At 30.5% G+C, this 72,089-nt stretch overlaps 6 protein-coding genes across 7 annotated transcripts; 3 read left to right on the top strand and 3 right to left on the bottom strand.

Moving 5' to 3' along the window:
- Positions 1-3,220: 3,220 nt before the first annotated feature.
- LOC138931930 (cuticle protein 19-like) lies at positions 3,221-5,396 on the top strand (the record flags this gene model as incomplete). The annotated part of the gene is made up of 2 exons (XM_070293220.1): positions 3,221-3,470; positions 5,257-5,396. Coding segments are annotated over 2 exons (390 nt in total), but the record flags the coding sequence as incomplete, so codon positions are not given.
- Positions 5,397-28,402: 23,006 nt separating this feature from the next.
- LOC138944886 (odorant receptor 10-like) lies at positions 28,403-31,055 on the bottom strand. The gene is made up of 6 exons (XM_070315952.1): positions 30,681-31,055; positions 29,923-30,329; positions 29,550-29,649; positions 29,312-29,413; positions 28,790-28,948; positions 28,403-28,459 (listed from the first exon to the last, which is right to left on the bottom strand). Exons 1-6 carry the CDS (start codon positions 30,975-30,977, stop codon positions 28,403-28,405), a joined length of 1,122 nt encoding a protein of 373 aa, XP_070172053.1. The 5' UTR covers positions 30,978-31,055.
- Positions 31,056-32,069: 1,014 nt separating this feature from the next.
- LOC138944887 (uncharacterized) lies at positions 32,070-34,083 on the bottom strand. The gene is made up of 6 exons (XM_070315953.1): positions 33,787-34,083; positions 33,316-33,500; positions 33,146-33,187; positions 32,832-32,931; positions 32,230-32,388; positions 32,070-32,126 (listed from the first exon to the last, which is right to left on the bottom strand). Exons 1-6 carry the CDS (start codon positions 34,081-34,083, stop codon positions 32,070-32,072), a joined length of 840 nt encoding a protein of 279 aa, XP_070172054.1.
- Positions 34,084-38,133: 4,050 nt separating this feature from the next.
- Positions 38,134-41,675, top strand: LOC138931794 (uncharacterized). Of its 2 annotated transcripts, XM_070292915.1 has the most exons (6): positions 38,134-38,492; positions 39,607-40,013; positions 40,429-40,528; positions 40,615-40,716; positions 40,901-41,059; positions 41,587-41,675. In XM_070292915.1, exons 1-6 carry the CDS (start codon positions 38,193-38,195, stop codon positions 41,641-41,643), a joined length of 1,125 nt encoding a protein of 374 aa, XP_070149016.1. In that variant the 5' UTR covers positions 38,134-38,192; the 3' UTR covers positions 41,644-41,675. The 2 variants fall into 2 exon arrangements, with proteins under 2 accessions (XP_070149016.1, XP_070149017.1); XM_070292916.1 differs by lacking the exon at positions 41,587-41,675 and having other exon boundaries at positions 40,930-41,031.
- A 1,801-nt stretch (positions 41,676-43,476) lies between these two features.
- LOC138931753 (odorant receptor 4-like) lies at positions 43,477-46,813 on the top strand. Its single transcript, XM_070292829.1, has 6 exons — positions 43,477-43,949; positions 44,302-44,708; positions 45,898-45,997; positions 46,163-46,264; positions 46,346-46,504; positions 46,731-46,813. The coding sequence occupies exons 1-6, from the start codon at positions 43,656-43,658 to the stop codon at positions 46,794-46,796; spliced, it is 1,128 nt and encodes a 375-aa protein (XP_070148930.1). The 5' UTR covers positions 43,477-43,655; the 3' UTR covers positions 46,797-46,813.
- An 18,997-nt stretch (positions 46,814-65,810) lies between these two features.
- Hrb27c (Heterogeneous nuclear ribonucleoprotein at 27C) lies at positions 65,811-69,774 on the bottom strand. The gene is given in 8 exon segments (XM_070315954.1): positions 65,811-66,125; positions 66,127-66,173; positions 66,176-66,452; positions 67,811-67,899; positions 68,015-68,070; positions 68,072-68,205; positions 68,786-68,932; positions 69,751-69,774. Coding segments are annotated over 8 exon segments (894 nt in total). The 3' UTR covers positions 65,811-66,005.
- Positions 69,775-72,089: the final 2,315 nt, after the last annotated feature.

A 72,089-nucleotide genomic window follows, 5' to 3' on the forward strand; every position in this document is an offset into this window, starting at 1 on the left:
TCCCAATGTAGATGTATATATGATATAGAGATAATGAATTTATATTAATATAATGTAATATACCATAATAATAATTAGTAATCTAATTACCGTATCGTACACAAATTATTCTGATACTAAAATAACAAGCAAAATATAAAATTATAATTCATGCGAAGTCGCATCAATAACTTTTTTAAGTAATATCAATGCTAATAATATTAAATAAGAATATTTATTTTATAACTATAGAGAGTAAAGTTTACAATATTAAGAAAATAATATAATTAAATATTTTAAAAATTTACTAAATATTTTATCGTACATATATGTATATTAATTACTAACTATTTCGTAGAAAAAAAAATCGTGAAAGAAATACTTATTATTTTTTAATACATATTTGATAGAAAGATATTTCATTACAATTATGATAATAACAGATCATTCTTGATATTATTAGCGTTATCACTTGTATAATTTATTCGTCGGAGGTAGACGAATAAACTTCGGCGAGTGTAAAGGTTCATAAAAAGGGAACTCGTCAGTGCACTTCGTTATTTCCTTTATACGGGCTGTAAGAGTCATCATGGTAGATGAGAAATTGAGGACGAAGAAGCTGCTGCTATGTTGTAGCGCGCTGGCAATTAGGGCGAAGACGAAGACGAAGACTTCAGGCTACTCATTAACTCCGGCATGAATTGGCGAGCGAAGCGCATCAACGGACTAAAGTCGAAGAAGTAACAAGCCGGCATCGTGCAGCCCACGCCGTCATCCGCGCTCCGTTCCTTCTATTTCGCCGGAGTGTCGCCAGCAAATCTTATTTAAGGCAGATTTATCGCCGGCTCCGGCACTGAGATCGAGGTGGGATATTACACCGGACCCGGATGCGCCATTCACAATGCGACTTCTCGACTCAAAAAGTGTCATAACTCAAAACCTGAGCGCCTCTTCGAGCACTTCCGCCGTTCCAGCACATCGTGTGCCAGAATCTGTCCTCTCGTCGTCTCTGCTCCGATCCACCTCTCTCTTTCACCTATCCATCTCCCTCTCGCATTCTATCGACCCTTTCGTTCTATCCTGTAGCGTGGAGAGAGCAAATGAAGTCTTCCGTTTTTTTGTTAATATACGAGAGGACCACTCCGGTTAGTATCAAGCGTTCTGCAAATTTTTTTAGCATATCTCTATTTCATCCGCATGACAAAGAGTACCGCGCTAAAAATTTTCATCAGATTTTCCGATAAAGATCAAGGAAAATTATTCAATTTTAATATTGAATGAGATATTATCATATTAATATCGAATGAGATTTATACAAATTAGTATAGAAGTTATATAAAGAACCACATAAAATCGGGTATTTTTATGAATTAAAATTAGTAGAAAATTAGATAAAAAATAAATTATTAAAAGGATGAAACATAATATGAATAAAATAGTGCAATAAGAAATAACTTTAGTTACAACTGAGAAAAAAAGTTGACTGCGTTTCCCATAGCTTTTGCAATGCTGAATTCTCTTTTCCGAAATGTTTTATCAATGATAAAATTATATTATAATCTCGAGAAATTTGAGAAAAATTTTAAGAAACAGCTAATTTAATATACTTTTTACTATGCTCTCTACAGTTACGACATGTAATACAATATATTAGAAAAGATATATTTAAAATTGAGTTTATATAATATTATTAATATTTTTATTTCTTTTATCAATATGATGATGCCAAAATTTAAAAATTTTTGAATTCTTGTAAAAATACATATATAGAGAAACTTTTAGAATTATTAAACATTAATTACTATTCGATATCTGAAATTTTATTTGTAGTGTGTAATGTTAAAAACACCATTAACATTTATTTACATTGCTGACGTAAATAGTTTGTGCCGTTAAAGTATGACAAGCGCTTTCAATTGGTCTATTGATTTGAAAGTGATATTTGTTCGATTTCTTTGTCCCAATCTTTTCTACTTGCTACATTATCTATATCGATTTGACTCCCGGATATATCAAACGAGAACTTGCGTAAGGAAAGACGCATTAAGAGAAATGGACCGTGGGAGGTAATGTTTTTCGGTGCACCGGAAGAAAATCCAGCATTTGTGACGTGAGCGTTGTCACGCTACGTGACAGCGTTCGATGCCATCGATCGCGGCCATCCTGATCGATACGCGCGTGTCGCAGAATGAAAGAAACGAGCGAGTCCGGCGATCTATTTTTTCGTTCTCCTTCCGCAACGAGCGGGCACCATTAGTCCGAGATTGGCTAATGCGCTCGAGCGAGCACCGCGACACTTTTTGTGCCGGCTGGACCGGTTGAATAATTGTGTTTTGCAACGTCCGCGGGAGCGCTTAGCTGAACTCCCTCGGGCATGGATCCAAAGAAGAATTAAGCAAAGGGGAAACTTGTGAAAAGCAAACCTATAAAAGGAACAATGGCACCAGGCGAATCGCGCAGTTTTTGGGACGATCGCGGGTCACGCGGATTGATTAGGCCTTTGCATAAAAGTGGACACGATTAGCGAACACGCTAATTGACGCCATGATTTCTGAAGTGAGTGTATATTGCGCGACATATTCCAATCAATCCTAAATTATTCAGTCAACTTCGTAACACTGTTCCGTAGAAAAGCGTTGAGATTATCTGTATCAACATATTTTAATCGTTGGATTGATTAATCTTGCAATCGAGATTAAAAGATTTTATCTTCTCATTTCTGGTATATTAAAATATTGTTAGAAAAATATTATACTTTTACAATATTTTCATTAAATTTAAATCTTTTTCATTATGTTTACTTAAAAAAAGCAATTTTAAAATTTCTTATTATATTCGCTCATTTAAAGTGTATTTTTTTCTTATTGAATTCTAATAATTTATCTAATGTTTCTTTTTGTTAAAGTTGCAAATCTTTATTTATTTTCTTGTCATTTCAAGAATACATATATTTTCATATCTTCTCATCCATCAGCCAACACCACATTCTGTCACATTTTCGCAACTAAATCTTACAATCTTCTTTATTCTGTTCAAGTCGATTTATTTCTTCTCTTTTAATATAGTTTTTTTTGTTATCCTAATGTATCCTTATATGTACATCAACACTTTGTCTCCTTTAAGAGAGAGAGAGAGAGAGAGAGAGAGAGAGAGTAGGAGAGAAAGAGAGAGAAAAATTCTATTCTATATTTCAATGCTAATACTTAATTCAGGAGAATTTTATTAATCTAATAAATGTATTTTTGTCAAGCTCGTTCTATTCGTATTAGTGCTTTCGACTTTGCTTTTGGTCAATGCAAAACCGGACGGACATGCACACTCTTTCCAAAATTTTCACGGGCCAGTGATGGGCAACGAGGAAGAAGTCACCTGGGACGACGATCGCGGACATCACCACGAGGACTATGTCGCTCATCCCCATTATGCCTTTTCGTACGGGGTCGAGGACCACCATACGGGCGATTATCACGGTCAAAAGGAGCATAGGGACGGTAAGATACGTAGTTTGAATGGAGATTAATCTCCTCTGCTTTAGGAGGATCCTTCTCGTCTTGTCGTACGTATATATCGCGAGCGGGAAGAATAAGAATAACCTACTTACGTACGCGGAATCGCGATGCCGTACTCTGGGGGAGAAAAAGCTGACAAATGTACCGAGGTGAACGTAGGACAGACTGATTGTGCGAATAAAAGTGGCAACGTGACCTTTGCTTGAGCAATTTTATAATGTTGCTCTTAGAATACTCAATGGAAAGCCACGACACGGTAATTCTTTTAACTTGACTTACATATGCTTTATCACTCGTCGAGCGATGTTTTATTAGTAATGTATGCAATTTTAGAAACGATTTTAAAGGAATAAGAAAACTTGGATATGGATTTACCTTTACTAAAAATTTTGCGATTTAAATAAAAAAAGTTTTTAAAATATGATTTTATTTATTTATTTATTTTTATTTTTTTTTTTTCAATTTCAATTCTATAATTTAAATTTAAACAATTATATATGTTTTTGCAAATATATATTTTAAATAAAATCTATATTTAAGCAATTATTCTCTAATTTTTTAAATTTATTTAAATCGTATTTAGATATTAATAAATATTTAAAAATAAATTTTTGTCCTCTCTTTCTTTTTATAATTCGTACCCCTTATATTAATTTTATATTGGTACCCATTATAATAATCGCAATATAAACATATTATTTTATCAATAAATTTTGTTAAGATAAAACAAAAATTTTCATAATGCCAAGACAAATATCTCCTTTTTAATAATTCGATTTTCCATTGATATAATTTTGTAATAATATTTCTACAAAGCGCAACTCTTTTTTATATTAAGCGAGATCATCGAACGTCGTCAAGTTTTTAACTGAAGCGAGAGATTTCGTCGGCAACGCGCCGAGAGAAAAGTTAGGAACGATAAAAGTGCTGCTAAAAAACCGCGCTTCAGTATTCCTGTCTTCAAAGGCAGAGGCTCACCAATTGAAAAGTTTATAACCATATAAAGCTTAGATAGCAGCTATCGATAGAAGGGTCTCTGAGTAATTGTACCATTCCTATCCTCTCTCGCAAACGTTAAATTAATTAGAATAATTAAAATAAATTACAAAATTTTGTCACGTTTTATCAAAGCGAATTTTTAATCTAAATTTTATAAAATATGCTGTAATTATTAAGTAATAAATTATAAAAAATTTATATTTTTATTGAATAGAAATCCGCAATTTGATGATGATTGAACGAACGTAAATACATTAAATTATGATTTATCAATTGTTATACTTGATAAATGAATCCTTTTTAAATATATAATATATATTTTTTTATATTTAATGAAAGATATGTTGCTATATTGGTTATATCAGATAATATTTACGTCATAAAAAATAGAAAAAGACAAATTTAATAAAAATGTTGTTAATTATTAATTATAATCTTAAAATATATTATTAATAGTTTTTGCACTTTTTAATAATAGATTTATTAAAATAATCATTGTGCATTCTTTCTCTCTCTTTCTCTCTCTGTAAGATTTATTCTCCTTTAAAATATTTTAAGTTTCTTTATATAATCGAGTAAAAAACATATCAGCCAAATGTAAAAAGTTATGGATTTTAAAAAATAGAGCGAAAGCTCTATATTTTGTTGTATTATACTTATATAAATCTCAATTCGTCTCCATAAAAGAGAACGATAACGCGTGTCTCAAATGTATCAGCTTCGCGTGAAGCAGCGCGAGACAAATAACTTATGTGTCGACGTTTTGCAGGCACAGAGGTGTTCGGGGAATATATTGTAAAGGAACCAGATGGCAATATCAGAACAGTAAAGTATCAGGCAGGCAAAGACGGATTTCACGCTCAAGTGCACAACAGCCGAAGCGATCATCATAATCGCGATCATCATTAGCCTACGCAACTCAATACTACCTTCTGTCAAACTGTATCCTATTCTACGCGAATTTATTTAGTTACGTGCTTAGTTGTTTTATATCCATTGTTTTTATTAAATATAATCGTTAATAAACGTTTCATTTATATTACACTCATTAAAAGAATAATTAAGTACTTTAATTTTCCGTTTCCATCTTTTCAATAAAGATTCACGGCTATTTTCACGATCATTGTCATAAATTACCTTTCAATATTGCAAAATGACTTTGATGCTGTTGCGAAAGCTGAATCGCAATTATCGGACTGAATTCCTCTTTGGAAGAAATAATTACTTCTTCCAAGGAAATTTAGCTAATTGTAACCGGCAACATTGGATTCTTATTAATTCCATTTCCAAATGAAACTGTTTAAGATTATCTAAAAGAAATAATTTTGCGAGAATGCGTAATTTTTTTCTTGTAATATTCTATATTAGGCTCTCTCTAATTATAATCTAAACTCTATTGTTAGAAAATGTTTGATTAAACGATATTTAACACATTTTTGGGGAAAATTAACTATATTTATAAATTATATAAAAATCTTTAATTATATATATTTATTATTATTATAAATAATTAGTAATGAAAATCTCAGGTTTATAGAAAATTGGAAACTCTATTAATACGTTTCATGCTTTCGGTGCATCTTGCCTTGTCTTAAACAAACATTTGTTAATAATAAACAATCAAATATACATGCACAAATTAACACAATAAACAAATAATTCTTTTTTGAAAAATATTATCATATATTTTAAAAATAGAATGTATTATTATTTCAATGATACAGAACGAGGAGTAACTTTGAGATTCATCTACTTTCTGCTCGCTTGTCTCTCATATAGGTCGAACGCCACTCGTAAATAATTCCGACATACCACAATGAAAGCATATCTCGTAGACATTGGGCAAATAGACATAATACTCGAAATTGAATTTACAACATGACTTATGCAGGCTGGATATTGTTTGCTCCAAATTATTTCCCATTCTCCGAAAGTCGTAATTGCAAAAAACAAATATGCAGAAATTATCAAATGTCAACAAAATTTTAAAGGATAAAATGTTTTTTATAAAGGTAACATTAATCTGCTTAAGCTGTTGCTGTTTATCAATCTTATAACAGTTAATCAATTATAACATAATATCTTTATCTAAAATAAATACATGACAAAATCTTGTACTTATTAATTATCTTCTTTTTTTTTCATACAAAGTTATTCGCAGAATATTAAGAAATACATAATTATAACATTTTTGAGAAAATCGCTTATACAATATGCAAAAATGTATCAAAACATAGCTTAAAATATAGCTTATATACACAAATATATATGAGCTGTTGGGAAAAAAAAAATATATATATATATATATATATACTGTGTTTCGTATAATATCTTCTCGCATATATAAAACATATAAATCGCATCTTCTCAAAATACAATAAAGGTCCGTACATGTCGATATTCCATTTTCGATGTGTCCACATGTAATTTACATTCGGCGCACACGGTCGCTCGAACGATAAATCACTAAACACAACTGGGAAGAGTCGTGTGATAAACACCTGATAACGCACTTTCCGTAATATGCACAATGTTATAGAAAATAGTAAACTTGCTAAGCTTCAAATGTATATCTTGTTAATTGACGGTATCCTGCGTTAAATATTATAAATCGAATTTCAAGCTAGTGAATGACACAACCTTAATTGCATTTCAATATAATAATCTGCATGCGATACACGCAATATATAATAATTTTTAGAAAAACGTATAATGAATTATTTTCATATATCACTTTTAGACTTCGGCAATTATTGTTATTAAACATAGAATGGTTTTTCTTGAGAGAAAGGGGATTATTATGAGATTTTTAGTAAAATACTTAATTATTTGTAATTAATTAAATAATGCAAACTGATTGGCAGGAAAACTTGATTGATATATAACGTTGAAAACTTGATAGAATCGGCAAAACTACTTGTTTAGTATTTTTTATAAATCTCGCCGTTTGTAAATTTCTACGCAATGGATATTTAAATCCAAAAACTCGCTAGAAAAGCTGTGCAATTTCCAGTTCCTTGAAGAGAAGGTACACGCGCACGTTTTATATTCATAAATGCGTCTCCATCCGATTACTGAATCGCGAAAGTTAAATAGCGTTATTCAACGCGACGAGCATCGCAACGGTTACGAAGTAACTCCTACCTGCTTTATGATGTTTCCGGAGTTGAGTTACAGCAAGGTTACAAGATCCGGAGCTATAAAGAATAACGATGTTACTGCGCGTTGTAGAGAGAAAAAGGGATAATACGACGAAAGAAACATTTTATCGAAGAAGTTTGCAAAATTTCTGGCTTTTTCAGTACAAAATAAAATATTCACAATCCCCTTTTTTCTCAAGATAATGTCAAGGTATCTGAAATATTTTTTTATTATTATTATTTTATAATTATTATAAAGTCGGCGCTGATTGACTAGACTTTACTCAATAATAACTCCTTTATTAAGCATTATAGAAAAATATGGTACAGAACTTTTCTGTTCAGTTTACAGAGCTCTATCTGCTCACGAGCGTTGTCAAGGATGCTTTGGGACACCCTGTATGAATCTCAAGTATAAAAAATTTATTTTTGTAAAAAAATTTTTAAAAATTTTGAACCATATTGTTCGTACTATATTTTCTCTAATAAGGGCGCTTTTGTTTTTCTCGCATAGAACATAACTCTATAAAACAAAGAGAATGTATTGAAAAAATAACGCGGTAGTCTTATTGTGGAATGTAATAAGCATGAATATAATAAAAAAAATTAATCATTATAATGTTTAATTATTTTAATTATATAATCATATAATGCTACAAACTGTAGTATACGTTAATTTGACATTTTTATAAAATATTCCAACATACAGAAAAAAAGTCGTACTGACTTACGTAAAGTATCGCACGGCTCTATTCACGCTTTACGGTAAAAGTCACGCTAAGATGCATTCCCGGTATGTATCAATTAAACTCCCCTTTACTTTTTCGAATACCACGAATCGTGATCGCATTACACATAAGCGCGAATGAAAGTCACGGGCCTCTTGACTATTAACCGCAAATTACATTAATAAATGAAATTCTCGTGTGAACGGGAAGCTCCCGTGCGCCAGAACTTCTACACGACTGCGTTCTTCAAGACCTTTTTCGCGAAGATAAATCTTTATTTAAATATTTAATTAAATCTTTATTTAAAGTTTTCGATGCGCTGCCCCGAGGAAACGTTGCACAGATATTTTAAATATTATCTTAACTATCTTTACATCATTGGAAAAAAAACTATATCTTAGTTTACTTTTTCCTCTTCTGTTCTTTCGTGTTTAATATTTGTGTTGAAGAAGACAGGGAAAAATATCTTATAAAAGCGAATATTAAAAAAATTTTCTGATACTTAACATTTATTAAATTATTTCTATTTAATCGTAAACAAATACAAAGAATACTTTATATTATCAATGTATAATGTATACTTAATACATTGTTTTTGCGAATTAAAAAATAATTAATAATTAAATAACTAAAATAATTAATAATTAAACAATTAAGTTTGTCTCTTATTTGCCAATTTTCCCATTTAATCGTTAGTACTCTAAGCCTATTGCCGCTATTATTGAAATAATTAAAATTTATATATTTGATAGAAATATCAGCGAAAAAATTTCCTTTTACCTCCTTTATATTATTAACTTACAAATAAAACGTTACTGTTACGTATATAATTACATATTTCTACATTATGTATAAATGTTAATTATAATAGAGCTTTAAAATAAAAATCAATATTTTATATATCCTCAATCATTTTAAATTAATATATTGTACACACGAACACAGCAGAGATAGTATTCAACACTTTATTTTACTTTCCAATGTAATATTATATTTATAACAATGCCGCCTGACATTTTCAAAATTATTAGTTTCATTCTTTTTTATTTGCTTTTTCTGTAGATGTTCATAAATAAATTTAATTGATTTAATGATATATTATATGTATGCTCGTACGGACGACAAAACGTATTAAACAATTTACATTATATACACGTATATAATTCAACGATTTAGTAGTTTATTCATGATGTTGTGATATCTCGCGAATGTGTTTTTAGATTAATCGAAAAGAAATTTCAAGATTTACCTCGACTTTACAATTAGATCGATTTGTCACTAGCATTGCATCGCCGGTGAATTGTATTCTTCACAGCGACGTTTACGTAAAGGAAATACAGCGCGAGAACAGGACGGCACTCCGCTTCGGAAATTATTCCTGGATCGCAAGAATTGTTTACTGAAATTGTTTACGCGACGTGTTAGGTATATGTACATGCATGTGCGTCTTCGCGATCAATCACGTAAGGTCATGTAAATATGCACGCGTAAATATTGTACAAAACTTCTTCCATCTATAAATCTGATCTATTCGCGGTTGCAATTTTGAAACCGATTACGTCTAAAATTTAAAAAGAATAAATTGAAAAAGACTTTCAAACTTGACGAAATCGATCGAATTGATTTAGTATGTATATATAAGCGAGCAACGGATACACGAAGAATGATCACCTATTGTATTTTTTATCTAATGAGTAAACTAATGAACCAGGTTTATATCAGTTGTGATAGAGTACATTTAATTGCTGGGTAATAAAAGCATGTTAGTTTAAGAATTTTGTATACAATACAGGTTTGTGATACTTTTCCTATTTATTTAGATACGTATTTATTGCTGAACAATAATTAAAGCAATAGGTACAGTTTTAGGCATAACAGAAAGAAATTTCATCGTCTCTCATAAAAAACTTCGTCGATCATTTATCCCTTCGGCGTTTCGAAACTCATCCGTATCAGGTCACCGGCAAAACGTGGATCCGAATGGAAAGTACATGGACTACGCGAACTAATGGTGGGATCCGACTTGACTCGAAAAGATTAAACGAAGAGCGAAAGAGACTCGGAAGTAGAACGAGAGTAGTAGCCGTCCCGCAAAGTGAAACAAATCGCCGTGAAGAAGACCAGGCGTGCTAATATAGCTGTTGATTTTTCCTCTAATGTCGCCATAAGAGGGACAGAGTCCTTATTAACTTTTTTTTTACTTGACTTCTCTATTTTCTTCATTTAACCTGTTATTTCAAAAGGAATTTTTACCGTGATAATTCGCATAAATATTATCCAAATACCGTAGTTTATTACCCTGTATTCTAATATATATGTATGGTATATTTAATCAAATTGTTATTTAGTCACAAAAGCGCATTGTATTCTATTAAATTAAAATTTGTGGAACATAGTAAGATTATGTTAAGTACTTAGGTAAAATTTATTCGCACTAAAATCTACATGAAATAATGTGGAAAAGGTAACGCCAATATATTATATAACAGAAATATGTAAATATTTAAATTCCAAAAGGTTTGAATTTCCGAGAGAACATGGACTGCTTCTTTTCTCTTCCTAAGTTCCTTTCTTTTAAAGTCCTTCTTGCATATATTCGAGATTTTATGAGTAATTATTTTGTTATTGTTAGTTTACACTAAACACCATATAATTATGCTTGCTTAAAATAAATTCTTAACTATCGAGACATTTTTCTCGAAGAATAATAAAATGTTTATTGCAAATTAGAGTCAGAATCGGGCAACCTATTATACATTCTTTATCTTATGTTAGTTTAGTAAACGCCGGTGATTTGCTAGTCTCGTAAAACTCCTAATTACAAAATACTTTATCTTATATTTACTAGCAGCTGGCATACTCGGAACCTTTTCCTTCCTAAAAAGCAATTAAAAGTTTTCGGCCTGTTTTAATGTTTGCTGAAATGAATGAAAACTATACACATTAAATTAAAGTTTATAAGCTGGCTCTAATATATATATATAAAGGCTGCTACGTATTTTAAATTGCATGTTTTTAAATAGAAACATTAAGAAATATGATAAAAAAGTGATCATTGAGCTATGCAAATGTGATTACGCGACTGCGCACAGCAAATTTTGCGGGCTTATTAACTATCGAAAATATTTATATCTTGGAAAAAAAGATTTAATTTGGCACTATATGCAAAACGTGTGCGCAGCAAATGCGCACTAAAACGCACCGACGTATAAAAACGGCGATTAAAATTATTTATATTCGGCGACGGCAACGTTTTCTGCGCGCTCGCGAAATTTGCATTTTATCGTTCGCTGCTTTTGTTTGTAGTATTATCGCATGTTGGATGTGTCAGACTGATATATTTTATTACAATTTACCGTAAATTTGACAAAAGTGCTTTTTTACTTTCTGCTATCCTTTTTCACGCAACAAATAAAATTACACCTTTTATAATTAACAAAAAGAACTTTCTGAAATTAAAATTGAATATTACAAAAATAAATAACAAATGGTTTCACAAGAACAGAGAATTGTGTTACTTTTTTAAATAATATCTGTTCTGTATTAGAAAAAAAATATTGAGAGTGCACAAAATTTAAATGTACTAGATTAGATATGTTGGATAGAATTATATCTAATCACCAGATTTTGAAGAAAATCGTCAAAAAATTCAAAAAAAAAAAAGAAAGGAAAAAGAATATATAAACTATCATATATTTAGAAAATATCGCAATTATCTACCGCAAAATAGACACTTTATACATATATAACATAATTCCGTTAGCGTTAATAAGCTTCACGAAATTGAACATAAACGCTTCAACGCGTTAATCTATCTTACAGTATGACAGCTTCCGTTCAAAGAAGATGTTCCGGTGTATTAAAAGATCTGGCTGTACGACAGCGACGATTATTCGATGGACGGCGGAACCGGAAGTCGAAGATCTTAATCTGTCTTTAATATCCTGCGTCTGAGAGGACCGTCGAATAACGATCGCCGTTCGATTCGCAGGCCGAAGGAAAACTGGTTGCTTTCAACCGCACAGCTCTCGAATGGACATCGCTCATTTTCTCACAAAGATAAGAGAGAAAATAAAGGTTCCGATAAGAAGAATCTCGCTGAACGGAAACGAAATATCGATGAAGTACGCCGAGAATTAATGAGCTTCTATGAGCTCTGATTGCGTCGCATCGACAAAACTTGATTGCTCTCTTGGATCTTTTGAGCGACAATAATATTATAAATCCATTTTCGTCGGGCATAAAACATTCTAATCTTTTCAACGTGATCAATATTAAGAACCAAATACGGCATAATTTCAGTGACTTCAAATTTTGATATTACAACTGCACGAAAGCAATATTTATGTCTAATTCGTAACAGTTAGAATAAGGTTCTTTGTCACATAAAAGTGAATGATGGGAAGATGACAAAGTTTATGAATAAATTGCTTTGATGAATTAAAAGAACAATAACGATTCAACTATAATAAACTATAAGATATTAAGAAGTATATTTTATTAGATAATTATTTTAGTTGGATAATTTTGCGGGAAATATAAATGTAACAATCTTTTAACATCTTGAAAAAGATTAACTAAAGAAATATATCCCAAAATTTTCAGTATATTGGTATAAAATGGAGTATTTTGAAAAATTAATGTCAAGAAATAGCGTTAGAAAATATCTTCACTGTGCAAGTATACTAGTTTTCTTTTAAGGGAAAACACTCTGTATCACAGAGCTTGACATTTCGATTCTTTTTTGGCGTTAAGATCTGCAATATTACAGAAGCAGACTTTACGATTTGTCCTCGTCGCAAGCTTACTTCGAGAGCACAGTTGAAATTCGTCTTGTCTCTTATCTGTCTCATTTAAAGCATAAGACGATTTAGACAGATGAAAGACTAACAATAAGAAAAGACAAAATATAATAATGAGATATCAATCCCAATGCGATGGAAAATTAGCTATTATTTTTATTACTTGATTTTTTGATGTCAGTTTAAAGCAATTTAAAATCAATTATTAATATACAAGATCAATATTCATGAAACATGAAAATATAATTATAATTTAAATATTCAGTTGTGGACGATTTTATTATATAAATTCTTTAATTATGCAAATAACAAACAAAATATTCATAACATTTGAATTAAACTGTTTATATATTTTTGATGTTTATAATGCAGTTAAAAAAGGAACATATTTTACAATTACTGATATAATTTAACACAATTTTGGAATAAATTCTTTGCGCAAATTTGTGCAAACATTGCAATGCATAATACGAAAACGCAATCGTTCTTTTGAATAATATAAAATACGTTACGTTAAGTGAGATTTGAACAGCTTCGAAAACACGGATTTAGAATTTTAAAGCCACTTTACGGACAGATTTTAATTCCTAAAGCGCTTTAAACTGTTCTAGAGGCTATTTAAACTTGCAAATCCGTTCATCTGAGTTAGATTCTGATAGTGCTTGCTTCCCTTTAAAAATGCTTTTCTACTCGAAGTACAAGCAACGCCGGAGTATTGCATTCCGTTTGCGTCGCGATTAAAGCAATTATTGATTTCGTATTCGCATCGACCGACACGAATTATTCGAAATATTAGCAAATCATTCGAGAATTTGCCGCATTATTACTCACGATTGCAGTCAATATATGACTGACATAGCAAATTCGTAATATTCTTATCATGTTTAAGACATACCAATCAGCTTGTCATTTATCAAATTGTCCTACTGCACATTTCAACAAAATATAACATTTTTTTTTTTTTTCAAATTCAAGACAGAGAAATATTATTTTTTGAAATCTCTTTAATATTGAAAACAATGCTGGCTTTCAGATTTGTCATATTATTTTTAGAAACTTAAGATAATAAAGAGCATAACAAAAAAAAACTATTTTAATATATATCATATATTTTTTATATATCATGCTATGGCATATGACGTTTTAAAAAAATATTTCTTTTTTGTGAGGAGAGAGAGAGAGAGGAAATTAAATAATTATTATGTTACTAAAACTTTTCTCTCTTTCTTGAAAAAATTTATTATAAAAATTAAGGTGTTAATAAAATATTTTGACAAAATATAAGTTAAAAATTGCACTCTTTGCATAGTTTTATTTTGAAAATATACGATAAATAATATAAAACTTTTTTCCGGATATTAAACTTTTCTATTATATTGACATTTACCGCGCTCTCTCTCTCTTTCTCTCTCTTTTTCTAAAAAATTTTAAACTATGCAAAATACACACTATATGCAAAAATCAATTACTTACTAGAATCGAAGGATAATTAATGATATATACATTTCGAGAAGTTTTACTACTGCGCGCAAATGCGTATGTGCTTTTTACGATTTTACTGCAGTATTTTTCACTGGTCTGACCTGTTTCACGAAATAACAATATTTTCCGGCGAGATCACGAGGAGAAGGAGAAAAAGGAAAAGAATTTTCTAGGATCTCTGTGTGTCTTAATTTAATTTTTACCCGTACAAATGCCTTCCGGATATGCGATCCATAGGGAAATAGTCTTCTATATTGTCTTCATTTTTTCATTTTCTCGCAAGCCAATTATTTATCTACGAACACACGTAATTTTTCCATCTTAGTTGCATTTGATTCTTCATTATTTTCTGAAAGCGCGCGCTGCATGCGTGCCATTTATATGTATTTTAGCTGTTTTATTAAATATTTCAGTAAATTTTTTATTTAACATTTCACGAAAGGACTTGGCTGTTGTACGCTTAATATTAAAAAAAGCTATTAAAATACGTAATATCTATAATGATAGTCTTTCAAGATATTATGTATATTACAATTTTTTCCAATTTTTAAAAGCAGTGATATTAAACTGTAAATAAAATTACTTGCTATTAACTCCTTCGATATAATATTTAAACTATCAAATTACAGAATCTTCGTTCAATGATGAATCCTCATCGATACAACATAATATAGCGCGTATCAAGATAATTGAATTTGCGTTACGAGAAAAAAAGATAACAATAAATTTTGATACTCTCGAATAATTGACTTTACATGATTTTTAAGAGTAAGGGAAGATACATAAAGCATATGATAAAATCATTGCTAAAATTTTGATATGCTAGAAAATGCAGAAAAAAATATACATTAATATGCAGAGTGATTTTCGTCAATTTTACTTTAGGACTGCATATAGAGCACGAAGAAAAAAGAGAATATTATATAAAGAGAGTAGATTGTGTGCTTTTCTGAGTGATAACTAATTAAATAAAAATGTACTCACACAAAGCGCTCGCTTTTCATTATTAAAAAAAAAAAAAAAACACTACAATAATTTTTTTATGATTCTACAAGCGAGCTTTTGTGTAAACTCAAAACGACAATACACCATTATTAGATTCTACTTCTCCTATAATATTCTACATTTATAATTATATCTTACAAAATGTATGCATGGTCTATACTGTAATTGATTATTACGTACTTACTGCTACAATATACTTGTGAAAAAGAAAATTAGCAAAAAAGCCAGAATTAAATTTTAAATGATTATTTTATTCTCGACGTTGCTTCCTCTAAACAGAGAAACAGGATACAGAGTCATTTTGCGTTAAAACCCCTTCATGAACCATGAGTGGACGCAGCGCCCATATAACATCCCTTAATACGATCAACTACGCATAATACCTTAAAAGACACTGTTAGGCGCGGTTACGCCGACAGTCTGGGTTAGCTAACTCTAAGTTAGCGACTCGTTATCCCTTTCTGGATTATAATGCTATTCTATAACATAGACTGAGAAAGAAAATTTAGTTGAACTGGGTTAGCGTTAAACCACGTCAGTATCATCGGCTCTTAATGGCGCATCGAGGATGCGGCACTTGCAGTATAACGCCGCATTGATTACAAAAGCTAAAGGGGCTTGCGACATACATCGATATAATCGATATTCAACGGATAATCCCGTGGCTTGAGCATCAATTAAAGCTAGTTTGATAAATTGAATTAAGAACTTGTTATACAAATACAGAATCTACAATAGATAAATAAAATAGATAAAATAATTTTAAAATCTTTGATATATACAATATATATATCTTAAGACAAAAATAAATAAGATTAAATCAGACACATACAAAATAATCACGTATACGTAATATATTTAATTTATTAAAATATATATTAATAATAATTTATATAAATATATATTTATTAAAATATATATTAATTTGTATAATATTATTATTATGATATATTAACATTAATATATACATACATATAAAATAGGGGAAAATAGAGTAAAACCGGGTACTTTTCTGGATTTATTTCCCTACAAAAAATCAGAGGGCAAAAAGATTCTACTGACCGTTAGTAGTCTTTAAAGTAGACTTTGAACTATGAGAAAATGAAGCTACTCGATGAAAAAAAAATATTACCAAGAATAACGGGTTTTTTTGAAGAAGTCCGACATACCCGGTTTTGTCCTACCGATATAGTAAAATCGGGTACCTCTCTATTTGAAAACATATAAAACACTATCCAACTATAAAATTAACATATTTATTTTAATCAAAATACAATACACAAAAATATATTCTATAAACAAAAATCACAAATAAAGATATCTTCTTGCTTTATATTGCTGCAGGACTTTCTTATTTAATTTTTTAACTTTAGGGGTCTCAAAAAGCTTTTTTTCAATAGTTTCTTATTCTGGATGGCAGTCTCTATTTTCAACTATTTTTTGTAGAAAGACAAAGTCAGAATGTTCTGCTCCAACACGAGGAAAATAAGAAACATGGCGGCTGTACATTCCGCCGTACAAAGTGATGATCAAAACTAGTGTAATATACTCTCTAATACATACAGAATGCAATGCTGCATTTACCGAAACAGATGCTCTGTGTAGAAAAAATCAACGATGTCTCGATTGTTGCCCCGGTATTGATCTTTTTTGACCCGAAAAGTTTAGACTTTTCACAAAAAAGAAATATTATATGCACGTGAATAGGTGAGTATCATTTCAAAACAATGATGGCGTCAATCTACAACTAATAACACGAGTTAGCTAAAGATAATAGCACGAAGAAACAGAGGTAGCCGATTTGACCGGCCTACCCGATTTTACCCTACTTTCTTCTACGTATAATTTATTGTACAGTTACTTTCAGATCTTTATTTTTGTGTACATAAACGAGTAATTCTATGAGAAATTATTCATTTTCCACGAGATTAGCGAGAATTGCGAGAAAATGTTGTTTTTCCTTTAACGAATCATCCTTATTATTGCTTGATGCAAAAGTTGTGTACGTAATTTTTCTTCCACTAAATCCGCAAGTTCCGTCCAACATTCCTGAAATTTGGAATGTCAGTTTAAGTCAGTAATGTTAGTATTAAACTTTTGTTAAAATTTATCTGGTTCCCTATCTCTATCGAGAACCGAAGATTTTCTCTTTGCCTTTGACGTCGAATTTAAAAAAAAAAAAAAATAAATTTTTAAAATTATATTGAGCGGACAATTATATAAATTTGTATCATTCATGTAAATATTTTAGCTTCATTTTTATTTTATTTTAATATTAACAACCCTATTATGTATAAATTTAATATTGTAATAAAATACATTGCATCTACGTTATTTATTATTGCAGCTATTGTTATTTATTTTATAATATTCAATAAAGTGAAACGTCTATTTCAGGAAATGATGGTAACGACAATCGTGAATCAAACACATTTAATAAACGATACGTTTGATAAGTGATGTAAACGACCGTCCAATATCGATTATCAAATTATATATATATATATATATATATATAATTTTTAGATTTTGTTTTTTACATACATGTTTTTTATATTAATAAAGAAAAGATATAAAAAAAAGAATATACTAATACATATAATACAAGTCTTTTCTAAACAAAATTGCCTAAAAACAAAATATTATATTATACTAATAATTAGTATATTAATTTATTAATAATTATTATAAAATTTATTAATTAACTAATTATTAATAAGTTAATATTATTAGTTTTTATATATATATATATAATAATTATTTACTTTAATAATAAATAAATAAGCACTTTATTATATACTTTGTAAACAAAAATTTTTGAAAAAAAATTAAGAATATTAGAATTTCAAATCTCCGAAAATGAACATATGTTTATTCACAACTGATCGCATCTTTGCTTAGAGCATACGTAGTTGCTACACATTCAATGTGGCAGATAAGATAAGCTTACAGGATTGTAATACAAGCGATAATGGCCGACAATCCGTCAATCGCACGCGTTATCTTCGCTATGAGTCGGCTGAAGCAGATAATGCTATAACGCTGGTAAAAGTACGCCATACTCCGTCATTCGCAGCATTGACAACAAAAATGTTTCCGCAAGATCTACTGCTGATATTGCTCCTCTGCATCCTTTACTGTCATTGCTACGTGCAAATAATCGAAGAGGTATGTGCTCATCAAGCTTTAATATTCCAACTGTAAAACTCGATTATCACTACACACGAGAAAAAACTCTTCTTCCATTCATTAAATCAAATAAATTTTATAGATAATAATGTATTTCATATCCTAAATTATTATAATATTCTCTCTAATATGAGACAAGAGATAACATATTTTATAATTTTATGTTGAAAAATATAAAATGTTATTTAATTTTTATTAACCTTACATGAAAAGTCTTTAATGTGTGATATAAATATTACGTGTACGTAAGAAAATTTTATAAAATAATTATACGACAGGATTTTCAATTCATGCATTATTAATGCATTAGAAATTAAATCAAAATGTTTCGTGCACTTCAATTTAATTATATCTGATAACATAAATTCTTGATAATAATTAAAAAATCATATTATATATATGCAAAAATCTTAGCAAATAATATTTTAAAATCTATTCTACGCTTAAATTAAATTCACTGCAAAATAATTACTCAAATAACCAGATGGTGTTAAGAGATTAGCGATTCCAAGGGAAAGTCGAAATTGGGGCTTGTAGTTATTTCATCTAGGTTTTCGGCATTCAACGCGCGCTTAAGAGGAAAGTTTGCACATTTTCATCGACTGCATAAGTATTCTCTCTTGCGTTAGGTCGTAAAGTTTAGCGACAGGCGTGGTGCAAAGTCGATGCGCGCGGTTGTCGCGCGATTAACCCGTTTACGTGGCCGATATTGCATATTCGGGTCAAATAATGATAACGAGCTAAGTTAAACAATAAGCAGTTTCTCGAAAGGACGATGCTGTCGACAAAAGTTTTAATGAGGATCAAAAGACAAGTCGCTCGATTTCCTGTCTGACATGAACAACCTCGGTCTCCTGCCTCAGTCAACTAGATGCGAATTTCAAGCGTCGGCAATTAGTTATACTAAATTAGCAAGTAGATTAGACGGAAATAAATCAAGTTTCGTGTAACGCAATTGCAGAAGTTTAATATTAGATTTTTTTTGTTTAATATGCAGTATTAATTAATTTCAATTTTTAATAAATAGATGATAAGTACGGGGAGATCAACTTTTCAGGTTCGAATTTATTAATTTTAAACCAAGATTATATTTTGGTGTATGCAAAGATTTTAGTTTCTTAATATAGTCGATAAAATTACACATAAAATATCATAAAATATCACAAATCTACATAGCGAAGAAGTATCGTGTTACACACACACACACACACACATCTCAAATTTTTTAAACAAAATTTTATATAATCTACAAATATACTTACAATTACAAATTCTGATTTATAAAAGCAAAATAAACATATTGATAATTATAATTAATTATTTTTTAGAAAAGAGAGATAAATAATACTATTATATAATACTGAAATGACATATACAATAACATTGAAGATGATTTTGATATATGTATCAATGTTTATTGAATTGCGAGTGATAATATCTATGATATTCCGATGTGAAAAGTTGAATGTATGTATGAAAACACATTTCAAGCGTACATTGTAATAAAATCCAACATTTTACTTTTGAAAGATAATATTTCAAAATTTGCTAAAAGTTTATTAAAAAGACAGGAGATTGTATTAAATCGTAAAAATATAAAAAATGCATTATTCTAAGATAAATTTGTAACAATATTACATAATGCATTATATCATGATGCATGAGATAATCTTAAAGAGTTAAATTGTATCTTTATCTTTATAAATATATTTAATTTCTTAATACAAATCCCCTCGATTACTGTATCGTAGTTGCATAAGAGTCAAATAACATCATTATAAGTACTTTGCACTCTCATCTTTCATTTCGTTTATAATGTTTATAAAAAACTGCTTTTTACCTTCCTCGTCCACTATTTCCTTCCTTGTAATTTAAAGAATTTACTAGGCGACCATTTAAACGCTCGACGGCAAAAGATTTAGCTTTCTTTCCTTTAATTAATTCCCCGTTGATTTTTCAAAATATTAAACGACTAAAAAGGAAAAACAAAGCTTATATAAAAGATTCTCTACAATAGTATCAATAAACTTTTATGTTTTAGGTGTAATATATATATATATATATATATATATATATATATATATATATCACGTTAAATATTAACTTCTATATACTCGTATTTTGGCTGTTTATCATATTCCGAATATTACTATAAAAATTTCCCAGATTTATTTGTTTTATCAGTTTTCCCGTATTCAGTTGAATAGAACAAAGAGTGAGCTTTATGATGGAACTACAAAAGCGTGAAAAGAGTGTAGGAGGATAGAAGAGAAGGTCGCGCTCGAGGGAACACGCATCCAAAACTAGATTATAAAGTTTCATTGTGTTATCACTAAAGGATTAACGCTTTCTTGCGAAACGCGTGTTGAGAATTCTATTCAGTCGTACTGGTTTGCACAAAATCAATGCAGAATTGAATGAAATTAATCGCAATTAATTAACCAAATTAATCAATCGCACTTCCATGCCGTATATATATATGCGTGAATTATTTTTGTTTAAAGCTCCAATGAAAAAAAAAAATCTTATCTGTCTCGTATATATCTCTTGTATATTATGTAAAATATTTAAAATGTCATCAAAGATATAATATTATTTCAATAACGGATTATTAAAAAAGAGAGAGACAGCTTTTCCTTAATATAATTTTTTAAACAACAATAATTTTTAAATTATAAGCAATTAAAAAAATTTTTCAACTAAACTTCAGAAAGTCACGAAACTTCTTCAATCTAATTTTACATAGATTTCAATTTTTATTTGAGAAATTTAATTATAATATATATTATTTATATTGTTATAAATATTGTAAAAACATACTTTTTTATAATCTCTTCAACATTTTTTTGCTAAAAAAAACTCGATTGGTCAAAGAATCTGTTATTAAAATTAATATATTAGTATCATCAGCGGATCATTTGCATTTTTATGTTAGTCATCGTGTATTAGTAATACACAAATGGAAAATAGATTTTAATCAAAATTGCTACATTTTTACAAAAAATATGTGCTTTTGATATATAACATGATATATATAGCAAATCCTTTTATCATAATATATAAATATAAAACTCTCGCTGATTACCATGAATAATATCTTTGCATTCAAAGGTTTATAATTTATAATTTCTTAGACTAAAAATAAGCAAGAACAACAAAAATAAACATGAGTAATGATATAATTCTGTTTGGAAATGACGAGACAAATTTTCTTACGAATATGAGAAGATCGAAAATGAATATATTTTTAATATAATGAATCTTTCATAAAATGTATATATCATTTTTATATACATGATTGATGTACAATATACACGAAACAGGCAATATTTTTCACGTACATTGTAGCAGTTTTCCATATCAATATTTTTACATATCTACTTTCATGTTATTTTTAATTTTTTTTATATTTATTTGTTATATTTATTCATACAGGAGATCGCAGCAACACAAAATATAACAAAAAGTGCAATGAGCGACGCGGAGATCCTATCGACTGTCATGGTTTGCACTATGTTCTTCGTCATGATTGTACTAGTTCCTACAGTGTTATATTAGTAAGTACCTCGTTCAGCATATTATAAAAATATATATCATATAGAATATTATCTTATTTAACGATTAGTTCCACAAAATCGTTTTGTGTTAAATATATTTTTTACGTATAATTATAGTAACTGTTTAAATAAAATTGCATTTCTATTACTTCTTATCTTAATTATTTAAAAATACGTCAATGTATAAGATAAAATGTACGGGAAATATTTATATACAAAAATAATTTTTTTACAGTAGGTACTATTCTAAGGAAAAGAATGATGAATGATGGCCAATCAATTGAAATATCGTCAATATTGGTGATATTGTAGACTGCAATTTTTTCGCATCAGTTAAATTGAATTAAATATATATAAGTATTATCGCGTATCACACAAGAATGGAAAAAGAATTGAAAATGTAATGAAAATCAAACTTTTCATCACAAAATTGCCGCATGCCACCGTTAATCCGCATATTCATTCAATAAATATGCATGAATTAACAGCGGTGTTCGCGTAAATTAGTATGAATTTGATAATTAATCTGTCAATCTGGTTTTATAACTCGTTGTTAACGAAACCGCGCGAATCGAATGCTCTGCTAAATTTCGATTCGATCAAAATGCAAAACACAGCGAGGGCGGTGCATTTTGTACGGTAAACTCGTACGAAGTGATTAATGGATTATTTTTATAATATGTTTAATGTGTACAATATTGTCTGTTATCAGCTACATATATCGACAATATTTAATATAATTTTCTTAGTGTTAATATTTTATCAATGACAAAATTATAGCTAAAAAATAAAAATTAAAATAAAATATCAAAATTATATAGTTAATATTTATGCGTGTATAATTTTTTCTTTGTTTATAAAATATTGTTTAATATCGATTTTATGGAGTTTTGTCTTTCTTTGAGATTCCCTATTTTCTATTATAAATATTAACATTTTTGCCTAAAGCGGATTGAAATCACTCTCCGGAAGCGATTAAAGCTATTTTTATGAATTCTCGTATTTCACTAGCATACGGATGTAAATTAAAAGCCAGACTAGAACCATGATATTAATTGTTTTCAGAATCATTCAAACTAACTTTTATATAGAGCAATATATGCGTTTTAAATTTTTAATTAAACTTTTTATTTTTTATTGATAAAAGAAAGTGTAAAAGCGTATAGATATCAAACCTAATCAATTTAACTCACTTATCTGATATTGAGGGAAAAAAAAATATTAATGATTTGAAGAATTACTGTACAATTTAACTTTTATCAGCTACATTTTCTTAGTATATGCTGCCATCTTACACTTGTTTCATATACTAAAACGATTTAATATATATAAAGTCCTCTGTTATATTGAATTTTATTATATAGTGACTGCTTTCACATAATAATACATATACTAATTGGAATTTAAAATTTATCATTTCGATGTTTGTTTATGAAATACTATTCTACATTTGTTTATGCATTTAAAAATACAAAATAATTGAAAAAGAGTATTATAAAATTTAATCATAAATAACACTTTGAAATTTAAAAGCAAAAAAAAGATTTTTTCTATCCCCGATAAAGATGTTATAAATCTTAATATAAGAATGATAAGAAAAAAATCGTTGACATAACAAATAATACCTTAATTGATTATAAATATATACATATGTTAATATTACTGTACGTATATTCATGCATTAATTGTATCGATTAAAAATAAAGAAGAGCAAGATTTTAGAATTTAGACGAAATTTGAGCGATTTATTTTATTTTAATTTAGCAAAAAAAATTGTAAATTATCTAAGAATAATCCTTAATTGATTATTCACTCTATAGTATCGAATCGATGAGCACAATATCGGAAACGATAAAATGTCCAAGTTCCAACAAAACGTACGAACATGGGTAGCTGCTATCTCAAGTTCAAGCATTTGCTGACGTTGAACGATAATGAAACTACACTCGCGCTATGTTTAACCGAACGGTCTCGATAATTTCATTCAAATAGAGTACTTTATCAACTTGGATAACCATCAACGCTCGATTTGTCAACGCGCGATTGCAGAATAATAATGTGGCGCAACAAAGTATGCGACATACGCACGTGTTGCAATAAGAAATGCGTGTGAAATGCGATACAATACAGCCGCACATGTTTCATCCATTGTTATACGCGTATATAAATCGACGGTTGCTCGTGTCAAATAGATTCAATCCATACGTATCACCAAAAAGTTTTTTTTTTTTTTATTTCAAAGAAAAAATAATTTCTTACGCAAGATTTCTGAAAATTTTAATAAATAAAATACACTACAAATTTTTACAGCCATAATTATTAAATGAAAAAGATAGCTAATTTGAAAAGAATATAGAAGCTTGTAGTTTAACATTTCATGTTATTTCTTTATTTATTTATTATTCATTGATCCCTGAATATTTATAGGTAAATAATTTTTGTCTTTATTGAATTGTTGAGACTATTTTAAATAAATTTTAAGACAGTTTTAACAATTATTTTAGCAATTACTTTAAAAGAATTTTTATTTTTAATTTACAATTAAATCAACAAAGAGAACATTCTTAATTCTAAATATATTTTTAATATAATGCTAGCTTTCTCTCTCTCTCTCTCTCTCCCTCTCTCTCCCCCTCTCTCTCTCTCTCTCTTTTTTCTTTTTTTGCAGAAGCAAACTATATCTGAAGATTTCAATTATTGCGGCAAAATTTTTTTTATATAGCAAGAAAATATTATATTTATTCTGTTTTTTTCCTATTCTTATTCTATCTTGGAATTAACAATAGCATAATTAAAATTACGCAAATTTGTTAACATAGATACAACAATATTTAATAATATATATCTAAATTATTAATAAAAATAATTTAATTATATAATTTTCTTGTATATTTTTCATAATTCTATCATAGTATTAGCAGAGAGAAGCCTAAGAGAGGCCACGCCGCCGTTTCTCTCGTGAGACCGTTTTTCTAACTGTAGTGGCGCTAACTGAATTCATTTTAGAATCGGCGGAACTACATGGCCACACAGATCGATTTTTTGATGCCATGGTAAAACGACCGGTTGGTACGTATTCGTGCTAAACACATTGTGGATCAAAAATGTGGAGAGATATTATGGATTTATTATTATAGAGACATTATTAATGTTATATTAGCTGCGCGTGTTTTGTCATTCTGGTATATACTACAGCGATAATAAATTATAATTGAAGTATTTTTATGTATATAAAAATACTGTGTCGCATGTACACGTATAAAAAGACTATGTACGCATGTAAAATGAAATAAATTTTCTTAAATAAATTTTCTTAATCGTTTTTTTCCTAATTTTTAAAATTTAACATGTAGAAAATATTTACAATAAATTACATTCACTTTTTTCTTATTCTTGAAAAGTATTAAGCATTTTTAACATTATCAAATCATGCTTTTAATTTATATAATTTTCTATTATTAATTTTTTTTTATAAATATATTTTTCAATTAATTTTTTAATTTATGGATTCAATTGGATATACTAGTACGCACTGATGCACATTAAAAACTATTATAGACAAATTTATATAAGCATAATTAATTATATTTTCCTATAGTTTTGACTGTGTTCTATTGTTTTTTAAGTAGTTTTAATTATTGACAGCGTTAATTAATTTTTTCACGTTTATAATTGCCGGTGTATACTATCAGCTGTCAGATTTTCGCAAAATGTCAGAAAATCGCAATATCTTGTGCAATATTGTTTTTTTTTTAGAGTATAAAATGTTAAGATTTTGTTCTTTCTATATCTTATGGAATTCCATTCAGAATTTTAATTAAAAGGCCGAAAACGCAAAAATAATATTTTTCTCAGGACATTTAGATATGTATTTATACGACAATTATTTCAAAAACGATTAACGATTCCCTTTGCTGTATTATTGTCTTTTTCACTTTTATTTTATTTAAAAATATTAATATAAAAAATATAACTATAGTATATCTCTCTTAGTCTTACTCTTCCCCTTTGACCTGTCCAGCGTTTTCGAATGAAGTAAGTTTAATTGCTTTGAGAGCGATTAAATGCAACTTAAGATAAATATATATTTGATCAAAAATAGGTTTTGAGAGAATCTCAATTAATATAACTAATATAAAGTACATTTTCTCCGTTTTTGATGCTATTTTGTCTTTAAAATACAAAATTCTTTGCCTTGATTAATCAATCAAACGCTTACTCGAAGTATTGATTGATTAATCCAATAATCCGAATATTCCTAAAATCAAGACAGAGTTTGAATTTTATTTATTTTTTATTTATTTATCAACCGTTGTGAATCTTTCACACTTCATGCAAGCTTGTTTTATATTTTGAAACTGTATAATTATATTAATTATTAACAATTTCAATTAGTACAAAAGAATTATCGCAAAATATTTATTATATATAATATTATTATATAAATATATAATTATTATATAAATATTTATCGCATAGTTATTAAAATTTGTTAATGTATATTAAAAGAATAATTTTTACATATATCATTACCTGTAGCTGTTTTCTTTGAACTGTACACAAAATTGGATTGAGAATACCTTCCATAAGAGCTGCCATATGGGATACAGTCTTCATCAAATCGCCGACATTAGAGTTCCGATTTTTAAATACATTCATTAACATTCTTATCCATACTGCCACATATATAAAAATAATAACGCAGCAATACAAATTACGAAAAAACAGCTTGTATTTTCCAATATTCGGATGCGGCGGCCACGTGCTGGTAATAGTCCCAAATATTCGGAGAAGGTAAAATATCTGTTGAAATTTCAGACGAACTATTGCCATATCGTGTCAATTTCTGTTTTAGGATATTCTGGATAATTACGAGGCATTAAGTGACGCGTCAAAGAAATATCACAGAAAAATAAATGGTAGTGAAGGCGGAACGATGCGATCAATAGCGCATTTATTATTTGTTGGCTAGTGTTTGATCTCTCATAGTAATTACTAGTATCTACTTCCATGATCATGGAAAATAAAATAAAAATACATGCGATATATGGCATGCATAAACCTCTTAATAATTGCAATAAATATCTATATCATCGTTGATCCGTTTTTTGCTTCTACTACTACTCTGTAATTTTTATAATTTTATAACAGCACACATAGATCGCTATTTTATTTATTTTGTTTAGTTAGAGATTTGAAGCATTATTTAAATATAGAATCGTAAATAAAAAATTTTTCCATATATTAATTTATTTTTTATGTACCAGCAGTATTGAAAAATGTTGAAGGAAAAAAGTTTAATGTTTTCATATTTCTTGCAGAACATAGTGCTTATGTTAGTGCATAATGCTTTTTATTCATCAATTACTTTCATCGTTATAAAATAAGAAAAATTGTTTTAATTAAATTATATATCTATTTTAAATTAATTTTATAAAAAATAATTTTATATTTTTAATGAACGCGAATTAAGAGATGATATTTTTTTAGGATATTATTAAATAGGATTTGAGAGAACTAGAGAATGCTTGATTTTTTATATATATTATTAATAATATTCAGATATATTTGAAAAAGTTTCCTTTTTACTTGTACATAGATTTTAATTGTAAATTTAATCTTTAATTAATAATTTTAATTTTACGCAATAAAATAAGATAAGTAAGTGTTAAATTAATGTTTTATTATTTATGTAACATAAATATTGATTTTTATTTTCTACAGGGGAAGGTTTGCCTACCCGTGGCATTCCCGATTGACAACGGCTCCGTTTACAACATTTTGCCGACAGCTTTGTTGAGGTTGATATGTTATATAAGTATGTATTAGTATGTTAATAATTATAGTTCTATTTATAAATTAGTTTTAATTATGAAATAATAATATATTTAGAATATTTTTGTATGTATGTATGTATGTATGCGTATAAATTTGAGAGATATAATCACATAATAATATATTTTCAATTTATTGTTTTTACATTTCTTGCAAAATGTAGCGCTTATTACTGCTTTATTCAGCAATTGCAACTCTCATCGTCATAAAATAAGATGAAATCGTTTTCAGGAACTGTAAAGATAAAACATTATTTTATTATATATATATATATATATATATATATATATATATATATGTAAATGTATATAAGACCAAAAAATCAAATTATTTGATAAATAATCATTGCATTATTTTGATTATATAGAAAAATAATTATGCAGTATATTTTTTTCTTTTTCTCGTTCGTTTTTTTTCTGTAAAAATGCGAGAATTAAATTATGTATGATAAATAAGTATTTTAATATTTTCGTATAAATAAATATTGCTAAGAAAAATATTGTTAGTAATAGAAACTTTGACATGTTAAAAATATTTAACTATATAATATAATAAATATCTTACATTAGCATAATATTGTACTGACAGGACTGGAAACATACCGCCCATAGATATCAAAAGTGGTTTCTGGCTTCTTTGTATAAAAATAGATATATTAGTGATTGTTTCATGAGATTTTTCGTACCACGGTATACTATATGCAGACCAAGCAATTTGTTGACTCTAAAATGTTGTGGAGAGATAAACAGAATTTGTAAATATCTAGTTGTGTATACGTCAAATAATGCAAAATAGATGTTAAAGTTAACACAATTTAAATGTTATTTATATACGTTAAAAATGTTAACTTTCATATAATATATTTAATATTAACGTAATCTCTCTGTTGTATTTTTCGTAGCACGCTTTAAAAGTAATCGAGAATGTATTGTGAGTATGTATGTATGTTAATATATATTAATGCATATTTTTTAACTATTACCAAAGAATACACACAACGTGATCAATATATAATTTTCTATTGTAGTAAAGACAGAACCAAGAAATTGTTATTACGAATAAATATTTTATTTGCTAATAACTTACAATTTCTGCTAAATCATCTGCCGGCCAAGCCGTAATATAAAGTCTCTCACATCCACCTAATACCATGCAGAGAAATTGTGCCGTTACAGCCAAAGGTTGTTTCTAGATTAGATAAATACAATATATATATATATTGTACTTTTTGAAAATTATTTTTTGTCTGTTACATGAGAATAGTTGAATTTTTTGAAAACACAAGCAAAAAATATAATAAATAGACAATATTGCAATTACTCACATGAATCAACGGAAAAGCTCCACAAATTACGGCAAAAGCCATTGTAATATTCGATTTGCAAATTAAATATCGAACTGTATACTGAACTTCATCTACAAAACTAATACTGATATTAATTACGACAATAAAATAGATTTTTGTTATATATTCAAAATATTAGAATATATAATTTTAAATACATAATTTTAATCTAGATGAGACTAATTTCATAAGTACGCAATTTGCATCTCATAAAAATAATATACAATATGCTTCATTATGAGATAATAGATAATTAAAAAAAATGTATGTAGTTAATGCCTAATATATTGCATAATAATATGACATAATAGAAGTTTAACGATATTTGTATCTGAAAGAATTAATTTCTTACTTTATTATTTCTTGATGTTTTTGGATGCACGATTTTACATGACTTTCGTGTGTTATTTGTTGAAATTCTTGTCCCAGCATTTCCAGCCTCGCAGCGGAATACCAGAAGAACATTGCAATCATGAAATCCACCGTGATACAGAATCCAGTTTGCAAAATGGCGAATACTTGTAGAACGTAAAGAATACCTCTAGTGTAGGGAGTTTCGATAGAAAACGGATACCATGCTTCCATTGGAAGATTTATCGACAAGAACAAAGGACCGCAGGAAAAAGTGATCGCTGCCAGGATATAAGATATTCCAACAAAGGCATAGAAACCCGAGTAACGATTTATATATTTTTGTATAATATGTCTTTCATGCAATTCGGAATGTTTGAGAAAGTTCCTCAATTGTGCTAAAAGTTTCTGTATATATATATACGCATGTAAAATATCAAGAAACATTTCAATTATAGCAATTAAAATAACTATTTTGTATTTAATTTTGTGTTATATTATTCTTATGTGTTATGTGTTATTTTTAGAAATTATAATTAGTGGGATTTCAGATTACACTTGTAACAAAATGTAATATTATGATACATATACACTTTTTTAGTGCCATGTTTATTTTATATGCACTTTGCCATTATATTGTATTGTGTATATTCTTCACAAAAAGATAGTAATTTATCTTAATGTAGCAGGTCTATTTGCTTAACATATGGGTTTAATATTGTGTACAAAGTTTTAGTAGTTAGGATAACAAAATCAAACCTGTAATCGCGGTCTTTCTATCCTACACAGGATTAAATTAAACAGTACTTCCATCAGTGCTGTCAATTCAGACAATGCTTTCATCATTCGAATAATATCGTTCTCACAATAAAATGCGCCAAGAATCAGCGGTGGCAACGAGCCCAACACATTCAAAATTGACAAAGTCCAACCAAGATCTCGAAGAAAGATTTCTCGCTTTCCGGCTGTGGATTCTGGTGGCCATGTGCTTGTGAACATCCCACAAATTTCGAGTATGCGAAATATCTGATGAATATTGATACGGATTAGCAACATTATCTTAGATCACTGAAAACGCGACTCCTTGTATTTGCAGATATATAGTCATATCTTTTCTACTTTGCGCGAAATACAGCTATACATCATTGTTGTAGCAGGCGATTCTGAACGACATAAATCGATGCTTCATTATGCATTCCTTGCAAGGCGCATGATTAAGAAGAAAGTAATTAATGGTCTATAAATGATAGAGGAAATGAGATATGATACGAATGAAAGTGAGGTATGAGGAAAATGCATTGTACATAGCTTTTAAACGTAGCTAATATTCAGCTTTTGTTAAATCTATATTTTACAATTCTAGCGTTCACACGCTAGTGTTCCGCAATTACTCTCTCATTTAATAAACCTAACAATTTGCATAGATTGTTTTGGAAGGAATATATCCGACGTTAACGTCTATAAGAAGTATCTATACTAGTGGATATGGAAATATGCACGTATATACAGTACAACAAGAAAAAAAGACAAAGATCAAGTAAAATTAGTTGAAAAGTTTTTCGTAGTGATATTTTTTTTTTTTTTTAATAAAATAATAATGTTTAATACATACAAGGAATTAATACAGTTTATATAATTGATAGCTTATTTAATAGATTGTTATATTGATACCATTGTTTATTTTTTGTAAAATGAAATGTGCTACAAAACACATACATACACATAGAATTTTTCTGTTATCATTAATGAGAGACTAGTATCATCCTAATAATTACTTGTGCTATTTTATGAACAATTTGATCATGTTACTTTACAATTTAATCATTAAGAAAAGAATTGTTCTAAAACAAAATTGCTATTTTTATTCTAAATATTTAAATTATAAATACTATTGAGCAGAAAAAAAAGAGTAGACAGGTAGAGGTTTGCCTGTCTTAAAAATCGCTTCAAGGAATTTTTATCTCAAATATTTGTCGATAAAATTTGTATTTTAAAATTTATTTAAAATAATAATTTTTAATATCAAATAATAATTTTTACTTATTTGGTACATACAAAATATTGATATCCAGTTATTAATTTATATTGCGCCTGCAATGGTTTGACAGATGTGAAAGATATCACATATGTAAATTGCCTTCTCTGATTCTAATCACCAATTATTGTTCTCATTGCTGTGTAATAAGATATCATCGTCAGGAAATACTGTAAAAAGACAATATTCATAATTCTTTATTATATTTTTACTTCCAATTATGTTTAAAGTTATTATATACAATATACATTATAAAAAAAAAATATGATATACCTTAGTGAAATATTCAAGAGATAATGTTGGCAGAAGATCTCTTATGTTGATTCCGAGCGGCATTTGACTTCTTTGAATCATGAAACATATATCTTTAATGTTATATTGTGAGTTTTCAAACCATGGTATATTATATATTTCCATTGCAACTTGTATACTCTGGAATTGTAACAATATCATTATTAATTGATCATTATTTTAATAAAGTTTATTAATTTATATTTTATATTTTAATAAAGTTGATTAATTTTTGTTGACAAAATAATTGTACAAATGTAACAATTCTTATACTCAATATAAACTCAAATACACTACATTTATATTGTTCGTAATTTATTATTAATTTACTAAATAAAGAAAGAAAGAACTTCAACTTTTATTAATTACATTTTCCATTAAATTGTCAACTGTCCAAGCAGAAAGGTATAATCTTTGACATTCACTGATTATCATAAAAATAAATTGAGATGATACCCATAACGATCGTCCCTATATTAAATAATAAAATAAATTTAGAATAAAAGTTAAATAAATATCGCTAAAAGGCGAAAATGATTATAATAAGAAATAATTACATACATATTAATAAGAATATAACATACGCGAATAAATGGAAAAATACCAAAAATAATAGCTGACGCCATCACAATGTTTGTTTTGTAAAGAATATATTGCACAGTGTGACTTGCTTCATTAACGAATCTAATTACGAAAAATAAGTTATATTTTTATTACTTGCTATATATTATTATGCTCAAATATTGATGTTGTTATGTTAAAATATTAATAAATTGATTATATTTTATTATATTTTCAATACAATAGAGATGTGTAAAAAAGATTTAAAAATTTATTACATCTTTTATATATACTTTTACGATTGTTTAAAGAGTTTTTTAGATTTTTAATCACTTACTTGATTATTTTCTGATGTTTCTTAATACATAAATTTATCTGCCTTTTATTTTTCGCACTTTATATTTTTAAACATAACATCTCTAATCTTGTCCAGCTTTCATGATAATGTATACTTGTAAGGCATAGAGGATACATATCACAATCGCCGATTCAATAGGAAATGGATACCATACTTCAATAGGCCACTTCGTCGAAAGAAAAATAGGACCGCAGCAGAAGCCGAAAGAGTCTAAGCAATGACATATTGCAACCAATACGAAAAAGCTGGAATAACGATGCGTATATTTCTGCAGAATAATTTCATCATCATTGTTGGAAGTGCGAAGAAAATCTTCTATTTCTTTCAGTAATTTCTAAATTTAATTAACATTTTTATTAATAAATTAAAAAATATGTATTCAACGATAGAGCATAAATAATAAAATTGAATAACATAATATATATTTTGTTTAAAATAATATTATTATTAGAGCACGCATAAAAATTCATGAGATTTTATTAATTGTATATCTGGAGAAACTTTATTTACTCATTTAAATATCAAACATAATGTGACATTGTATAATGGATACGTATACTACTATACAAAACATATCTCAACAACATTCGAGAATAATAATTAATGAAATGCATGAATACCTGTATGTGCGTTTTCCTCAATTTGAATATGATAAGATTGAGTAGGAAATCCATCCCAGTAACAAACTGCGCTAGAGCTTTCATTACTGTCATTACATCGTCCCAATAGTTATAAACAGAACATATAAATGATATCAATATGGCAAGTAAGTTCAAGAACGTAAAACTCCAATCAATTTCTCGCAAAATAAAAGTAAACTTCCCCTCATTAGGATCATTCGGCCACGTATCCGTTATAATATTGCCTATTTGTATAAAACGGAACAGTTGATGAATCTTCAAATGTAACTGTATCATTATTTAAAGGATTCAAAACGTAAGAATAAAGAGAAACACGTTTGATGCTCTTTCTGGTATAGAATACTTCTGATAAAATTGTAAATGGGATGGTTAATGGAACGATGTAAATTGATAGCTCATTTATTAACAAGACAATTTTTCATCGTGAACATGTTTAATGTTGTACAGTGGTAATTAATAAATTATTCTAGCAAACACAATTATGATTTATTTATTCAAACATGAAGATTAGCATTGATTGCAAACGACACGAAGAAGACATTATCTTGGGATTAAGTAGAAAATTTAATACTCGGTAAAAGAATTTTTTTAAATGTTTCTGCTAGAAGATAAAAAATGTTTACGTACATGTTATCATTGAAATGGTTTGATAAATTTATTTATTGATTGAAAGAGAAACTAAGAGGAGCTGACAATAGATAATGAAATATATACATATAGTCAGTAATCAAAAATATATTAATCTATTAATTTTAATAGATTGGCTTAATTGTCTTATATTTAATAATTTTTGTATTATTTTTTAAGATAGAAACAAAGGAAAATATAATTTATCTTTAACTATTAGCAGAGACGCCACTATTTTGCTATTAAAATCGCTCTATTTAATACATGTCCGTACTCATAAATTATGAATGAGGATCATGTCTCCCTTATATGAATTTAACATCTATTATGATTTATATATAATTATTTTTTCTATTCTAGCATATACTGTAGACTGATATGTAGGCAAATCTTAATATTCATGCACCATAACTTAATGACTTTATATCATAATGTTGAAATATACTGTCCAGATTATGATGCTGAATAATTAAGAATAATATTATTGTTATTGTTTTATCATTTTTCACAGTTTTTACTATAAATATGTAGAACTTTTTATCGATAATAAAATAATGTTTTGCTAGTATGATAAAACATATGATACAATAGTACGATAAAACGGTTGAAAATGTTGTTCTTCAATTATTTCCGAGCCTATCGAGCCTATTTGATCGCGACAAAAATTTGTCCATGGCTGGCTTTAATTGTACTTTATCGGTATTTATAACAAAATATTTTATTACGATATATCAACAACAGATAATATTAAACTTGCCGGTAACTTATATTTTCGGTTGCGGTTTTTATCATTAAACGATTAGAACGAACACAACAAATATATTGATATAATGTAAATCCGTGCAATAAAAATTTCGCAAATAATTAATTTTTATAACTTTTTATTTATCTAATCCACAAATCTTTCAACTATTGTCTTGACAGAAGCTTTAAAAATATTTTTTAAAATTTGTAATTTGGTTGGCTAGTCAGCAGTTTGTACTAAAATGTAAATGCAAATCTCTTAATAACATATTATTTTCTCTCGGTAACAAAATATTCCTGACTTTCGCAACTTTGACTTATACGATTTTCGTTAATTAATGCGGCGTGTCGTTATCAAGTATTATATTATTGTTGTGATTTTATTTCAAGCATCGCCGAAGTTACAACGCAAGCATAATGAATTCGCTCCGTATGAAGAGTACTCTCGAAATTTCCCAAATAAGCTCTTTTAAGCACAACGTAAAATGCGACTGTGCTTCATGCCTTAAAGAAGAATTTCAAATTTGCAATGCACCGAGAACGCGCGCGTTTGCTTGGGCGCTTACTGCTCGAGCAGTTTTGATCATAACGTGAAAGTTTGAGACTGTATATATTAAACTTTATATTACTATGCACACTGAGGAAAGAGTTTTATATATATTTTTTCACGTCTACGTTGACCGTCTCGTGTTCACGTTGTGACACAAATTTACGAGTGACATTTCGTTATACTTATTGTTAGTGCATGAAATTGTTTTTTCAGGCAATTTTTGTTTTAATTTTATCGGCCAAATAAAATTAAATAAATCTATATTTCTGATATTATTATTACCAGAGAGAAGCCAGAGAGGTGTTTTTCATAAGATATTTTTTTTTAGCTGGTACAGTAGCGTCAATTAAATCCATTTTAGAGCCGGCAGAACTATGGTCAGATTTACTTTTCGGTGCTACGGTAAAACAACCAGTTGATGCATGTGTGTGCTAGATCCATAATTGTGGATCAAAATTGCGAAGAAATATTATGGATTTATTAATGTTTTATTAACTATGCGTAATGTTTTGCCATTCTAGTATATATTATAGACAGCGATAATAAATTATTATTGAAGTATTTTTGTGTATATATGCGCATGTAATATAAAATAAATTTTCTTAATAATCTTTTTTCTAATTTTTAAATATATAACGTGTAGAAGATATTTACAATAAATTGCTTTTACTTTTTTCTTATTTTTGAAACAAAATTATCAAATATTTTAAGCAATATCAAATTATTATGCTTTTAATTTATATAATTTTTTAATTAATTATTATTAATTTATTATTTATTATAAGTAATTTTCTATTTTATAAATGTAGTTGGATGCACTAGTGCGCATTGATGCACATTAAAAGCTATTATATATAAATTTATATATAAATATAAAACGATAAGATACTTAATACTAAACAAGTCTTTTAAAAATAAACATAACGATAGATACGCTTTGCTTAACACTATTTTCGCTCGAAGAACAAGATTCTTCGCCCATTTATCCACCAAACGCTTCGGAGCAAAAATAATGTCTAACTGAGTGCATTTATTGAATATATAAAAACTTTTATAAAATTTTTATATTTCTAATATTTTTAAACGTACTTTTACTTGATTAATAAGATTTTTGCAAATGAAATGACATTAAAAAAACGCAACATTCGGATAAATTTTAATTAGATATCAATTTAAAAATTAGATAAAATATTTTTTTCAAACACGACGAATTTTCTTTTTTTATGAGTCCAATACGGTTATGTATGCAATAAAGTTATGTGTGTAATGAAGTCATGTGTGCAATTTGTTTGTAAATAATAAGATCATGTATGCAAACATACGTTCGTTTTTTTAATTATTATATTGTCCCCAATAGTGTTTGTAGGCATTCGCTCTGTAGATAATCAGGAATGTCGACAAACAAAGCTGTCGGTAAAATGTTGTAGATAAACGAAGCCGTTGACAATCGAGAAAGCACGGGTAGGCAAACGGACCTTCCCCTGTAGAAAATAAAAATCAATATTTATCTTACATAGATAATAAAACATTAATTTAACGCTTACTTATCTTATTTTATTGCGTAAAATTAAAATTATTAATTAAAGATTAAATTTACAATTAAAATCTATATACAAGTAAAAAGGAAACTTTTTCAAATATATCTAAATATTATTAATAATATAAAAATCAAGCATTCTCCAGTTCTTACAAATCCTATTTAATATCCTGAAAAATATCACCTTTTAATTCGCGTTCATTAGTAATATAAAATTATTTTTTATAAAATAAATTTAAAATAGATAAATAATTAAATTAAAATAATTTTTCTTATTTTATAACGATGAAAGTAATTGGTGAATAAAAAAATGATCGAAACACTATGTTTTGTGAGAAATATAAAAACATTAAACTTTTTTTCTTCAACATTTTTCAATACTGGTACATAAAATATAAGTTAATATATGGAGAAATTTTTTATTTACGATTCTATACTTAAATAGTGCTTCAAGTCTCTAACTAAACGAAATAAATAAACTAGCGATCTATACGTGCTATTATAAAATTATAAAAATTACAGAGTAGTAGAAGCAAAAAACGGATCAACAATGATATAGATACTTATTGCAATTATCAAGAGGTTTATGTATCCCATATATCGCACGTATTTTCGCTTCATTTTCCATGATCATGGAAAATAAAGCGAAAATACGTGCGATATATGGGATAGATAAACCTCTTGATAATTGCAATAAGTATCTATATCATTGTTGATCCGTTTTTTGCTTTTACTACTCTGTAATTTTTATAGTATGTACTAGTAATTACTATGAGAGATCAAACACTAGCCAACAAATAATAAATGCGCTATTGATCGCATCGTTCCGTCTCCATTGCCATTTCTTTTTCTGCAATATTTCCTTAAAGCGTCACTTAATGCCTCGTGGTTATCTAGAATATCCTGTAAAACAGAAATTGACACGATATGGCAATAGTTCGTCTGAAATTTCAACAGATATTTTACCTTCTCCAAGTATTTGGGACTATTACCAACACGTGGCCGCCGCATCCGAATATTGGAAAATACAAATTGTTTTTTCGTAATTTGTATTGCTGCGTTATTATCTTTATATATGTGACAGTGTGGGTAGGAATGTTAATGGATATAATTAAAAATCGGAACTCTAATGTCGGCGAGTTATTGAAGACTGTATCCCATATGGGATGTCTTACGGAAGGTATTCTCAATTCAATTTTGTGTACAGTTCAAAGAAAACAGCTACAGGTAATGATATATATCAGAATTATTCTTTTAATATACACTAATAAATTTTAATAGCTATATTTTGCGATAATCCTTTTGTACTAATAAAAATTAGCAATTAATATAATTATATAGTTTCAAAATATATAAAACAAGCTTCCATGAAGTGAAAGATTCACAAATGCTAATTATATTGCTAATAAATAAATGTAATGCAATTGAATACAATAGAATTAAAAATTTAATAATAACAGCAAATGGTTCAGAGTACTAACAATTAAATATGAAAATGCAAATAAGAGCCAAAACGCGGGTATTGATGCGCAAACTTATGTTTGTTATATTTTAGTAATAAATGTTAGTAATAAATTTTTTTTGTGTATGTTTCGGACCGTTTTCAGTCCATCTACAGTATATGTATAAATATATAAAAATTGCATTGGAATTTCAAAATTTGATATACACAAAATTTGTTGTTGCAGTCAAATTTTAAATTAAAATCGATAATCAAAAAAGAAGACTCACAGCATGGGGATAAATATATAAAAATTACACTGGAATTTTAAAACTTGATGTACACCAAATTTTTAGTGAGTCTTCTTTTTTGATTATCGATTTTAATTTAAAATTTGACTGCAACAACAAATTTTGTGTATATCAAATTTTGAAATTCTAATGCAATTTTTATATATTTATACATATATTGTAGATGGACTAAAAACGGTCCTAAACGTATATTTTTAAAAAATACACATTTATTACTAAAATGTAACAGTAATAAGTTCGCATACCAATATCCGTTACTCGTGCCTTGGCTCTTATTTGTCAATTTTCCCATTTAATAATTAAAAATTTTGGAAAAAATAATTAATCGATCAAATATTTTGAATCGCAAATTTGTAAACATTAGCAATGTTTAAACTTAATCTAACTCCATTTTTAACAGAATTTTGATTCTATTGTATAATTTTATGTATTGCATTATATTCGGTTTTTTTTAAGATTATAATTATTATACAATATTATAATTATAACAAACATATTTTTAATTGTTGTAGAAAAATTATTATTACAAAAATAATTATTTTTTCTTTTCTGTTAAACTATATTATGAATCGTCTTTAATATGCTATAGAATCTGGTGGTAAACATCGAGGAATTTATGAAGATTTCAAAAAATCGCGAAAGAGTTATTCTGCAAAAGTACATAGATCGTTACGTTACGTTTATGATAGCTGTTGCAATATCCTTCAGTATGGCAGGTGTTACTGTCATTTGTGCACCTTTATTTATGCCTCAGGAGTTTCCTTTGAATGTATGGTATCCGTTTTCATTGGAACCACTATTACGAAAATTTATTCTCTATGTTGCGCATATACTTGCAACCGCGCACACTGTTTTCTGTCTTGATGTGGACATCATGATGGCTCTTTTCTTCTTGTATTCAGCAGCTAGACTGGAAATGTTGGCTTCTGAAATAAAACAAGCTACGGATGAAACTCATGTCATATCGTCTATCAAAAAACATCAGGAAATAATAGAGTAAAATAGAAATAAAATATCTTTTAGATTTTTCAAAACATTATGACAAAATAGCGTACCAATTTTCGTTCTAATTGCAGAAATTTAATTAATATATCAATCTATAATATAGTATGAGTAAAAATAGCCATTTACAATTTTTTAAAATCAATACTTTGTCTTCAGTTTTCAGTCTTTTAGTCTGTCTTAGAATTTTCAAAAATGGAAGTTTATAAAAATCAATGTTTTAGAATTATTTTATTTATAATTTTAATTTTTATTCAAATACTAATATTTGAGTAAATATAAATTTTTTATGCTAAATATATGTTTCCCTTTTCTCACTACTACTCACTTTTTATAAATTTTATTAACTTTTATAATATATAATATGTTGATTTTATTTTTTAATTTACACATTTCTTTATACGAGTAGATTTACTTCAAAAACGCAGTGTACTCTTCAATATATTCTTTTTAAAACTAATTTAACGATGGCAATTACTGTAATCAGTGGTGCTTTTCCCTTATTATATGTAAGCATCTTGTGATATAATGTAAATGTAAATAGATGCATAAGTATTAGAATTTATAATTTGAGAAACTTTAATTTTGGAAACAGTTACATTCCTTTGTTCTGGTTCCTCAATATTTATCTATGCCTATAGGCTCATTACAACGAATGTTTATCACAGCATGGGCAGCCGATGATTTAAAGGAAGTCGTAAGTTTTTTAAGAAAAATAATAAGCATGATTTATATATATAATAAAACTTTCTTACATACAACTTTCAACATATATATATATATATATATATATATAATATATATATATATATATATATAAAATTTTATCAACATAGAAGAAAAAATATAAGATACAATTTGCAATATGCTTTTATTAATAGAGTACACGACTTTCCTGGTCGGTGTATAGTGCCTCATGGATTGGTAAGACGCAAAAAATGAAAAGCGATATTTTCATAATGCTTCAAAGAAATCAGCAACCACTTTTGATAATTATGAGCAGCTTATTACCCGCCCTTACTCTAGAATATTATGCCGATGTGAGAAACTTTTTTATTTATTAATACATACTTATACATATAATAATACCTTTTTCAACAGTATATATATATATAAAAGTAATATATAGAGTGTCCGGTAAAGATTGTGCCAACGCTCGTGAGCGGATAGAGAACAGTAAACTGAACAGAAAAGTCCTGTAACATTTTTTTCTATAACGCTTAAGATATTATTGAGTAAATTTTGGTCAATCAGCGCCGACTTTTGGGCGGACGCACGTCGGTGAGCCACCACCCGCCTGGTAATAACCCGCCGTCGTAGCGACAGAGCGTTCACGTACACTACCAGGAATGCGGCTAAAGATCGAAGCTGATTGGCAGACTTTATTCAATAATAACTTCTTTATTGAGCGTTAAAAAATGTTACAGGACTTTTCTGTTCGATTTACTGTGCTCTACCTGCTCACAAGCGTTGGCACAATCTTTACCGGACGCCCTGTATATACAATACATTACTTTTATATTTGTAATATAATATTTTAAAAGATTTATATTGTGTATGTTTGCAGTTTGTAACCAAAGTTTTGTCCTATTTTATGACGATGAGAGTGATAATTGGCACATAAGTTCTATAGATAAGGATAACTGTAAAATAGAAGAGAAAGAGAATAATAAATAGAAATTTTGTTCTTTATAATAATCTTATAATCATTTTTATATCCTTTAAATAAATACCTTTATACTCATAAACAACACACATCGTACCTACGTAAGTAATTGATAAATAAATTTCAGCGTTTGCCGATATCTTTTAATCGCAACAATGAATTAGTTATCAAATGTTTAAAAAATGTTTAGTATATAATATTTTTGTATAAAAAAATATTCTTATCTTTTGCTTTGAATGTTGTTGCAATTGCACTTATCTTCTAAGAATAAATACCTTTTTACACACAAGTACGTGAATTCCTACGATACATTGTAAATTGGATAAGTAAAGTTTAGCGTTTGCCGATACATCCTAAGCTACGGTGAGTTATAATAGTAACTTTCTTAAAGATTTAAGATATGTAATGTGTATAATTGTAATTGTACAATATTTTTGCATATACTCTGATAGATATTTATTTAACAGCATTGTTTTTTTACTGCGTAAAATTAAAATTAATTAAAGATTAAATTCACCGTCACATCTATACACAAGTATAAGCAAAACTTTTTTTAATGATTCTGTAAATATTATTAATAATACATATAAAAAGTTAAACATCAGGATCCTAATTAAGAAGAAACATGAATCAGCTACGTCAAAAATTAATAAATATATTTCGAGAATCATGAATTTGGCACTTTTAGGTTTATTAACTTTTGACGTAACTAATTCTGTACAGTTCCTTCTTAATGTCTTAAAGTTTTAAAGGATCATATTATGATTCGCATTCAATTTTTTTAGTAATATAAAATTGTTTTTTATAAAATAAACATGCGATATATAATTTAATTATTTTAAAATATTACTAATTATTTGCTACTGTTATTAATTGTTACTAAATAATTATGTTTAAAATATATATAAATATTAGCTTCTTATATAATTTTTTTTTTTAATTTTTTATGATTTTTGGATATGTAGTTACATTATTTAGCGATATGATTCAACTTATTTAATGATTTACAAAAACATACGCATTTAGTTATTTGTAAAAATAAAGCTTAAAATCTCATTTATATAAACTAAAGTAAGAAATTTTCAGTACTCAAGTAATTCAAAATTATTCATATTCAAGTTAATAAATAATAACTAATATCTTATAAAAGAAAATTTTGATGTCTTATATTAATTAATATAAACCATAATGTTTCAGTATTATGTCAAAAAACATGATTTTAATGTTCATTCACATTAGTACGCACTAAATAGATATTTGCTTGTTTATCATCTAATATCACTACGGCAAAGTCAGAGAAAATCTATTTGCTTTAACAGAAAGGTATATAGCACTTCCTACACATACTTTTAACAATCAAATAGCTGTTAACGCCGTACATAATATTTAATGAATTAACTGTGAGAGTTTCACAGCAGTTCAAACATTACATCATCCTATTACTGCTTTGTTATAACTTGTTATTATTCTTACACATAGATACAATGCTAACCAAGGGTATGATTATGCAAGTGCCTAAGGGGATACTTTATTCATTAACAGGCTAGTATCCATAACGAGCTTCGTACACGAAGTTACAGTGCGTCTCAAAATCGTCCTCTAATGTAATATATAATTACATTTTCTTAATAATTACAGTTTTCTTAATAATAAACCAAAATGTCTAAGACACTTCTATGTAAAATTGTACTTTACATTGATAAGTTGATACAATTCAAATATAGGAATAGCCGTAAGATGCTATGAAACCTTTAGTACAATCATCATTTATTTGAATCCACCTGTAACGTATCTTGTGGATAATTCTCGTTGAACTCTCCTCTTTGCCCTTACAACGCGCAAACGCAACATGTTACAGCGAAGGGAATTCATTGGCATACGAGTGTGCAAAGAGAATTCATCACAGATAGCCAATGTGCTCTCCGTGCTAATAACGTGTTTGCAACGTATATACAACGATCATCATCATTATGACATTGAAGATTACGCCAGTCAGAGCTATACTATTCATAAAGATCAGCGTAGCATTGATATGCGCCTGGCCACCGTCACCAAAATTAACGAAATCTAACATTATCCTTTTCAGAGCTTGCTGGTATATGTGTTACTTCTGCAGTATCTTATTGTTACTTCCGCTGTTAAGCTCAGTTTATGAGTATCGTGATGATCCCGTGATTTTAGCAAAGTCGGTCTGTCTCTCTTGTGCAGTCGTTCAAATCACGATCAAAATGATGGTGTGTCATATACAGTATACTTCCTTTCAAGTATGTATTATATATTTAGATTTGATGAATCTTTTATTGATTGTGAGATAAAATTTAATATATTTGTATGCTCAAAAAGAATTAATACATAGTTTTTACATACAATATATTTATTTATTACACAAGTAGCGTTGTAAGCGTAATGCAAGAATAATCTTGCAAACCAAACTGTAATATGAAAATTATATAACAATAATAATTTTCACTTCCTCATAGAGAAAGCTTTGTTTTCGTGAAAAAAATTTTTTTTTTTTCGGTTTTCAATGCCAATGTATTCCGAATATTCTAATACGTTGAAAAATCATATTTTATAATAATATTTACGAACTATTTATAATATATATATTTTCAGATGCTTTATCATGAAATGGAAACATTTTGCAAGCAGGCGGATGATAAAACAAATATTATTTTACAACGTTACGTCGACAATTACAAATATACATACAGTACTTATATTTTATGGTGTTATATGACTTCCATTGGCGTCATTTGCGGGCCATTGTTTCTTCCGCAACAGTTTCCAACTGATGCAAAATATCCGTTTTCCGTGGCACATCAACCGGTAAAAAGTATTATTTATTTACATCAGTCATTTGTCGGCTTACAAGTCTCAGCCGGAATGTGCATCGATTGCAGCATTGCGATTCTTTTATTCTATTCGGCGATAAGATTAGAATTGTTGGCCCAAAAAATCCGCAACGTCAAATCTGAGTACGAACTCGACGCGTGCATCAAGCTACACAATGAAATATTAAAGTAAGAATTGATTATTCATTAAATCTTGATTATTTATCAAGTCTTTATAAATGTGTGTACATTATAAATGTGTCTTTATAAATGCATTTTACGCGCGTATACAACGTTTACATAATAATACATAACACATAATACATTATGCATTACTGTAAAATGTTTTTAAAAAACATGTCTTGCAGAAGTACATGTGTATATGGATATAAAAACAATTATATAGTTCAGAATAATATAAGATTAATAAGAGGTAAATATGCGGTTAACAATGCGTAATTAAAACGGAAATTATGTCCGACTTTTCTGTTGTTTGAAAGAAAAACTGCTCTTATTACTGAACCATTCAGATTTCAAACAATAATCCTCGTCAACACTATATATCTATAAATATATTAGTTAAAGCATTTTTTTTTTTAGATATTCTTATAACATCTTTTAACCAGCACAAATTCAACAAAAATAAAGATTCTAATCTAGTTGTTTATAATAAATTAAATTTCTATGCGAAAAATTGCTTAAAGATTTTTACAAAATATTTGAAATTAGACATGACATTTTTCGAAGTCTAATTAATAAACCATAAATGTTTACATTAAATAGGAAAGTCTCAAATTGATCCCTGAAACACTTAATTTAACTGCGCACTTTTACTGCGTCTTTGATTCTGATTAATGTTTTATGAACGTGAATTATTGTGAATCTGAGAACCTTCTCTATGTAAATTGATAAAATATGTAAAATAATCTGAGATAGAAATAAAAAAAGTATTATAGCTATATTTTACTTCAAATAAAATTAAATTAAATTATTACTAAAACGCATTTATTTAGCATGACATCTGTAATTGTAATATTGTAAAATAGAACTCCCCCCTATTTTAGAATCGCCGGGATTAAACTCCCCCTACTCTAAAATCTCTCTTCACTTCCACTTCCCTTCTATTCTTGTACATGCGCAGTATGAAATGTATATTTTTTTCTTATTTTAAACATAATCAAATGGTCACACGATAAATATAAAAACGATAAATATAAAAACAATAAATATAAATAAAAAACAACGTAAAAAATTTTTTTTGATTAAAAAATAATAATTAATTCAAAACAACGAGGAAAATTAACAAAAAGCAAAATAGAGGAATAGCTTTCATTCCATGCTAAATGCTATTTTTTAATTAAATATCCGCAATTTTCAGGTACACTAGCAAAATAATTAGCGTTGTATGGCCTTTGATTTTGACTACGATAGCAACGACAGCTATGGGTGTTGTTTTTGGAAGTTTAAATATAGTCACTGTAAGCATTACGTGAATTATTTTATTTATGTATGTGTGTATGGATAATCAGTTGTGACGAAAAGACATCAGATCTTCTAATTAACTATAAAAACATCTTTAAATATTCATATTATATTGAATTCCAAAAAAAGATGTGTGTGAGGGACTTATTTTTAATAAATAGGAGCAACCAATAATGGTCAAAGTTCAATATTCTATCGTAGTATTTACTGCCAGTTTGGAACTCTTTATGTGCGCTTTTCCAGCTGATCATTTAATGCATATGGTAATATTACTTGATTAAAAATTGGATCGATTAAAATTTGTTTTAGACAAGAACTGCGAAATAATTTACTTCTCCTTATAGAGTAGCAAAATTTGCCTTGGAGCATATGAGTCGAAATGGTATCAAGGAAGTGTAAGCATGCAAAAAAAGATCCATCAAATTATTTTCAGGTCACAGAAACCTCAAGTTATTCAGATTAATGGCATTCTTCCAGCTTTGTCATTACGTTATTACGCAGGGGTAAAGATCATTGCATGTTTTTATATATTTTTTATTGAAGTTTTGCCTTAGTCCCCCTAATACGCTTTATTAATCTAATACTCTAATCTTTTACGAGCATATTATATACATTGTATATATCTACAGTTCTATTAACAAAATTTTTGCGTTTTGTTATATAAAAAGAAAATTAATTGTCTAATTATAATTATAGCTATAAAAAATAATGAAGAATTTTTCATTGCAGTATTTATATACATCCTGTTCTTACTTTACCGCAGTACGTATAATAGTCAATGAAAATATAAATTAAAAATGTTTTGAAACACATGATAAAATATATTTATCTTTCTAGTATTTTTGTATTTTATAAGTATATATATAATGCACAATATTTTATAAATAAATAAATATATATATATATATATATATATATATATATATATGTAATATTATCCAAAAAAGCATAATACTCTACCTTTCCAAGTTACAGATTTATAGTATAAAATATATATTCTATTCGCTTTGCAAGAGCTCCAATCAGATACAATATAGATTTCATTTTAAAAAGTTGATAAACTGGTCTTGATGCTTGAGAGGCGTTATTGATAAATCAAATAAATTTGCATAAAGTATCAAACTTAAAAATATTCGAAAGAGCATGTAGAACAAATTCAATGCAACATTTAACGTTTATGTAGATATTTTCATGATAAACGGAAAATTGTTTTCTTCTCACATATGCGTATTTACATATATCTGCAGACGCGCTTAGAGAAATAGCAGATAATATTAAACACGTGGTATAATAATCGAACTGCAATTAATAAGTATACTGAAAGATATCGATAATCTGCGTCTCGTGTGAAAATTATTAATTACGCGCGTGAAATACTAGTATATTGAAAGCAATAAATTATTAACCGGTATCGAACAGACGATTCCTAATGAACAAAAAATATTCGGCTATCATATAATATTATACAAACAGATTGTGGAAACTTTTTACTCTCCCGTCGACTGTTGACAATTCTATTTTGTTACTTAAGCAAGATAATTATAGTAAAGTAAAACGATATAAAATAACTGTACGCTAGTGAGAACCCGTCGTGCTGAAATTTGAAATAGGTGAGTCTAAATACATCAATCTTTATTCCGAGAGCACTTACAAACTATAAAAATAATTGTAAGCAAATGCTAATTACATGTTTAAAAACACATGTATATTGCATGCCGTTAACTGGTAAATGCAGTCGCGATTGCGTTTGTAAGTAATAATTATCGTTACAATTAAGCGTTTTCAAGTGAACCTGAGCAATGTTTGCTGTCGTCGAAACGAGATTTTACTTACGGCGCTCTTTGCTCGTGAATGGACCATTATTTAACCGCGAATTTATTTAAACGAGCTCGCTTCCTGATCCGATATTTGAAAGGATAATAAGGTTGAGAGGATGACGGATTTGTAAAGTCAAATATTTACACTCATGGTCAATTATGGTTTTTGTATTTTCTATACAAGATTATATATCACAAGAAAAAAAAAGATGTAGAAAATGTCTATTAAAAAATAAAACTAACTTTGTACTTGAAGCAGAAAAATGGATAAAGAACACAATGTCACATCCGAGAACTAAAGAACAAATCCAATCGTAGATGATGGATTTATCAGATTTTATATTTGTTTACGAAAAAAACTAGGAAAGATTTCTTAATTAATTTTATTTCATTTTTTTATGTTTCCAAATTTAGCTTTCTTCATCGTAGACGCGTTCACAAGATGTGTAAACCAAATTTGATTTACTGTTGACAGAATGGATAGAGAATAGTGGAATCATTTCGATTGCGAACAATCGTTTACCGCAACAATGCAACTTGCATAATTCTAACAAATGCGAAGAAATTTACAACTTGTTCTTTCCAAAACCGGACGTGGACGGTGAAATTGAGAGATATGAACGCGATGTAATCTTGACGACGTATTCAAAAGAGAATCTGTTGTCACTTCGACCCGATTGGTTACCCGAAAAACTCGTGCGAAACGCACGAGAAACGAAAGTGCGCGGATTATGTAAGACACGAAATTAATAACGGAAAGCCTACTTATAATTCGAGCATATTTATAATGCATTTTTTAAATGCATGTCGGATAATTGAAAGTTAAGAAAGTGAAGGAGAAAAATTCTTTCGCGGCCGCATGATCAATGATGCTTGATCATCCGCGTTGCAATTATAATCCACTGCGTGCTATATCATTAATTCCGGATTTGCACTCGTATTACTCGACAATAATTTCGAATTCACGATTGAAAAACCAATTTGACCATCGTTTTTTTCGCCTATGCATATTAACATTTTATGATGCCGAACTTCGCGCTTTTTTCAGTTCTTACGAGATTTCTTGTAACGCTCCACAGCAGTTCAACGACGTGTAAAATTATGAAGGAATCTTTGCAGCATCGTGCACAAGTGAGAGTGTGTTTGCATAGCAGATTGTTCTGCGCTAAAGAAACGGCCAAAGGTGAGTTTTCTGGAATTTAAACAAGAAAAAGTTATAGCAAGCTTCTGCACCAAAATAAAAAATAATTAAAAATGCAGCAAATAATTATTTTGAAAATTATAAGTCAATCGTCCTGAATATAGAAGATTGAAGTACACAAAGTAATAAAAACGCGCATAGAAAAAGATTAAACAAATGGTTATTCATAGTTACAAAAAAAAAAAAAAAAAAAAAAAAATTATGCCGTTGACTAAATACGCGTATTTTAAGATAAAAATTCGAGACTTATCAGGTTTAGATTTCTTCCGTAATATTCGTTACGCTTTTATCGTCAAGTACCGCGATCATTTACTTACGCCAAAAGACAGCTGAAACATTCACACGTGGATACAATGCATCGTTTCGTCTGCACGAGATACACCGTATCTAATACGAGACGCCTAAAAATCTTCGATGTTTCCTCGAAGGAGCGCACCGCGCGCGTTTCTTATATCATCTCGGACACTAATAATAATATAAAGTGTCGCCTGGCGGACAAATAATCGCATCGCGCCGTGTCTAAAGTGTCACATCGTCTAAGGGTTGGCCGAAATATTGCGTTACGTTAATTACGCGGTTATCGCGACGTTTAAAAGAGATGGAAACTCTGAACAACAAAATTATGTTGTTTTGTTTTTTCTACATCATGGATATTGTATCGGATAAACAAGTATTTCTTATGTTAAATTAAAAGTCATTTTTAATTTTCTATTTCTATGAAAGATCTGTCTCAAATATTTTGCGATAATTAGCATATATCTTCTTCTCACTTGCCCTAATGTTTTCATTAGAGAGAGAGAAATTTAATTTGCTTAATCTGAGTTTCTCATTTGCCCTAATGTTCCCATTAGAGAGAGAGAAATTTAATTTACTTAATAATATAAATATATCGTTCTTATAAGTAGCAATTTTATGAAAAATCTTTACGTATTTTAAACTATTTAAATAGAAATTTTTATATACATTTTGAAATATCACAGTTATCCCCTTTTATTTATATATATAAGTTAAGACTAATAGAAAATTTTGATTACATCTTTGAATTTTTTGCGTAAAAAATTTGCTTCAATCATTGAAAATGATACATGTGACAATAATTATTTTCGCAAGCGTAATGAGAGTCGTGACTGTCAATCGACCAGCTGAGGAATCGCCGACAGAACTGGATAAATCTCAATACAAAGTCAATTACAACTGGCAGCTACGATCATGCCGGTGTACGTTTTTATCGCAATATAATTCCATATAAAAGAGCAATTACGTAAAAAAGGAATCATGCATTAACGTAACAATATAACCGATGGATCGAGATTTCGAATTTATTTCCGATTCCTCTATCAAGGCTATCACAGCAGTCGAGAAAACGATGATATCCTGATATGCAAACATTCCCTTTTTTTAAATATCTAATTAGTCGTTAATTAACCTACGATTCTTTAATTATAACATGGGAAATCACGAAGGAATAATACGTAATATAGGGCACCGTATAATACGCTCGAATGAAACCATATTCTTCGCGAAAGCCGAAATTGATCGATAACTTCACATAGACGATTATCCCTCGCTAGTGCGGAACAAAAGTAAATCCTGGAATCGGGTTAAGCAAACATTGCCCGAAATATAATGGTGCCCTAATGACTTGATAAGCACTCTCTCCTGTGGTTGCCGTTGCAATAACACGGCCGCACCGATCTCTCGAGAATAAAAGAACAAGTATCTCGAGTTACACGCCATAACGAAGACAGTCGTAATAGCAATGATAGTAATAGAAGAGATTATCATTTTAAAGTAAGCTTTCTAAAAATATATGGACATGGTTACGGATACCAAAATATATCTAATAAATAAAAAACATTTATACATTTATAGCATGTCAAATAAATTAATAATCCAAACACAAATTCTTTAAAAAAATGTCCTATCAATTTTGACATTCTATAAATAATTAATATTCAATCAAAATGTTTCTATTTAAATTCGATATTTGAATCAATCGGAATCGGTTTCCTCGTTTTGTCGGTCATTCATCGATAAATAATCGTCGGGATACCAGGTAAACGATTTACGAGCGAAAGTTGCAACAGTGATCCTCGATCGATCGACCAACCTCACCACAACCGGTGGGCACCAAAATAATTATACCGCCGCGATAAATTAGCTTGGCTTGTCACACGCCAAGCAGAATCTGTCCCGAGATACGAGGAAATCTTGTCCGAACCGCGGTATTTCACGACGACTAATAAAGACGCTCGATTGAGTCTGAAGCAAACAAGATACTGATCTGATTTATAATTATCTCACGATATGCCTGCCATTTTGACATTGATGAGAAATTCTCGCGCGAGATTTTCTCTCATCAAAGAAGAATGAAAATCAAATTCTATACCTGTGTAGAATGAGAAATACTCTCTTAAACCAATGTGATAAAAAATACCTTTAATCCAATATCATTGACCATAGTAGATTAAAAATAAACAAACATATACTATTAACTTCGTTCAAAGCAGATTAGAAATAACCGGACTTGCTGCAAGCAAAAACAAAGATCTTATGGTTACATAGATGTCGTAATCGTAACATCAAGTCAGAGCGTACTATTAGAAAAAAAAATTGCGATCATTAGCATTAATCATAAATAATTGCCTCGAAAATTCTTCACAATCTACAATTCGATCGCACTCTTTCCCGCCGTAAGATGATAAATTCGATTTCACGGACATCATAATACATCCGTCCACATTCGACGTGATAAAAAATAGACCTATTCCTCCTGTTCGTTTTAGATTCTAGATTAGACACGTACCGTTGAATTTGTTTTTAACTGATCAATGATCTATCGGTCAAGACATTCCATTTCCTTTCTCGAGATTCCATCGTGGTGCATTTTTTTTTCTGCATGTGCCCATGCGTTTAATATTATTCAATCATTAGTCATATCATTAGTATTTAAACATTTAAAGATTTGACATTACTTAGATTGCCAATAAATATTTAATAGCACTCAAACGCACATTCATATTTACAAGAGAAGCTATAACCTACCTCTATTTATGACAAATTAAAAGTGTTAAAAAAATTCATCAAACACATTGATATTCAAATATTTAAATAAGAGAGATTTCAAAATTATAATAGTATTTTAGATTAACTGTTTGTTTTATTCTTTACTGTATGATACTAAAAGTTCGTTAAATATTTTCGGCATAATGACTAGAATCGCCTTAAGCAGAATGAGTGATTAATAATTGTCCGTTGCAGTCAAAAGTGCAACTACATTGGGAAAGAAAGAAAAAGAAAAGAAAAGAAAAAAAAAAGACCTTCCTCTAACTTCACATCTGGAAAGATTTAACTTAATACGAACGTTGACCGCATAATTTAACGTCCTATGATTTTACTTTAATGTTTATATCTCTATCCTCTATCCCAAATAAATTTTCTAGATGAAATAGAGAAAAAAAATTTCATAAACCGTTTGGAGACTCTTACGACTCAAGTTTTATCTTTATTCTATATAGTCTTGCCTCGTTAGACCGATATCTTTAATTATTGGAATTATCTCTTAGCTCTCTTTCTCTCGCACAATAATTGAACCATTCTCAACGATGTTTTAGCAGTAATGTGTTTATAAATATAACTGTTGGGTTGAACGGAAAGTTCGTGCCGTTTTTTCGGTCTTCATCTATTAGCAAAAAATGAAACGAATTTTCCGTTCAACCTAATATCTGTTTATAACTACATTCGTTCTAGAGGCCGCCCAATGTTATCGAAATGAGTTCTGCTAATTGCACGCTTAAATATTCCGTAATCCTAACGACATAATCGTGTAATAACAAGTCGGATGTATCGCATAGGAGTACCGCGCTCTACGGTGTATTTATTGAATTAATTAATTGCACAGTAATAAAATCATGGTGCCTTTTTCGAACAAATATTTTTCCGCAATCCTTTATTAGATTTCCCTCCCTCCCCCTCATCTCGTTTATCTCTATTATTATCCACGGGCAATACACACCTACTAAAGTACTTTTCACCGTAGAACGCGGTGCATTTCGAACAAGAATCTCGCAAATCGTGTCCGATGATGTCGTTTGCACAATCGGCATTGCGAGATAATTATCGTCGTGAATAATAGATGCCCTCGCGATATCGATTAAAAATTTTTAGATGTGGGCGTGGTGTTTCCTTGTGGCTGCTGGTCAATTTTGCCGGCAAGCCTTGTTGGGATTTTAAATGTCGGGGTTGCCTCGCTTACTTCGTTGCATGTCTAACAATCTTAATTCTGTTGATCATACCGAAACGCATTACAAATACTATTCTATTCTGCTATTCAATGCTATTCTAAGAAATGCTCATATTTGCGCGGCACGATTCAATATCGGCTCTATTACATTAACATCCAAACGAGCGGTGCGATTTCGCGTAGGAGCGACATTATAGAAAAGAGCAAAGGTATTCCCTTTCTTCATTTCGCGGTATCGTCGTCGATAGCGGATCCAGTATATAAATATATTCCGCAGAGAAAATACATCACGCATGTGCGTTGATCTATGCATATAAACATTCATACTTATCTTATTGAACGTTTCGCGATATCTTTAAAACGGCCAAATTTTATAAAAATTAAACAATAAGAAAAAATGCTATAATTCTGTATTCTTTGAAGTACTAATAAAATTAAAAACGATACAAATTGGTATAAATAATTCTTTGTTGTATCCCATTGGCCGTTTTACGATATCTTACAAGAATTTAAAGTTATTCTTTATAAGGGGTTAAAAATTAAAAATGTAATTCTGTACTCTTTAAGGTACAAACAAAATTAAAAATGGTACAAACAGGTACAAATGATTCTATGTTGAATCTCGCTGGCCGTTTAATGCTGAGTTAAAAAAAATTACTAAATTATTTTTTATAATAGATTTAAAATTTTTTTTTAAATGTTGTAGTTTTGTGGTATAAATAAAATAGAAAGTGGTACAAACGGGTATAAATAATTTTCTGTCTACAGTCAGGGATCATTTTTCTCCCCGCGACGGTGCCGTTATTAGTACGCAATGTACGCTCCAACGTACGGCACAAAGATATAAAGTATATTTTATTAAACACCTCTTCAAGAGGATATGAAGTATATTTTATTAAAGACCACCAAGTCATCGTTGGTCATCATTCCGGTGGTTCCCAAGAAGATCGGATTAAGATGTTTGGTGGAAACTTGGGCAGCTTGATGCTTGGCCATTGTCCATTTGATAACTGGCTCTTCAAGTAGGCTAAGTCATGTCCGCCATGTTGACAATGGGCATGATTGTACAAGAATAGTGGCGACCTTGAAGCCAACGACAACAGCAACTTGCTGTTCGCCTTTGAACGCATGCGTTCTGGATTGTGCAGCTCCTTGTCAAAATAGAACTGGTCACAGTTAAAGACCTCTTCAGACATGTAGCTTTTGTCATGAATGGTCTTTTTCACGAGCTCGATGAATTAGGCTCGTTTCTCTTCTTGATTGACCTGATTCTTCCAGAAGTCATAGCCCATCTTGTGAATAATGGCCCGAGAAACAATTTGATTTTGTTTCTTAAAATGATACAGCCAGCAAGCAAGCTTTAAATTTGGTGTTCGAGAACTTAGTCTTCTTCACTAGAGTGCACACTGCCGAATCGTTCTGTCGATGAGACGGCTGTGCTGCTTACGCTTTCCTTCGAACATCTTCATCATCATCTCCTTATTAATTTTGCCAATGGTGTCGATGCCTTCGTTTGCGTCAGCGTTTGAAACTGGTGCCATTAGCCGTCCACGAATCTTTGAAACCACCTATGAACGATCTCCTGCCTGACGTTCTTGCATTTGGCGAAGAACTCATCGGACAAATCAACGAGTTTGAGATCTTCTTGCTTCATGTAATACTGGAAGATCTTTTCTCACGTCTCCGATGAAACTTCATGACTGTAGATACGAAGTTTCATCGAGGAGAACTCCTTGACAGGATCATAATCGGAATCGTTCGAATCGTCATTGTCTAAATCGGAAATTTCAGATTTTTCATCTGATTTTCCAAGGTCGTCGATGGTCACCGATGATTCGTCAATCGGGGCGTCATCATCGACTTCGAGCAAATCAAAGCTGTCCAGGTGAAACTCTTGCTCGATGAGTTGTTTGCTCAATTGCTTGGCGGTCATCAAGGTCTCGTACAGATTGTCAATCGGAACGTCATCGTCAACCTCGAGCGAATTAAAGCTGTCCAGGTGAAGCTCTTGCTCGACAAGTTGTTTGTTCAATTGCTTGACGGTCATAAAGACCTCGTACGAATTGTTAATCGGACCGTCATCGTCGACCTCGAATGAACCAAAGTTGTCCAAGTGAAACTCTTGCTTGAGCGAATTAAAGCTGTCCAGGTGAAGCTATTCGTCGACGAATTGTTTACTCAACTGCTCGTTCATCAAGATCTCGTACAAATTCACATTGATCGTCTCGCTGGTAAGAAGTGAACGTTGAAATAGTGAGACGGAATGCTTTTAATACATCAAAGCAATAATATTGATATTGTCGATGAAGCGAGATGTCTTCTTGCTTCGGCTTCTCGTCGTGAAATCGTTCGATAGCCCTGAGAAGGACTGTTTTGATGATAACCTCGAAAAGGGCACTGAAGCATTGTCAGCCATAAGAATAGAGCAAACATTGTCATAATAAAGCATGTCATTCGCAAACATTGTTATTAATGTACTTAAATGTAAATGTGTTTTATATCGTAATGTTAGTGTCCCGCGATTACATCTTGCAAGCAAATTTAATGCAATCGCACGTACTTACATGCTAACGGTGAATTGCGTCGCTGGTAAGCGATACGGCCAACGTGTAAATGGCGCAAAGAGCGAGTTAATTTGTAAGATAATTAAAACTGATGTGAATCTAGCGTTTGATTTTATAAAAATTACAAATTGATAACATAGCTTGTACCTGTTTGTAGCGCACTTTATTTCTTTCGTATTTCAAAGAATTAAAAATACAAGGTGATAGATATTACGAAGTGGATGAAGAAGGGAAAAAGCGGAGACAATGGCCATATTCCAAAATTCATTATCAAATTCATTCCAGTCCTGAAAATCTATAATTCACGTATATTATATATTTCCAGTACTAGCAGTGAATTTTGGAACACGGCCAATGAGAAGCAGAGCAAAACATGTCATAAAATGCGATCATATAACAGAACTCATGTCTTGTGATCCTTCAACAATCAAATCAATGTCTCCTCCATTTCGAATGTAGAATTAAAACAAAACCAATGTTTTGCCGAATTGATAAAGAGAAAGAGAGAATAAATATCTTTTATTTTAAAAAATTTTTTGGTCTAATTAACTAATATTAATTATACCGTAAAGAAATATGAAATATTCAAAGTAGCATTAAATAGTACATAGATAGCTTATAATACAGTTATCTATACCAATAACCGGCAAGTATTAGGTAATTACGCGCCACTTAATTGCTGATTATTCAAGAACGTGGTACCGTTAATTACACGTGTTGACGATTTATGCGGCTCGTTCGCGCCTGGGCGGTAATTGCCGGGCAACTTTTAGTGACACAGGATTTTGTAGAACCGCGGAATTACTATGATTTTGACACAATATAAAATGCTAAAATCCGGTCGCTATCTGTTTGGAAAGCGATGGTCGATCAAAAGATACTTGAGGGAATCGGACAAACCTATTTGAAGATGGCCCGCGGGCGGCGGTCAATGATCTTATCACACGATAGTTCGTAAACTAATCATCCAGATTCTAGTCATTATATAGCCAAAGTGAAAATACCGCGTTCAATTTTACATTTCCAATAAATGATTGCTCCAATGGGTTTCGACCTTCTTATCGACTTTTCTAAAAGATTACAGAGAAGATATTTTTCGAACGTGATCGATAAAGCACGATGGCCTCGATAATTACGGACGAAAAAAAAAAAAAAATAAATAAATAAATAAATAAAATAAAATAAAATAAAAAGAAAAACAGAATTAAGCGAGTTGAAAGTAAGTAAAAATAAAGTAAACAGATTAAATGCCCCGTATTTGAGAATATTAATTAATTTATATTCAATGTGATTGACCTCCTATCTTAAAACATTATAATTATATTAATAAAATTAAAATCAAACAAAAGATCTCAAGTTAATTGAGGCTATACTCTATTTTATAAGCGTCATATGGAATGCGGACGAAATACTGACAGAATAGGAGGAAGGCGTTATAATATCCATATACAAAAAAAGCGATAAGTTAGAATGTATCGAACTGTAAAAAAGAGGAAAATTCTGAGAAGGATATTTAAGACCATGCGTTGATCAATAAACATTAAGATACCGAATAAGAATTAACAAAAAGATATATGATTATATAATATGTAATACTAAATTTTATATATAATAATAAAAGTTTCTTTAACAATATTTAAATGATTCATCTGGCAAATTCATTTTTTAGCTTCTGCGCATATCTTATCTTTGCAAAAGGTAGCGATCGCGGTACATTATCGCCTCGAAGAAATTTTCAGCAGTCGCCACCTCATGTCTTGTGCCGGCATTGTAAGCGCTACCATTGATCAACGCGATCAATGGTAGCGCTTACAATGCCGGCACAAGACATGAGGTAACAATGTTGATAAGTACAGTGTATATGCCTACCACCGGACACCTACCCGTTTGGAGGTGGTTCCAAACATGAAATAATCACATATGGTCGAACAAGAGACGTCGAATGAGTCACGCCACGTGCGATATTGTGAACCGCGAATATTGCCATCATGAAGACCATTAGCGGACGAATGGCGAAGAGTACGTTATTAATTTGAGAAAAAAGTCTTCAGAATCGATATAGTATCTAAGCGGATAAATAGTATAATATGAAAATGAGAAGATAGACATATGAACAGAGAATAACAACAAAAAATCGTGTTAGAAATGTTCAAAAAGATCGAGGAGTTTTGCGGTAAAAGCTTGAATCGCGGTCAATTAGGAATGTTAACGCCGCGACGTATTCGCGGGGTTAATGACTATTTGCACACAATGAGAAAAAGCACCCGCGGTTATTGCTGTCTAGGAGATATCGCGTAGGACATTTACCTCCGACGTTACCTGCATATATTTCTAAAGATAGAGACAACCGTCGCGCTCGCGTGATCCGACAGATCGACACGTCATCCGAGATGCAATAGAATTTTTCGCGGATGTTGTTGGATGGTTAACTAATGAGTTAATCCAAAAACTGCAGTTGTTAATCATTATCGAAATTTAAAGATCAAATCGTCATGTTTTTGTTATCCATTTCTGCGTACCATTTTATGATTGTAAGATTTTTAATTTTCTTTACGAAGCAGACATTTTACGCATATATTAGGTAAGTTATCACAAATTTTATGAAGAAGTAATTATATTATTATGAATGTATATTTTGTTTTTCGATCAATTTTTTTCTAAATATAGCTTTTAGTTTTTGTACGAGGTATAATTTGAATGAATGTAATGTATGAATTCTTTCCCTCCCTCCCTCCCCCTCTCCCTCTCCCTCTCTCTCTCTCTCTCTCTCTCTCTCTCTCTCTCTCTCTCTCTCTCTCTGTAGATGTGTTAATATTTAATATATATATATATGAAATAATATGTTTAACAATGTAGAATATATCTAAGAACGAAATAAATCATATGCTCCGGCACATAAATAATAAAAACCTTAAATAACCTTAACGTGTCATAACAAAAATAAATAAAATGAATCTTCGTTTATTCTTTGTTGTTCAATATAAATCTCGAAATACGATTTAAATACGCATCACAGATTTTTATCACTTTTTTTTGTTATATATAATATTAAATCCTAATATACCTTTTTGATAGAATTCTTGAAACGCTATAAGAACTTCTAAAAAAATTATTTTAATCAGAAAGTTTTAATTCTAGAAATAAAATATATTGTGATAACTCTTTTAAAATCGATTTTATCATGTCAAATCTTTTTAAGACTAATCGTAGAATTCTTAGAATCACTCGTTAGAATCGCTAGAAATCGAGGAATTATCCAGAAGTTTGAAGAAATCACGCATTTATTTTCCGAAAAAAATATTTCACCTATGGAAATTTTAAAAATTTTAATTCTTGAGATAAAATATATTTAAATATATTATATATATATAAATAGTTAATAATTTTAGCTACTAATATTTTTTTTATTTTTTTGTTCTAATTTAAAAAAATTGAAGATGAGAAATAAATCTGTTATTATGAGCTCCCGAAACTTATCATGAAAATTATATACGGATATCGAAAATCGTGCAATTTCATTTCCTTCCAACATGAAACTTAATAACTAACTGACTTCTGAACGGAAGAGAAGAATAAAACGATTTTCGTTTTTCCCAGGATTCAACCGCATCCGTGAAATCATTACGTCAAGGACCACACCTACGCATCCTATAGGTCCTGCAATTGATTTTAAACTTTGTTAAGACGGTTCTCGAAGACAATTCACTGCAACTTCCGTTTCTTTACGCTAATTATGAGACAAAATAAACATAAGTGATTTTATATTTGTTGTTTTTATAATAAGAATGAATATAATTTTTAAGTGACATTGTGTTCTCGGATTGCTCTTAAATGTTTTTTTTGTTTTTAAAATTTATTGACCAATGTCAAGATAATATTCTTTTATAATGCTTTATAATAAAGTTGCTTTATAATAAATGTTTCAAATCATTAAAAATTAAATAACTTTCAGTTGATGTGTCTTTAACACTTTCTAGTCTTTTGGAAGATGATGCTTGAGTCTCTAGCTTTGAAGATCCAACAGCGCTCAATTATTGGCGCTATCGGACATGATAAATGGCAAGTGTGTGTATGGTGGCTACGATAAATCATCAAATCACACCGTGCGGGAAAAGAATTTATGAGAGCATCGTCCAATTCTTTGTTAATCAGCGGCGCAAACGGGAAAAGGCGCAGCTGATAAGAATCAATAATATATACATGAACAGAAACAATTAATACTTTAAAAAGAAATCTCAAGATTAAGGCTTACAAAAGCGACTCGAGAACGGAATGGATCGAGCCGTTCTCTCTCGTCTCGGTACTCGAAAAACATCGTACTGCAATAAGAATATCTAATAAACATAAAGATAATATTAGAAGTATAAATAGTCAATTGGAGCCAATCAATTTAAAATACATCGAGTTGCCTTTAATTTGATTACACTCATATGAACCTGCAAGAACATAACAAATGTATATGTTTCTTCTACAATATATCATGTATTATATTTTTTTAGAAGTCTCGAATATTTTTTCATATCGCGTATGGCAAGTCGAGAGTGTCGAATCCAAAGAGGGACGATTGTTTCGATCGACTCATTGAATTACGCAGTCGCGAATCTCGGTCGTTATAACCAATCCATCGATTAACGCAACCAGTTCGTCGCAAGATATTCTTTTCCAAACATGTGTTGCGCATAATTCGCTCATCTGCGAATAAATGTTTCATTCAACATTTAAAGCAGCATTGTTCAAAAATGACACACAATGATAGTTTCGCTATCACTACCGAGACTTCATACAAATAATTACCCATCTAATATTCCTTTCCCATTCATGCTTCACGTGACCGATCTAAGACTGTTCGCTGCTACCAAAATGTAACGACAACGCATTTAAAGAAAAAAAAAAAAAAAAGCTGGACTCTTATCTCTTGCATATCAAATAAAATCCTTGTAACAGCTTCTGTATTTATTTCCATTGTAGCGATGGATGTATTTGTAACAGCTTTTGTATCGATCTCTATCTTTCTAATGGAAAGATGCAACGTATCTAAAAGTGTCGTCCTCAAATCACAAATTTTCAAATAAAATTTCGCTTTTTATTCATTCACTCTTATAATCATAAAATCTAAATCTGCGAACCGTTTATCAAACTCTGACCTTAATTAATTTATCAATAGATTAAAGCAGGGAAAGTTACACACAAATCTTAAAAATTCGCTTTAAATTTCTACATAATGTATAAACTGAGCGAAATTATTTGGAAAATACTTGCGACATTTATTACGCTAGATTCGACATTACCGATTCGTATAGCAAGATATTAAAAGATATTCGATCTACTTATACAATAGAAATACGTATTTGAAGAAGGAATAATCTCGCTCATTTTTTACATTGTTAAAATTTCCGATACTACTATACTACTATACTACTACTACACTACTACTATACTACTATACTACTACTATACATTGTTCGAATTTCCAGGATTTACTTTTCTTACTGTGATTTACTGGCAAACGAATTAAAGTCAGAGTTCGTTAGACGATTCGGAGATTTGGATCTGCTTTCTACAAATCTATTACTTTTTAATAATTCCATGACTGTAAAAATTAATAAAGAAGCAGAATTTCGATTGAAAATTTGTGATTTGCATTCGAACTTATTTATAAAAACTGTTATAGAAAAATGCGAAAAGACTTATAAATTTTTTTCAAGTAATCAACCGACAACAAAAGTTGTGACAGAAAAAACATCCACTACAACAACAAAAATAAACACGAAAGCTGTCGTAGAAACTTCATTTGGCGTGCAGGAGGTAAGAAATTTGCTCTTTTAATAAATACATTGTTGCTACGTTTCTACAACATCGAGCAGCCTAAAATTGGCCGCGTGAAGTACAAATGAGAAGGGAATTAAGCCTATCTTACACAAATCTCGTAGCCGTAGTATAGACGTAACCATAAGAATCAATCAATAACGAGCGTCCGCAGTATTTCAGTCAATATGACTAAAATATTATGAACGCGCGTATTAGATGATTCTTACGGTTACATCTATACTTCCGGCTACGGAAGTTATATAGAACAGGTTTTAGATAAGTAATTGTCTGCATGGAGAGTCGCGGTAATCATAGGTATACTATCATCATCTACCATCCTAAAACAATACTGCTAAAGCATCGAGAGGAGCCGTCAAAGGATCGCTGCGACGAATCAAGATAGAAGTGATCTCGCCCTACGGTTCACAAAGAGATTGCGTTCGCATCTGATATTTATTGACAACTGCATTTCTGACGTACAAAGAATGCGTCATGTATGACGAGATGGAAGTGTCGAACTTAGCAATGGACGTCGATAAAGAATAACCAAGATATGCGACAGCCTATCCCGATAAATAGATTGGGAAGATCATCCATCGCTAAAATTGGTACTCTCGATCCGTCACATCCGCGACATTGGCAGATACCATACTTATCACAGACTACGCGGAACATGTGTTTGGAGAATGACGTCTCACGACAAACACTGATACGCACGAAGCGACGGACTCCGAATATAAATAATCGCGGTAGACGCGAACGCGTAATCCAATGGAAAGATCGAGCGATCGTCCGTCGCTGGATTCGACACTCACGACCCGTCACTCACAACATTGGTAGATACTATACTTATCACAGACTGCGCGAAACATGTGTTTGGAGAACGGAATCTCGCGACAAACACATAAATGATACGCACGATGCGATGGACTCCGAGTATAAGTAATCGCGGTAGACACGTACGCGTAATCCAATGGGAAGATCGAGCGATCGTCCATCGCTAGATTCGGCACTCGCGATCCGTCACTCGCGGTATTGACATAACCACACTTATCACAGATTACGCGAAACACGTGTTTGGAGAATGACGTCTCACGACAAACACTCGAATGCGCGAAGCGATGGACTCTGAATGCAAATAATCGCGGTAGACACGTACGCATAATCCAATGGGAAGATCGAGCGATCGTCCATCACTGGTTTCGGCACTCGCGATCCGCCATTAGCGATATTGGCAGATATCACACTTATCACAGAATGCGCGAAACACGTGTTTGGAGAACGGCGTCTCACGACAAACACTGATACGCGCGAAGCGATGGACTCCGAATACAAAAAATCGCGGTAGACACGTACGCGTAATCCAATGGGAAAATCGAGCGATCGTCCACCGCTAAATTCGACACTCGCGATCCGTCACTCGCGATATTGGCAGATATCACATTTATCTTCTTTTTTCTTCTTAGTTATTCCCACCGGTTGGTGAGAATTTTACACCTTCAACTGCACTTTGAAGTTATATAATGTCTGGGGTTCTCGATCAGTTTATTTACAGTTTTGTATCATATAAATTGTCCAGTGTTCTGAATAATACATTGAGTCAAATATACTGTCTCTACCGTTCACTTCTTCCCCATCGAGTTCATTGCCCATTATCTTCTTCTCAGTTTGCATCGCACTTATCACAGATTGCGCGAAATATGTGTTTGGAGAACGGCGTCTCGCGACAAACACTGATACGCGCGAAGCGGTGGACTCCGAATACAAAAAATCGCGGTAGACACGTACGCGTAATCCAATGGGAAGATCGAGCGATCGTCCACCGCTAAATTCGGCACACGCGATCCGTCACTCGCGATATTGGCAAATACCACATTTATCACAGATTACGCGAAACACGTGTTTGGAGAATGACGTCTCACGACAAACACTTGAATGCGCGAAGTGATGGACTCTGAATGCACATAACCGCGGTAGACACGTATGCGTAATCCAATGGGAAGATCGAGCGAGCGTCCATCGCTAGATTCGGCACTCGCGATCCGTCAGCAGCGATATTGGCAGATACCACGCTTATCACAGATTGCGCGAAACACGTGTTTGGAGAAAGGTGTCTCACGACAAACACTACGCGCGAAGCGGTAGACTCCGAATACAAAAAATCGCGGTAGACACGTACGCGTAATCCAATAGGGAAGATCGAGCGATCGTCTACCGCTAAATTCGGCACTCGCGATCCGTCACTCACAACATTGGTAGATACTATACTTATCACAGACTGCGCGAAACATGTGTTTGGAGAACGGAATCTCGCGACAAACACATAACTGATACGCACGGTGCGATGGACTCCGAGTATAAATAATCGCGGTAGACACGTACGCGTAATCCAATGGGAAGATCGAGCGACCGTCCATCGCTAGATTCGGCACTCGCGATCCGTCACTCACAACATTGGTAGATACTATACTTATCACAGACTGCGCGAAACATGTGTTTGGAGAACGGAATCTCGCGACAAACACATAACTGATACGCACGGTGCGATGGACTCCGAGTATAAGTAATCGCGGTAGACACGTACGCGTAATCCAATGGGAAGATCGAGCGATCGTCCATCGCTAGATTCGGCACTCGCGGTATTGACATATACTACACTTATCACAGATTGCGCGAAACACGTGTTTGGAGAATGACGTCTCACGACAAACACTCGCAAAGCGATAGATGATGACGGTTAAGAATCATCAAGATACGCAACCGCATAATTCAGTGGTTAGACCGAGACGATGGTTCATTGTTAAATTCAGCATTCTCGTTTCATCATGCATGACACATTCTTGAATGTCAGAAATGCGATTGTCAACAGAGCGGACTCGAACGCAATCTCTATATGAAAACCGTAAAGTGAGATCAATTCTATCTTAAATTCGTCGGAGCAATGTCTCGACGCTTCTTTCGATGTTTTAGATGTTGAATGGAACATCTATCACAGACGAGTGAATTACGCAAAACATGTATTTGGAGAATGATCTCGCGATAAACACTGGAACGCGCAATCGATGGACATTGGTTTAAAACGACTGAGATTTGCGACCGCGTAACCCAATGGGTAGATCGAAACAATCGTCCCTCTCTGGATTCGACATTCTCGATTCGTCACACGCTATGTTAAAAGATATTCGAGACTTCTAAAAAAATATAACTTCAATTTAGAGAGGAAGGCAAGCCTTTTGGAAGATAATAGCAAACCACCGAGAGTATCTTGCCAAAAAAACCTCTCTAATCTAGGCCGTTTGGAACTAACGTTAAATTGTAGGTTCTATATGTCTGCGGATAATCATAAAAAGGCGCATATCAGATATATATAGAGGGGTCACCTCTGACAAGAGGTACGGATTGTGAAGAATATTATACATTTAAAAAATTATTTAATAAATATTCTAATATTTTAATAATTTTTAAAAATATTAAAAAATATTTTAATAATTATTTGTAATAAAAATATTTATATTTATATTTATGATGGGGAAGGAACAGAACAATGCGTTGAAACTAAAACATGTTTTGGAAATAATATTTAACAAAAAACCCAAGGTCTTGTTAAAATTTAGAAATTGAAATGCGGCAAGATGGCATTAATTAACAAAATTACCCCGAGAAAGTTTTGGAAACACATAGTGTAAACAATGCAAAATCAATGAATATTCACAAGAGCACGAATACAAATTCAATGCATTACGGAAAGTGATGACTATCACAAAATGAATCAGTACGAGGAACTTCTAATAGAATACAGACCAGAATATATTATTAATGACAAAAACCTGTTTATCATTCAAGAGGAAATTATCGTGATAAATATAGAACTTGTGGAAAAGACAATAATAAAAAATCTTTTGGTTTTTCATTTAATCAAAAATCGCGAGAACTTTATATATCGGTCTTAGCATAGTCATAGAATTCGTGAGGTGCTATTCAGAAAAAAAAATCGCCGGTATTCCCCAAAAAATTCTTTTTTGCAATTTTCCATATATTAAGTGAAATAAAAACTTTTTTAAAATTCTAACGATTCTGTTTAGCATCTCACGAATTCTATCATTGCTGACCGAGTTTAGAATGGCGGCATACTCACCTTGATTGCTTTATACTCCTTTGCATAAATGCTGAGGATTAACCGGGTAATTACTATACGCGGAGAGTACCCAGTGTAATCTGAAGTCTTAAGAGCATTCTACAATGGCAGTAGGCAGTACATAGTGAGGAGTAAAATTTGAAGAGTTGGTTTTAAGAGAAAATGGGAATTGTCCATTTCGTTTTTTTTACTCCCAGTGGTCTTTACGTCACTAAAAACAGTATACTCTCCTATTCCTACAGCCTTGTTACTGCCATTGTAGACGGCCCTTTAGCCGAATTGCTGCTAAACCCGGATGCACTTGATCCGATATTCTGCCGTGAATACGTATCACCTGAAACATTTGTTCATTAAATCATCACATTGATGCCGCGGCGGCGGCGGGATTTGTTGCTGTTGAGGCCCGGTGGTGCACCCCAACCTTGAGTATTGTACTGGGTACTATATCCGGCGTATCCGGTTTGGAGGCTAGTGTCCCAACCCTGATATTGTTACATCATGTTACCAGGCGGGCCCATCAGTCCTCTCATCATAGGTCCACCCATTTGCCTGTTCGGGCCATCCATAGGTCCCATATTCTCGGCCATTCTCATCGGCCATTCTGTTGTGGTGGGCCCCTGATCCTAATGACTATCGTTCATCTTGCTAAACGAGTCCTGCGTTTCTGTACATTTAATTTCAACCTGAAAAGAAAAAATATGTAAATGTACTGTTAAATTATTTTTTTATCAAAAATAATAAAAAGAATTTTAAATTCGCATTGAATTTTTTTAATAATACTTATATAATAAATATATTAAAAATGTGAACACGCAGTTTTTAATATATTTATTATATAAATATTATTATTTAAAAAAATGTTAGTTCATGATATAAGTATACAATATATGATATAAGTATACGGTATATGGTATAAGTGTATAACGGTATACTTATATCATAAACTAATATTTTTTAGAATAATAATACTTATATAATAAATATATTAAAAGCATTGTAAACACACACACACACTGCTTTTAATGTATTTATTATATAAGTACTATTATTTAAAAAAATGTTAGTTTATGATATAAGTATACGGTATATGGTATAACGGTATACTTATATGATAAACTAACATTTTTTTAAATAATAATGCTTATATAATAAATATATAACAATGCGAGAAATGAAATATTAAAAATTGTTAATTTTCATTGAGATCTTATGAGCATTAATGTACGCAGAATTTATATTTTTTTAAATAATAATGCTTATATAATAAATATATTAAAAATGTGAACACGCACTTTTTTTAATATATTTATTATATAAATATTATTATTTAAAAAAATGTTAGTTTATGATATAAGTATACAGTATATGATATAAATATACGGTATATGGTATAAGTGTATAACGGTATACTTATATCATAAACTAACATTTTTTAGAATAATAATATTTATATAATAAATATATTAAAAGCATTGTAAACACACACACACTGCTTTTAATGTATTTATTATATAAGTACTATTATTTAAAAAAATGTTAGTTTATGATTTAAGTATACGGTATATGGTATAACGGTACACTTATATGATAAACTAACATTTTTTTTAAATAATAATGCTTATTTAATAAATATATAACAATGCGAGAAATGAAATATTAAAAATTGTTAGTTTTCATTGAGATCTTATGAGCATTAATGTACGCAGAATTTATATTTTTTTAAATAATAATGCTTATATAATAAATATATTAAAAGCAATGTGAACACGCACTGCTTTTAATATATTTATTATATAAGCATTATTATTTAAAAAAATATAAATTCTGCATACATTAATGCTCATAAGATCTCAATGAAAACTAACAATTTTTAATATTTCATTTCTCGCATTGTTCTAGCAAGCATGTTTTTGATAATACTTTCTCACATTTGGACAACAGGATTCGGCTTCCTCAGCTTCGAGGATGAAAAAGCAGTGAACAGATGCATCGCAGAGCATTTTGTCAATCTAAATGGAAAATAGATATAACACATCAATACACCATCGCCATGTTTTCCATTTAGGTTGATAGAATGCTCTGCGATGCATCTGTCCACTGCTTCATCCTCGAAGCTGAGAAAGCCAAATCCTGTTGTCCAAGTTGAGAAAGTATAATTAAAAACACTCGTCAGAACAATGCGAGAAATAAAATATTAAAAATTGTTATTTTTCATTAAGATCTTAATATATAAAAATTAATTTACGTTCATCCCTGGATTTCTTTTTTTCCTAATCGTACATTATGACCACTTCCATAACTGCCAAAGCGAGTAAAAGAGGATCCTAGGTCTGTCTTTGTCAAATTACTTGGCAAACCACCAAGAAAAACTTTTAGGAAGCCACCACTACGTTTAGGTTTCTGAAGAATACGTGGATTACATAGTTTTGGATCAATCTGTAATATGAAGTAGTTATAATTACTCGTCATTTCATATCTCTCGGCATTCCCGATATATACGGATATACGATCGGACGAATAAATAAAACGCGACGAACGCGATGTTCCATCATTTTCCCGATACTCACGTACACTTCGCGATTAGTTTTGTAACGGCGGACCCCTCGCGAAACAAATGGCGATCGCAGGCAACTTCATACCGACGCCTTCTTCCTTGCCCTCCTCCTCGCCCCCTCTCCCCTTCGCGAACCACCGCACGAACGAAATATACCGATCGCAAGCCCGAATTCTATCACAAATATCACACGAATCGAGAAAATTAAAGAATAACGCGATATAATTGCTCGTATATAGTATCGCGAACGAACACAATATTATATTTTCGCGACACTCCCGATATTCGCGGTGCCTCGCAATTGACTATGGCGGAAGACTATCGGACGCGGTCGCGTAACCTCCGCCCTCGAATCCCTTTCCATCGCGGACTACCTCACGACCATAAACGAGATATAATAGTCGCAAGCCTGTTTAAGATCGCGAATATTAATATTTTACAATTATTGTACAATATACTTACTTTTTTGTATCTGCAACTCGATCCCGAAAGAGCGCACGTCCTTACGCCACAGTGGTCTTCCCGAAAGAGAGGGATACCAACCACGAAGGTCAAAAAAGTGATGCAATAAAACAAAAGATAAACGATGAGTGCGTGCAACCGAACAAACTGATTAGTGGCAATGCAACGTGATTGGCTTTTACTTTTAGAACCAACAAATCAACGTCGAGTGTTGATAAGATAATATAACTCAGTAAGGATGCAAACTTATGCGGTAGATTAGCATAACGCGGAACGAGAAGGGAACCACTCGCGAAGGTTCCGCACTTTTTGTTACGTTCGCGGTTGATTCCGTTCTCCTTCCGCGTTACCCTATTTCGTTGGGTTCGTCTCCTCATTGTTCTGCTAAATGCGGCCATTCGCTTGGTGACATAAAGCATAATAAGCTCTTACGAAGAGAGAGAGAGAGAGAGAGAGAGAGAGAGAGAGAGAGAGAGTTCAGTTTTTTATAACAAAATAAATATACATATATTTTATTTTAAAGTCATTAAACATGAAAAAGTTTTAAAGCCATGGTACATAAAAAACCGTAAATAATAAAACATACGAATTTCATCCATATGAAATTTTCAACATTAGTTACGTTTCAATATGGCTGCTTACATTCTCGACTGTAATTGGCTTTCCTTACATCTTAAGTCTTACCGCTTTAGGCTCTGCGCACAATAGAGAAAATATTAGGAATAGGGATTAAAATATTAAATATGAGGAGGAGCAATTTGGGATTATTTTATTTCAAACAAGGGACCGGAATATGGATTAACGCATAATGAAATAAGAAAATAAAAATTAGAAATAATTAATCCATTCCGTTTTCTTGTTTGAAGTAAAATAATTCCAAATTGCTCTTCTTGATATATTCAATATTTTATTCCTATTCCTAATATTTTCTCTATTGTGCGCAGAGCCTAAGTTTTTCCATGTACCATATGGCCTATAGTCATAGCCATGGCCTCATTTACACCGATATACTTTAATACTATATTACAATCACAGCCATTACATTTTTTGAAAGAATGGCTATGATTGGCCAGTGTAGTATACCGCCCGACTATGATTCGTTTCGTCCCCCTTGCAAGATAAACGTAGCAGTAGAAATGGAAATACCATAGACATAGTATATCTAGACCGAGTGTTGAGGAGTGAGGGCCAAGGTGCACGTAGAAAAGGACATACTCTGTTGCGTGCTCCTTGCGCTCTCTCTCACTCGCATGTAGCATAGCGAAAGAGTACGCTATGCTATGTGCGAGCGAGAGAGAATGGAAGGAGCACGAAACAGAGTATGTCCTTTTCTACGTGCATCTTTACCCCCACTCCTTAAATAAAGGCAAACGCTCGGTCTAGATACACTATGTCTATGGTCTAAATAGACCCTAACTGCATACACTCGCCTGGGTCACTAAATACAAAAAAAGAAAAGAAGAGGGAGACGTGTCACATTTTTATAGAGGGCGCATGTATTGAGTTATTGTTTCGCATCTTATGCACGCGTCTTCCGATAGATCGCGACAGATCAAAAATAAATATTATGTCGCGAGAATAAAATATCGTAAATGTTGAATCGAATATTCGGTCAAGATGAAGTCCCATCGTCATACGCAAATAGAACTGAGGCCCTTAATACGTAAGAACTAAGGCAGACTAGATCTGTCGGCAGGGGTTTTTAGTGAGTATTGCCCGGCCGTTTGTTCAGGTCGGGTCGAGTCCCACACACGCCCTAGGGCCGGCCCTAGGGTACGGTGCTTAAACGCATTTTCCCCTCCCGTCGATAGAAAAAAAAAGAGGTGAAGTCAATCATATAATCACTTTGAATTTAATGTTAGTTTAGAAATGCCACAATTATCGCGGACGTTTCGTGCGCATTTCTCCCGCCAAAAACTAATCCTGTCAATATCGAGAGTGTCATACAATATGATACAATGTCGCGAGCCATCTCTTTTCTCCTTCTTCGTATCGTTAACTGTTACACCAAATCGTAAATAGATGTATTAAATCTACCAAGGAGAGTCGACTTACAATGACGATGCTCTCGATACTTACGAACATTTGTTAGTGAGTGAATACATTATATTCGATTAATCATTTATTTGTCTCTTTGTCACAATCATAATCGACTGAAATGTATGCACACACGAGAAATTTATATCGATGCAAATTTATCTGGATATAAATACGGTTAGTCGCGATACGAATTGGATCGCGAATTGGATCAGGATAAGCAATCACGTCGATAAGAACAGAGCCGATAGCGCTATTAGCGCTACGCGACCGCTAGAGGAACGAATAATCGGTAAATCAGGAAAGTGGCAAGTCAATCGTAATCACTTTGAATTTGGTGTTAGACTAGAGATGTCACAATTGTCGCGAATGTTCCGCGCACGTTTCTCCCGCCAAAAACTAGTCCTGTGCCCTGTCGAGTATCGGGAGTGTCGTACCAAGTTGCGAGCGATTATTTCTTTCGTTACGTATTCGTATCGTTAACTTACAGTACACGATCCAAATCGACTAGATGTGATTCATTTGTGCTGCCAAAGTGAAATGACTGACAACGATAATACTTACGAACATTTGTTTATGTGTGAATAAATTTATTGGTTATATTCGATTATCATTTATTTATCTTTCTGTCATTATCATGAATTATAATCAATTCAAATATGTAGATATAAATATCTTCTCTCTCACTAAAATTTAGTGTAATAACGGTCACATAACTTTCGAGAAACTTATTCTGGCCAGCTCTATGGAGAACAATCGGATAAATCAACACGTCGATTTTCTCTTTTGGTACGAAGAAAAGAGGCGGGAGATCAATGTATATTACGATGATAGATACGCGTTAAGCTTTAAGTACATGCATCGATATCTCTTAATCATTTTTCGGTCATTGCATGTCATCTCATTTATTTTCCATGCTAACAATAAACATATAATAACTATATGTTTAGAGAGTCATTTATACATATATTTCAAGTAAAAATTAATGTCCGTATTTTTCTTTAACCCTTCGGGAATATTCATTTCAGAAAATTTACTCCTTTTAAAAGAAGCGAGGAAAAAAAACTTTTCAGCAATAAAATATAAAATTTTTAATTATATATAAACTTTTTTAAAAAATTTTCTTACAAACTATTCTACAAATAATATTCTACTCTCTGATGTCGTTAGCGATACATACATGTTGCATTTATATTGTATTCGAAAATAATTATGTATGTCCAGATTAGATTAAATTGAAGAGAGATAAACCAAGATAATAGATTCA

The sequence above is a fragment of the Polyergus mexicanus genome, unplaced genomic scaffold, assembly GCF_030449975.1.
Source record: "Polyergus mexicanus isolate NDT 795.1 unplaced genomic scaffold, iyPolMexi1.0 SCAF_3, whole genome shotgun sequence".
Classification (NCBI taxonomy): domain Eukaryota; kingdom Metazoa; phylum Arthropoda; class Insecta; order Hymenoptera; family Formicidae; genus Polyergus; species Polyergus mexicanus.

Excerpts from the sequence above, each read along its gene's own strand:
- LOC138944887 (XM_070315953.1), bottom strand. The coding sequence starts at position 34,083 with ATGATACAGTTACATTTGAAGATTCATCAACTGTTCCGTTTTATACAA. Across the intron at positions 33,188-33,315 it reads AAGTGGCCTATTGAAGTATG|GCAGATAAATTTATGTATTA; the intron begins GTATCCATTTCC and ends GAAAAATAAAAG. Across the intron at positions 32,127-32,229 it reads CTCTTGAATATTTCACTAAG|TATTTCCTGACGATGATATC; the intron begins GTATATCATATT and ends GTCTTTTTACAG.
- LOC138931753 (XM_070292829.1), top strand. The coding sequence starts at position 43,656 with ATGACATTGAAGATTACGCCAGTCAGAGCTATACTATTCATAAAGATC. Across the intron at positions 43,950-44,301 it reads TACAGTATACTTCCTTTCAA|ATGCTTTATCATGAAATGGA; the intron begins GTATGTATTATA and ends ATATATTTTCAG. Across the intron at positions 46,505-46,730 it reads CATTACGTTATTACGCAGGG|TATTTATATACATCCTGTTC; the intron begins GTAAAGATCATT and ends TTTTCATTGCAG.
- LOC138944886 (XM_070315952.1), bottom strand. The coding sequence starts at position 30,977 with ATGTTGCTAATCCGTATCAATATTCATCAGATATTTCGCATACTCGAA. Across the intron at positions 30,330-30,680 it reads TAGAAAGACCGCGATTACAG|AAACTTTTAGCACAATTGAG; the intron begins GTTTGATTTTGT and ends ATATATATACAG. Across the intron at positions 28,949-29,311 it reads CAGATGATTTAGCAGAAATT|AGTCAACAAATTGCTTGGTC; the intron begins GTAAGTTATTAG and ends ACAACATTTTAG.
- LOC138931794 (XM_070292915.1), top strand. The coding sequence starts at position 38,193 with ATGGCAATAGTTCGTCTGAAATTTCAACAGATATTTTACCTTCTCCAA. Across the intron at positions 38,493-39,606 it reads TTCAAAGAAAACAGCTACAG|AATCTGGTGGTAAACATCGA; the intron begins GTAATGATATAT and ends AATATGCTATAG. Across the intron at positions 40,014-40,428 it reads AAACATCAGGAAATAATAGA|ATTTACTTCAAAAACGCAGT; the intron begins GTAAAATAGAAA and ends TTATACGAGTAG.